Genomic DNA, 72,089 nt, shown 5'->3' with positions numbered 1-72,089 from the left:
TAATTGCCTCATGCATATACTTACCCCAGCCATAGGAATGTGGAATTTACAGCATTGTCTCAGGGTTACCAATGGGGATGCGCATTAATCATGCTCATGTGAGCAAAACGATCATTGTTATTTAGTTTCTTTGCAAGCAACGTTAGCTAACGCTGCTTGTTTTTTTTAACGTAATTTTGCAAAATGTACTTTTTGCCATATAAATCAAGAGCTTTGTTAATGTGTGTTGTAGCTAAACACTATGAATCAATAGCGCGATTATGTGAAATGTATTTGGCTGTTTACGAGTTGAAACGGTCTTCAGTAAGTTATAATGTCTAAAAATGATCAATTACCATTCCCTTTCCCTCGGCGAGAGGGTAGGATTACGGGTTCAGAGGTCAAAAAAGTTGGGCATTGAGCTATGGGCTTGGGAATAGGATTATATTAAGTGTCCGACTTTAAAGGACGCGCAGAAAAAATATCGGATTGACTCAGTGTCATTATCTAGAGAGTGAATTAGCAACGTGTTGTGGCTAAGATCTCACATTTAGCCTGCAGAGATGTTTAAAATCACAAAAAAAGAAGTGAGCAACACGCTGTACATTATTGTGCTGCTCCGCTTAATAACGGAGTGGCAGCCAAAGAAACGGAATGCGCTCGAGAGGACATCCACCAGGGAGATGGAGCGATGAAATCAGCTCATGGTGCGCCGGTCCTGGGTGGCTTATTATATCGCAGGATCGTGGGAGTTGGTGGTGGCTTTGGGACGCCCTTCACTTAGCAGTGGATGGAGCATGGCTGTCAATTATACTTTTTGAACCAAGCGCGAACCGGATTAGATGAATGATCTTACTTAATTTGGGATTATAAACAGAACATTAATCGCCTTATAATGGCAAACTTGATGCCACAGGTCACTCTTGCAAATTAGACCTATCCCGGTCTCTTTTGAGTTTTGAGTCGTCGTCCAATTAAACGAAATAAACTGAACTTGAAACCATCGCTGGCCACAACTGGCACACAGGGCCTGGCGTTTTTAACGAGTCCCCCCTACACACGTTAGTTGTAAACATCCGGTCATGAGCTCTGCATTCAATGAGGCCCCTGGAATCGATATCGTCCATGGGCCAGAGTAAAATATTGGTACCATCTAGGGTCGGCTCATCTTTTGTCTTACCGATTTTTGTTTCATTTTACGGCCAATTGGAGTGATTGATTTGATAACCCACGAATAAGTTGGAATCGCTAAAGTTACGCAACCGCGGGTGGTACAGACAAGTGGAATATCTTGGACTATGGTGTCCTGGCTGTGAACTCTCCTCTCGCTCTCTCAATGCGATCTGGTGAGTTTGTTTTAAGGGACATGTTATTAAACCACAGCTGAAACTATCTTAACATGTCCGTTTCTTCCGTCGCGTAATGAACACGCGCTTGTAACATTTTCCTTGTGTCAAATATCGTTAGATATTGTTGTAAACACCATGTGAGGTTTGAGGGATCTCGCTATCATTTCGTGATGTAAGTTTTTTTCTTCATCAATTCAGTTCAATGTTGATTTGTTCCACGGAAAATCCCGTTTAGCCAGGTGCCTAGCTAGTTTGTAAGGGAGTTCCTTGGTGCGTCAGCACACAACTTCCACAACATCAAAGTGATGCGTACGACGGAGGAACGGGCAAGCTCGTAACAGAACGGCAAATGTCTGAGTGTTCTCGTACGCATTGGGGTTTTTTTTCCAGTCAATACACTTTCCGCATGTCGAGCTTTAAATAGGCGCTCGCTAACAGCACATCTAAGGACAACTGAGAAATGTGTGTTTGTGGATTCTTGTGACAACCAGCGCGAGATAATTGATGGCCAAGAAAGGATGTACAGTGTAAATGGGACCGCTCCGACCACTTAGATATTCCCAGTGCAATAGGCTCATTTAGCTTGCCTATTGATTAGTTTAGATGTTTGTCTTGCTTCGCCTGCCTTGCGTGTTCTTTGGCTGTATAATGCAGAGTTCGCACTTTTTCTTTTGTCACTGGGGTTTATCTACTGCGGGGGGGGAGGGGGTGATGATGGGGTGGGAGTGCTAGGGGGGGGGGGTTATGGAATTGGGAGGAGGGGTAGGGGGGGGGTGAGAGAGAGGATATGGTTCATGGGTGTGTGTGTGGGGTCATTCACTCGTTGCTGACGTGGCATATCCGGAGCTTATGAGATGAATGAAGACGCCTTAGGATGATGGAAGAGGATTACACTTAAATAATTATATCTTGTCCTGCAGCTACAAACTCGCACACCGCCATTCAACGACGCTTCGTCCACCATTAGTGCTCACGAATAAATTCCAATAATCGATTACTTTTAAGATATTGTTTTGTGTTTTATCCGGTTCATTATAATAATAGTGCCCTATATGCACCACCGTCTAGTCTAGTTTTTTTTTTTACGTCGCAAACGCTAGAGGCCGCTACATTCACCACTGGTTGAAAATGAAATAATCGATCATCTGAAGGCTCACGTTACACAACCCCTCCTAATATCAAACATTCTAACTCACAATTGTGTACTCACGATGTAACTTATCTCGATAGACGACTGGCAGGCGTGGCCAAGAGGAGGCCCAGTGCCCTCTCGAGCGGCCGTCCAGAGATGCCTCAAATCGGAGACCCCCTCTGCAAGCAGTGGCTCTGTCAAGCAACTGCAGGGCTGCGCCTTCATATTGTACTTGTTTTGGTATAAACAAGCCCAGAGTGCCACAGGTCAACACTTGACGTAGGTCGTCGAATATTATTATCGGTAGTATATATATAATATTAATCGTCGTTTCGTTGTTGCTGTTTTGTGATTATTATTGTTATCGTGGCCTCTCAAGACTCGGGAGGTGACGTGAAGCCGCTAGATGAAGCGTATACAGATTTAAAAAAAAAACCCCCACTATTCTTACACGGATACATTTTTGTATCTTCCAAGCAGCTCATACATTATAAACTATTTAAACTAAACAGCACCAATTAGAAACTTGGTAAGATGTGGGATATAGCAGTGATGCAGTAAGATAACCACTCGACCTGGCTACCTAACTCTGATTCTGTCTACTGGACATCTGTGAAACAAAAAGCTTTAGAGGTCATCGCATTCCTCCAGTATGAATATATATTCCGATTCTGATTCCCACAGCTAACATCAGTGGCGCGTGGTAATATATATATACAGTACACCAGTTCTGTTAGCTTTACCACCCCCCCACCTTTTCAACAGCCCGTACTGACCAGCGTGGTGAAGTATGGTCAAATATCCCCCACGACGTGGCGTGTGCAGGCCCCTCATCCAGGCAGCGGATTGACAAAGGACTGTGAATGATTACCATCGTCATGGACATTCACAGCGTATTGATGCAACAATATATCGGCGATTGATACCTGATCCGTAGCTTCCCACACGCCGGGCAAACGCATTGGCTCCACTCTCGTGTGTGTGACCTGCAGAGAATGCTCTCTGCTCCTGACTCTGGTTCGAATTCCTTGGGGCTTTTGTCCCAAGCTGCTCCGCGTGTGCGCTCCATGCGCCGATGATTTGAACCCCCGTGCCCTGTCGAGACAAAGACAGAGATCTCCCCCCCCCCCCCCCGTATTAGCCTTCCTACTATTCCATTCTTGTGCATGGCAGCAATGTGTTCGTGAGATAAATGCCACTGGCGATGTCTGCTGGCCACGATGAGAGAGGGCTTCCTTCAGGAGTGCTCGTTGGTTTACGCGTGATGAACTTCTTTCCCGTATTAGCCTTCCGACTTCTCCATTTTTGGGCATGGCAGCAATGTGTTCGTGAGATAAATGCCGCTGTCGATGTCTGCTAGCCACGATGAGGGAGGGCTTCCTTCAGGACAGGTCGTTCGTTTATGTCTGTTGAACTTCTTTCCCACCGTACGTAGCCGACCGTGCAAATCGGAGGTGCGCTGTAAGGACAGCGAACTAAACACAAACAGCTCAGTTTTGCCTTTTCCTCCTCCGTTGAAGGAGCGCAGACTGCAGTGGCTCATTAATATGCTACCGAGGATTTTGGGGCGAGAGCCGTTAATGGTTAGCAAGCACCTATTAGGAAGGCTGCCTCGGCCTTGCAGCACCCACACTCTCACGCCACCGGGCGGCCCTCGCTCGTGCTGGCATGAAGACGCATCGTAGCGGACACAGAACACGGTCAATTTCGGCTGACACGACTTGGAGGTGGCCCAGGTCACGTCTGGAGGTCGTTATCAGCGAAGTGGTGTTGGGCGCCAACGGGAAGCAAACATTGGGGATGCCACTGTGGGGGGATTCCGCGCAGTTGGGCAAAGCACGAGAGGCCGCGATTGTAATTATGAAATTTATTATTTTTGGTGTCGTTTTTAACATACACAATTGTTTACGGGTTTTTTTTTCTAGATGTGTGTGTGTGTCTTGTGCAGTTATGCCTTGGCCTTGTAATATGAGCAGATGATTTACATACAATTTTAAAACATCCAGACAAATGGTTCTTACAATCACAATTTGTTACACGGACATGCATCGTGTCAGTTGAAACATTGGTGCAAGTTGCTTAAATGCCCGCCCGTCCACCGAGCTGTATAAACGGGTACACTGCGGTTATCCGATCGGTAGACGTTGCATTGGCGTGAACAAAGAATTGCAGGCACCTTTTAGTGAATACACCTGCAGTATTAGCCAGGGTGGCCGTGAGGCTCGAACCATGAACCTCTGCAAATTCGAAACCTGTTACCGCATTCCGATATTGAAAACCTAAAAAATGTGTCCGAAAAAAAATGCTTTATCTAAATGTATCTTCTTCAAAATGTATATGGCGTTATAGTTGAATGCTACGTTTAATAAACAACAACAACAATAACCCAAGGATGCAGCGTACGCTGTTGTGCATCGCAGGCTCTGATTGCCAGTATGCAGTAAAAACAAAAAAACACGTCAACATCAGAAACCTACACCGCTTACCTCGGTCGGGCGAGCAAGTGCGTGATGATGGTATCTTCACCCTCTTTTCACCAAGATAACAAGACAAGGTTTATCAATGGACAGGCCAGTGTGTCTGTTTCATTGCCAAAACAATCAAATGAAAAACCATCTCGGCTACCTGGGCCAGTGTGCGAGCTGAACCGCCGTTGTCTGGCAGCATTTGTTTTTATTAGGCAAAACGTTGGATCTGTTTCAACTTCCTGTGTTTCATCAGCAGCAGGGTGTGACCTATTGAACAAATGCTGCTGGGCTGCCCGGTGCTTTAGGCCGTCATAGATACTCACTGTCAGCACTTGCTCCAGCAGTCTGTACGCTATTATGGGTTGCAGATCTCTGTGTTTGGTATAGCCAAGAACCCACCACACGCACGGCGGGGTCATTCGGCACAGTGCAGCGATGACGTTGAATGAGAATGATAGTTGTCGTGACCGCGTTTCAAACATCGCGGAATGGCAATAAGCAACACGCGGTCGGGTGGTTGAGTGCAATCACACTGGTCCTTGTGACACACGTATACAAGTCGCATCGTCAACTTAAGCTTGAATAATTGTGACTCGTGATTGAATGCATCCGCTTTGGGGGTTGGGGGGTTTGGTGTTTGAAAATATAAACCATCTCAATGCAAGATTCACAAAAAAATGTTTTGCTAACATTTACCCACGAAAGCATCACTGAATTTCAAATATTTTGCTTTAATTGAGGGCCCTTTTGGCTGTTGACCCTATTTTCCATGATATAAAAAACAAGACGTATAAATAATGACATTTTATCATACTGTAGTAATAATAATGCCAATTATTTACATAGGGAAGCCTCACTGAGTCTGAAGACTTTATAAGGAAGTTCCTGCCATTCTTTGAGTCGTTCGGTAAAGTCACGTAGATAGGTTTAAATTAATAAAAATAAAACGTCGTAGTTTTTATTTTATTTTATCATTAATTTGAACCTAGCTATGTGACTTCACCGAAAGACCCAAAGAACATGAATTCCTGCAGTCGCGAAAGCTTTAAGTCACGATTTAAGTTGCTGCTACTTTGGGATAGTTTGCTATCCTTTCCCCCACACCTCCGATGAGCACGGTTGGCTATGAACGGTGCGACAGAAGTTCAACGTATACACACGTTTTTCCACGTGCGTTTATGAGATTTAGTCCTCCTGTGTTCGAGGGGGAATAGAACATCCAGAGAAAACTGTCCGGGCATGTACGATGGGTTCACATTGAACACTGCCATCTTATGATCACACCTCGTAGCCCCACGCCTATAACATCTGGCAAGCAACAGTATTGATCACCGATCCACGGTGGCGAGATGTTAACTACCTCTCCTGGAGTTTGCGTGTCTCTCTTCCCGTGATTGCGTGGAACGTTTTATCCGGGTCCTCCGGTTTTCTTCGCCTCCATATTTAGAAACACGCGTTGAGAGCATCTGACTGCTATAGATTTCCACGTGATAAGCCACTTCGTTGAGCTATCGTTTGTGACCTTGGTCGTTCCTGAAAAGTATCGATATGGCTCAGTGGGTCTTACATGGCAAACCATTTTTTTTTTGGTTTAAGTGTTTCATTCAGTTAGCACGTGCGTGATCAAGCCATGTGATGGTGTCCTCGGTGGCCCACGTGTCGTTCTCCGAGACGTCCACTGAACTTGGAGTTCAGTCGTCGACAATACGTGACATTGTCAAGTCGAGTTAAGTGCTTTTTGGTTAACATGTGACACGCCCTTTTTTTGGCACAAATCTCCCACCCAAAGTGCCATTGATTGTATAGCGTCACGACTGCTGACTGAGCTCAAGCCTGCTTCGACAACGACACGTGACAACATCTACTCTGTTGTCGTCGGATACTTTCATTGTTGTTGTATAATTGCATTCTCGAAATTGCAAATTGTTTGTACAGCGTTGCATTTCATATCTGTATACTTCCTTGTGCTGCACTATGCTCCAACATCTACGCTCCCAGCCTTCACCAACTCCGCACGAGGATCCGTCCATAAATGACGTCACGCGATTTTGGACTATTTTTGACCCCCCCCTCGTCCCACGGCGTCACAAAAAGTCAGACCCCCCCCTCAAATATCACGTCACAATAGCTCTGCCTGCCTACCCCCCCCCTCCCCAAACCATATTTCTATTTTTAAAATAAAACATGTTTCAAATCGCTTTAAACTATTGCCAATGCAGTGCGTATTTAATGTGGCGCTGCACTCTGATGTTGAAGGAGTGTTGTTATAACAATTAGTGTTGTTATAACAATTCTATATTTATTTAAAGTTGCGCATTTTGACGTGACGTCACATTTCTCAACCCCCCCCCCCCCTCGTCACACATCGTCACAAATGTCTGACCCCCCCCCCCCTAGGTACGTGACATTTATGGACGGCCCCCTATCCATTGTGGTGAAGTATGGCTAAATAGTCCTTACAAGCTGCACGGCATGGGGTGTGGGAGGCCAATTTAGCGCTGTGCACGTATATTGAAACAAAAGATTATATGTTTAAACGTCACATGCTGCTCATTCCCACACGTTATAGATGCTGCAATAACAATGCTGAGATCCGCGGCGATTTTATGAGCAGCTGTATGTTGACATTTTGAGCCAGCCCATTTTTTCACCAATCTTTATAGGTTCCGTTGTGCTGTTGTGCTTTTTACAATAGAAGACAAAAAGAGATGAAGATCCCCCATATATAGCCTTCACAGACTGTTGGGGCAAGTGCTGTTAACGAGCACCTACTATACAACCGGCACACATGCCCGGCCGCCTTTGTCTCTCCCCAGTACTGATGTTTACACATCGTGCCAGGTACTCAGTTGAGGCTGAGTCTACCAAGGGCAGGCCTAGGACCGGTTTTCTCCGTTTGTTGGGTTGTTGTTTTTGCTGTTAATTGTGCTGCGCGCCACTGCCAATGCAACAGCAGTAGCGGCATCACCAAATAATTTGATTAAACCGAACCACTGCCCAGTAAGTGTGACCGATGGCGAGCGATAAACTCAGTTGCTCCTGCAGCAGCCTCTGGGAATACTGTTGATAATTTATATGCTACTCTAGTATATACAGTGGCTATCTCACTGCAATGTAAATCTTGGATCCCTGGGTTCGATTCCTAGCCATGGCTAACAGCGGTGGGGAGTGATGTCTGAACCGATCCTGGGGCTGCTCATTGACGCTGACCAGCGTGGTGAAGTATGGTCAAACATCTCCTATTACCTGTATGGCATTGGGAAGGCAGTCCCGGACCACACCAACACAGCACAACAGTCCCTCAATAAAGTGGCACATTATTCACATTGAATTATCGATTACACGGGTAAAGGTTAAAGGCACGAATCACATTTGCAATCAAATATATTGGAGGCCACTACTGGATAAAGAGCAGCTAAGGGGGTGGGATAAATTAGAGAAAATGAGATCGGGGCCTTTGTTCAGACTTTGCTGATTACAAGGGCAGCAGTTACGGTCTCATGCACTGCTCTACGTCAGTAAGAGGAGGCCAGGTGGCCCAGGGGTCAAATGGCACGGAGCCGGCACGGCTGAGTTCTTTGATTTGAATCCGGGTTTTTAGCCGTCCGTGATTAAGTGGGGTTTATCTCAAGTTCATCGAGTTGACGATGGTCTCAGGCCCGGCCACCAATGACAGTACAACAACAGTAAAAAAACAACAACAACAACAATAAATGTGATTATTTTCATTCAATTTGGCTAAATTCCAGCTGTGAGATTTAAACATATATATCGGGTTGACTGCCATGCGATGCACATTTCACTTATAGCAGGGCATGTGGAAAGGTGTGTGGATAAAAAAAAGGTACTTGAAGCGATTTAAAAAAAACAATATGAGAATCTGCTTCTGCTGGCGGCCCTCCTCTATCACATAGGGTTGCACTCTTCTCTGAGAGTTGTGAATGGATATTTTTTTTTTACCTTATGACGTGAATACCAACATAAGAATTGACGTACAATTTGGTATAAAAAATTAAGATTAATTATTTAGACGCAGGGACTCACCTGTAAATGGCATTGCTCCCCATTCCGTTCAGTTAGGGGATATTAATTTTGCCATGCACGCTGCTGCTACGTTGGATTAGGGGCAAGACCAGAGGCAAGTTATTTGCTCGAGTTAGGTTTGGAATTAGGGGTTAGTGTTCGAGGTTATGTTGTGGGTATGCCCTGGTGTGGAGTGTTTTTTCAGTGAACAGTCGAGTTGGTGAAGGTGCAGGCCTGTAAATTATTCCCCAGGTGCCACTGTTGGTGGAAAAGCCACCACAAGATGGGGGTTCAAGAGAGCTCCTCTGGAGTGTATTTGGCCTTCATTTTCCACGCTGACCGGAACGTTTTGGAAGAGGTGGGAGCACCCACACTTTATCCCATCCACACTCATCCTGCTCATTTCAAATTAGTGGTCCTGAGCCAGTGGTACGAATTCCACATTCCTATGACGAGAGCCAGTGTTTTCACTGGAAAAGGACTGGTCAGGGACTGCTCATTCAGGGGCCGTCCATAAATGACGTCACACACCTAGGGGGTGGGGTCAGACATTTGTGACGATGTGTGACGAGGGGGGGGGGGGGTTGAGAAATATGACGTCACATCAAAATGCGCAACTTTCAATAAATATAGACAACACTTTCTACTTAATTAAATAGGCTTTTTAATACATGTTTTCTCCTACAACATCAGAGTGCAGCGCCACATTAAATACGCACTACATTTACACTGACTTCTGCTGCTGTAACTTCTTCTAATGCGAAACGAATTCTTTTCAAAACTAGCTTAGCTCTTATCTCAGAAAAAATCAGACTTATACGCACTGAACTAGATCAGTTAGACAAGACACTCTACAAATCACACTTATCATTGACAGCAACAATGTCCACATCGGATTGGGAACATGTAGACAATATGACTGCCTCTTCAGCTGCTACTATGTCAACCAAATGTAAAGACAACCTGATTTCCAAATTTAGCCTCCTCTTCAACAAAAGACTGGACCCACACACCAAAAAGTTAGACGTTAACAAAGTCGTAATTAATCGCAGTAACAGTTCTATTTCCGATGGTCTGAAATCCATTTTAGCTAAAGGTCTAAACTTTGCAGTCACACCTAAACACATACCAGTTAATTATATAATTGCCCAAGTAGACGTTGCTCTCAGGGGCCTGGGTCACATCGCTGCAGACGTAGCAAGATCTGAAATCGCTGCAACCCTCAAAAACGCTAAGATGCCAGCTAGCAACCTCAGCAAAGATGAGCGTTTTGAATTATATAAACTAAAAAAGAGGGATGACATTGTAGTCCTCTCAGCTGACAAGGGCAATGCTACTGTTATCATGGATAAAATAGAATACAACAATAAAATTAAATAATTACTCGACGATGGTAGTTATACAAAAATAAAAAGAGATCCCACCAACAGCCTCGTCACACAAACCAACAAAATAATTTCTGATTCAACCGCATTAATTGATCAATCTAAAGTTTTCGTTGAAACCTTCTGCTGCTAGGCCACCAAGATTATATGGCTTACCAAAAATACATCAAGTAGATACACCCCTTCGTCCCATCGTCTCTACTATCAACTCCCCCACCTACAAACTGGCTCGTTTTTTGTCTGAAATCCTGCGTCCTTTCACTGGAAAAACCACCTCTGCGGTACAAAATTCTACTCACCTGGTATCGACAATCAAGGGTATTTCCCTGTCCCCAGACGACCTGCTTGTCAGTTTTGATGTAGTTTCCTTATTCACCAAGGTTCCTGTACCTGACACCATCGCAATCATAGAAGACTTGGTTAATCAAGAACTAAACACTGAGGTACCCCCCCTGGTGAGACACTGTTTAACCAATACATACTTCACTTGGAATGGAACTTTCTACAAACAAACTGAGGGCACCCCAATGGGCTCCCCCCTATCTCCGGTTATAGCTAACATTTTCATGGAGAAATTTGAGACTGACGCCATCCAGACTGCCACTCTGCGCCAAACCTTATGGAAGAGGTACGTGGATGACACTTTTGTCATCTGGCCACATGGCCGGCCTGCTCTAGACCAATTCTTCGACCACATCAATTCCATACACCCAGCCATCAGATTTACCATGGAAGTCGAAAAAGATGGCAAGCTACCTTTTTTGGATGTCCTAATTAAAAAGCGACCTGATGGTTCAATGAGCCACTCTGTCTACAGGAAAGCTACCCATACGGAGGCTTATCTGAAACCGGATTCCCACCACCATCCATCACAGAAGAATTCTCTCATCAAGACTCTGTATCATACAGCCCAATGCATATCCGACCAGGAACACATAGGCAGTGAACTCAAGCACGTACACCAAGCTCTTAAGGCTAATGGTTACTCCGACTATACAATCCGCAAAGCTATCACTCAAACCATGAAGAAGGACCCTCTTGAGGAGCCTTTCTAAACCATCACTTTACCCTACATTGCGGGGATCACAAAAAAGATCTCCAAAATCTTGAATGAACACAAGATCCAGGTCCGTTTCAACACATTACGTAAAATCCGTGATCTGGTTCCGTCTGTAAAAGATGTGATTCCGGACATACAGTACCCTGGTGTCTACAAACTAAGTTGCCTCTGTGGTAGTAGTTACATTGGAGAAACCAAACGCCATATCTCGGACCGCATTCGTGAACACAAAGCAGACCTTAAATACGGTAGGACCAACACCTCGGCCGTGCCAGATCATTGTTATAATTCAGTAGGCTCACATGACATTGACTTTTCCAAGACAGAGGTTCTTTGTAAGCCATCTGGCTACCATGAGAGATTCGTTCATGAGCTATCCACATATACAAGCACAGAGACAATTTCAACCGAGAAGATGGATTCTGGCTTAGCAATCATTGGAAAGATTTGATAAACAATTTCAGGTCTTAATTGATTGTTCACGCTTACAGTGGCTTTCAGACAGCATACATTAATTGTTCGTCTCCCCCTTCCTCTTTTCAGAACATAGATGGACTAGTCCTAAATAAACTGCCAAATCGCTGCGCGTGGCGCTGACGTTTTTTTATAAATAAATACACCGTTTAAAAATAAATAAATTTATGCAAACCGACACACCTGATGACGACCGTTTGTGTTATGGTCGAAACGTCGTGAGAATTTTTTAATGTTTTATATATATTATTGTTTTATATATATTTTATTACTTTATTGTTTCCCTTCAACGTGACTTTACCGAAAGAGCTAAGAATATGAATTACTGCAGTCACGAAAGCTTTAAATCAAAATTTTACAATGACAATAGTTTAAAGCGATTTGAAGCATGTTTTTTTTGGGGGGGGGGGGGGTTGGGCAAAGCTTTGTGACGTCATATTTGAGGCGGAGTCTGACTTTTTGTGACGCCGTGTGATGGAGGGGGGGGGGGTCAAAAATCGGCTAAAGTCGCGTGACGTCATTTATGGACGGCCCCTTACTCGGTAGAGGTGAGAGTATTTGAACTCACGATCTTTCAATGGCACCACATGACCGGATATGGTTTGAGTTATTGTTAAAAGTTTACAAATAAAATCGGGGTTGTCATTACATTTGTATATTTAGAGTTGATTTTCAGGTTATGCTTAGACTTAGCAAATAGGTTCATGACGACTCGTGCTCAACTTCACTTTGGCAACGAGGTTATGTTAGATGAGCAGAGATGATTTATCGATTGAAATTATATCAGGGCGCTCGGTTTATAGGAGTCAGGGTTATTAGCTCTTGGTCAACATTCGGCTGAGGCCGTTAAGGTTAAACGTTGCTCTACGCTTGGCGTAGCGCCGCAGCCTCATTGCGCAACGGCGGACCAAGAGATGAACGCGGTGTGCTAAAAAAAAAAAATGTGTGACAATTCTGTAATTGCAACAGAATGCGGTTGCGGTGCATTTGACCGTGAGCACTTCAAGAGAAGCCGTTGGACAATAATATTGTGAGACCTTGAGGTGAGGCTATGTGGGCACTCGACCAAAACACGAGGGCCCCCCCACCCCCATCTCTCCCGCATGGAAATTTCCATCTACCGGCCCTTGCGGCACGGAATAAACGCTTCGTAAGTAACGTTCGATTTTTGCGCGGTGGGATCTTTCTGGACCCCCACCAACCACCCAAATGTTCGGCGGAGGCTCTCGGAATCAATATAGTGTACACATGGGCCACGTGATATATATATTTTTAAAACTATTTTTCGTGAAAAGCGGTGGAGCTTAAAGTATTAAAGGTAACTACTGGTCAAGGTCAAGAGGCACCCGTGGACAATGCTGTTGCAACCGTACCTCAATGCCCGCTTCCTTCCTCCTGCTAGAACCTGTAGCTGTTGTCAGCGTTGACACATGACCTCTAAAGTCTATTCTGAAAGTGTCCCTCCATCTGGCTTCAGGTCTTCCTCTCGGTTGTTTTATCTCAGGGTGCCACTGCAGTTCCTGTCTCAGAGGCGTACCCTCATCCATCCTACGCATACCAACCATCGCATCCTCCTCCACTCGATTACGGGATTCTGCAGCTGCGTAACGGTTAGCAAGCTTGACTTGCGATCCAGAGTTCGCCGGTTCAATCTCTCGGTGTGGCACAATGAGCAGGTTTCTTAAATCCTCCTCCCTCACTCCCGCCTCTGCCCACCCAGCGGTAGACATGTGTGCACCACAGTTAATCAGTCGGCAGGTCGTGTGTGGTCAGGTGAAGTGTGATGACTCGCACCTCATCCAAGACGACTGGACAGCGTGGACCTGCAGGCCAAAATATCCTCCAGGGCAGCTCTCTAAGGCTCACTCTCGTGGTCCCCCATACACTGCACGAAGCTGCGGTGTTCACACGTGTTTGCAGGGCTGCTCCGTTACCTCCTGACTTCATGTACAACCGCGCGATGGTGTCTTCAGGAATTCGCAAGTCAAAAAGGGTTAAACCTATTATTTTACACCTACTCTAATCTGCCGTGAAATCCTAACATCCTCCATGTGTGTCAAAGGCCAGAATTGTGTGTTCTAGTCGCTTAATAAAGTCCAGTCCTCTGACGTAAACATTGACACATACATTACTCGTGCCTTTAATACCCTTTTAGCAACACCGAAGTTCATAGATAGCTCTACTCTTTAAAAATATTACTTAACACCTGTAATACAGAACGACTCTAATACAGTATGTTGAATTATTTACTGGGGACATATACCTTAGCTGGGTTCTGGGTCCCACCTTTACCAACCTGCACTGATGAAAGTGGTGAAGTATGGTCAAAAACCTACTTGACCAAACCGGCACAGGGACACCATCAATGATTTGACGAAGGTCTGTAACTTGTACTGAGATAAAGCATCACTGAGACTCAATATTTGTTTTCAGTCCTGGTCCGGCGTGTTTAGCCTATCCCTTTGTTTTGAATATCCTTGTTGCGTGTGGGAGGAAACTGGAGTGTTCAAATAAAACTAAAACCCACGCATGTGAAAACACTCGAATCTTTACACACAGACACCCACACATATCGCAAACCTACTCGCTATACTGCCCGGATGGGTGTTACCCACAGGCAATGGTGCATTAACTCTGTGTCCACAGGGGCTGCAGCTTTGGACTTTCATAAATAATATGCTGCTTTATTACGGTTGAAACGTTGCACAGTATAGCACTTTGATATGTTGTCATTCAAGCTAAAGCATCACTATTGGAAATTGTACCAAGTGTGTGCCGAGATTAAAAGAGTTGTGTACATCATTAGACCTCCTTTGCCAGTACCAAAATGTAATAATAGGGGTTTTCCCCTTTTTTTCTGGCAACAAAACTGAAACCTTATTACATGGATTCATGTCTGCATTAACCACAATACCTGCAGTCACAATGCAAACAAAACACATACTATGATAATATATGCATTGTCCTTGAAACTGATTGGTCCACACCAAGGGACGGCTTTCTTTTGAGCCTCGACCCAATTGGTGCTCGACCACATGACGCCAGAAGGCGTACCGCTCAATGACAATGCACTATAAAAGTAATGAGGGCTCGGGGTGAGCATCTACATCATTAGACCTCCTTTGCCAGTACCAAAATGTAATAATAGGGGTTTTCCCCTTTTCTCTGGCAACAAAACTGAAACCTTTTTACAAGGAACCATGTCTGCATTAACCACCATACTTGCAGTCAAAATGCAAACAAAACACATACTATGATAATATATGCATTGTCCTTGAAACTGATTGGACGGCCGTCCCTTGGTGTGGACCAATCCTTCTAAAAAGGTTTCAGTTTTGTTGCCAGGAAAAAGGGAAAAACCCTATTATTATTACAGTTGTGTTCGTTTTAACTTTTGATTTTGCATCCAAATTCGTATATAGAAACCAGAGCGTACAGGAAATAACGAAGTGTTTTGCTTCGGGCATGGGTGGTGAAACCTGCCCACAGCTTCCAATCTCAGGTTCCCAATAAAATAATAAGAACAATCAATCAACAGATTAATAGTGCAATAGCTAAAAATAAAGACATCGACACTCACCGCATGGAATCGTGGGCGGCTATGGATGTGGCAAATGAAAAAAAACCCTCAGAATCAAAATATGTATTTATACTGGAGGAATCCGATGAGCTATAAAGCTCGTTTTTACAGATGTTCAGAGGACCTGACTGTGGAAGCACCGGGCTTCTCTCTCCCAAGATCGCTATGGACCTCGCTTAACCACAGCTTCCCATCTCTATGTGATCCACTAACACCACCTGATTTACCCTGTATCCCAGCACATCAAGAACACCGGTGTCGAGTTCCTCAGGTTATATGTTACTGTCAAGTCTGCTGACCGATGTTGGCTCCAGTCTGTCGATTAGGATTCCTGCGGGTATTTAAAATGGAGCACCACGTGCTGTGACGTGGACGCTAAAGACCATGTCACAGTCTCATAGGATTACCAATAGCCCATGACACACAATGCCAAGCCAGCGTACCTTGGTTTAAATAAATCTGGGCAGCCACCAGCGATCAAACCAGGTTCTCAAGTCTTATGAATTTGATGGTCTTCTGCCCAGTCATCGATGAGTGCCCAATTTTTCTTGATAGCTTTTTGAAGGTGTATTTAACTGATTGCATTATCAGTTGCTTGCTTTGTTTTTTACCAGTTTGCTTCGCAGTTGCAGGAAGATTGTACCGTCGTAAGATATTCCACAATGTCCCATGCAGCCTGGAAGTAGAGCTGGGACAATAAGCTAATTAACTACCAAAAATTGTCATTTTTTTGTCATCGATTTTACTCAGACCCCTTTTATAAATGGCGGCTGCGCTCACATCCTGCCACCAGAAGGCGGGAAACCCCATACAAGCCGCCCCCAGGGCAACACAGCTGACGATGTCGTTGACGTCACCAATCCATGATCATCACCGCCCGTCCAGCGGCACACATAAGAACAGGAGATACATTTTTTTTAAGCGCCTCCTGCGCTTTTTCTCATTTCGGTATGGCAGGAGGGAAAAGCACCAGTTTTGTAACGTGTCATAGTTGAATGTTAAGTTCGTTTCAACTAATCCAAGGAGTCGCTGTATACATTGCAGCAACACCGCCAGGATGTCCGTGGATGGGGCATTCGTCGGCTATCTGTATCTGTATGATGGTTTGGACTTCACCACCACCAGTCACAGCAGTCTGGCGATTCTTCGATTGCCCATTTGTGGAAGGTGAACGCGCCATCATCTCCCACGCTGCGTTTGGGCGCGGTGGAGCGAGGTCCACAGTGGTCGTGGGAGAGAGAACCCCAGGGCTTCCATAGTCGGCTCCTCAATGAGGGTTTTGTGCACAGCCGCCTACGACTCCGTCGCAAGAGTGCCAATAATGTCTTTATTTCCGGAAACTTCACTATCAATCTCTTCTCGTTGGTTTCACTCGTCATTTGATTAATTGTTGGCGTGGGCCACAAGCCAATGGGTCCCGTGACGTGGAACTGGGGACTCCACGTGTATGGTTTGCAGAGGAAGACATTGCAGCAGTCAGTGAGCATTGCTGACCATACAGAACTATGCTGATACTCCCTAAGAAGTCCACAGTTCATATTCTTAGCTCTTTCGGTAAAGTCACGTTGAAGGGAAACAATAAAATATATATAAAACAATAAAAATTCTCACGACGTTTCGACCATAACACAAACGGTCGTCATCAGGTGTGGTCGAAACGTCGTGATAATTTTTATTGTTTTATATTTATTTTATTGTTTCCCTTCAACGTGACTTTACCGAAAGAGCTAAGAATATGAATTACTGCAGTCACGAAAGCTTTAAATCAAAATTTAAGTCCACAGTTGTCTATCACTGCTCCAAATGAATTCGATGGTGAAAAAGACCACGATGCACTCATTCAGGAATTGCTAATGACGTTTTGCATATGCACAGAGACTGTGTGCTTTTACACACTTTATGCTCCTTGTTTGAAACGTGTGATTTTCCAGTCTGCACCATTATTCTATTACGATTGGATGTTCTCGCCATTCACAGATTTGAGTCACGCTACTTGCGTAGGTTTTCGCAGTTGTACACAATCTTTTCCGTATTTTGGGGGGAGGTGGGCAGGTTTTCGTAATTCTGTTCGACGTTTCGTTCCACGTGATGTGAGCTTCAGGAACTATATTCAGCTACCAAATGTACTTTAAGAAGCTTAAATATTGAGGAACAAAAAGAAGCTTCCAGCACGTGGAGCAAAACTGAAAACGCAATGTCCGTAAAGTTATACAACAGCACCCTCTGCTGTACATTTCAGGGAAGATCAAAAAGTCCTTGGTCTGGTGTGAGTGACAAAGAATGGACTGTACATTTTCAAATGATTAATTTTGTCCAAATGATTACTTCGTTTCATCGTACCAATGGATTACATTCGCAATTTGTTTACAACCGTTTGAAAGTAATGTGATTCTGAGTAATCTGAAAAACAGAGAAATATCCGGGGAAATCTGTAAAAAACCCCACAACAATCCAAAGCAAAGCTAAAACACATAAAGGCACAGCCCTGCAAATGCTTGATCACGCGCCTGCTGGCAGAAGGGCCTCCACTAGAGGCAGCTCTATAGGGTATTTGACCGATTCCTCCACTCTGACCAGACGTCTTGGAAGAGGTGGGAGTACCCACACTTTACAATACCACACACAACCTGCCAATCACCTTTGGTGTACCCATATATACTGCTGGGTGGACGGATGTGGTTAGTCTATTTCTGGTGGGGGATTAAGAAACTTCAACCGTTCTTTCACCTGCCGCACCGGGACATGGAATCGAACTGGCGCCCTCTGGATTATTGCAAATCCAGTGTGCGGACTATTGCATCACGGTACCATCCCGATTCCAAAGTAATCCGAATCGACTCACTTGAGTTAGCTCCCATTACTTCCCGTATGTTTCCACCTTTAAGCACCACTTGTAAGGAAAGCTATTTTCTAAGCGATAATACATAAGTGATGCGTGATGTGAATGAGACAATTACTTTTTCGGGGTAAGGGGTTACATCTTGGCAACATAAATTAACTAGGAGGCCTGAATTTCAATGGGACTGCAGGATTTAGAAATATAACAGTTTTTCATTGAGGTCAACTATTGCTCTCAGAGTTAGTGACGAATTTTTCCATCACCCTTCATATATGTTACATGTCGGAACATGTAAGAAGATTTGAAGATGTTGAACAAAATTGGGAGGAAAGTGTGCACTAAGGCACGCGTTTGTCCGACTCATGTGGGGTCCGCTGTCTCCATGCTCCCCTGTGCTGCGCAATCTCTTTCCGCTCCTCGGGCCACCGTTACCGATCGCACCACATCGCCCCACCTCTTCTTCTGCCTTCCTCTTTCCTTCCACTTACATTACTTACACCTTCTGACCAATATCATTTTCCTGTTGTTTCTCCACATCACCGAACCACACCGGAACCTTTTATCTCTCTCTCTCATCTTCTCTTGTGATCTCTACCACCTTGAGTCTTCCTCTCGCATCTTCATTTCTCACCCCCCTCCCCCGTCCTTCCTTGTCAAACCCAACATCCACCGCAACATCCTCGTTTCCGTGACTGCCGTAGCTTGGTCCTTTCTCTTGCTTGTGCCCCAGTACTCGGCCCCATACAACAGCACCGGCATCACCACCACACTTTTCCCTTCAACATAACTGGGGGACCCTCTTATCGCACACCACACCAGTCATCTCTCGCCATTTCAGCCATCCAGCCCTTCTTTTTGATCTCATCTCTGCTTCTAATGATCCTTCAGCACCACATCGTTGCACTCAGGTACTTAAACTCGTTCGACTCCATTAATTGGTCACTTCCAATTTGCAACCCTCCTGCATTATTTCCACGTAAATTTGCAATCATGTACTTCGTCTTTGTCCGACTGATCCTCAACCCATTCCCTTCAATCTTTTGCACCCAGATCTTCAAATCACCTTCCACTACCCGTGTTTTCACCGCAGAGCACAATGTCGTCTGCAAACATCATACACCAGGGGGCTCCCTCTGAACATCTTTCGTCAGTGTGTCCAGTACCAAGATGAACAGGAAGAGGCTTAGGAAGAACATTTCTTCACTCCCGCTTTCACTTGAAAGCTCTCCAACACCCCACAGCTGATTTGCACGTGCGTTTCCCTCCTTCATACATATCCTGGATCAGCCGGACATATACCTCAGGAAGACCTATTCTTCTCATACACCACCAGATGAGCTCTTTGGGCAGCACATGCAGAGAGATGCGTGCATGAAATTACACCGAACGACAGGAAGAAGAGCCCTTGGGTTAGGGTAGATACTCAACTCAGAAACATAATGTTGACGTTGATTTGAAGCTTTCGTGACTGCAGGAATCCATACTCTTTGGTTCTTTCGGTAAAGTCACGTAGGTGTAAAAGAAATCGCAACTTTATTTAATACCTACGTGACTGTACGGAAAGAACCAAAGAGTATAATGTTGACGTTTCGGCAAACAAGTGAATTTGGCTTCGGCAGGATAAATCGCTAAATGGAATGACGGCTGATGGACACTCTTAAGAAAGGTGACGGAATTGCGGCCGAATGAGAAAAAAAAACTCGATCATCACGGCGATGGAGCGATGATATAATCGTCATATGTAGAGGCGAAGTGAATTGTAGCATCGCAGAGCTGAGGGATGGTGGGTGGCTGCATGGTAAGCGACTCATCTCGAAGCGTGGCTGATATCGAAAGCAATGCTGTGTTTCAGATAATTGCACCAAAATTCTCCCACGTGCAAGTGTCTGCATTTTATTCCTGAATGCCCTCCAAGACCTCTTCTCATAACTCGTATTGGGCGTTTAAAATAATGAATATGCATCATGCATTAACTATTTCAATGTCTGCCCTTTCCTATTGGTTCACACTGACACTATACACCTAAGTGCTGTAAACATAAATTCACGTTACATTTGTGCGTAGCATGCATTTTTTAGTTGTAGATTTGTAATGATTCGAAGACATTCAAGGCAGGTTTTATATCGTGTGAACTACACTTGGATACTGTAAACTTGTAAGCGTTCTTTATTCTTAGTGGACGCAAAGTACAAAGATTATAACATAAAACATTCCCGAAAGTCGGCGGCTATGTTGTATGCGTTGTCATGAGGCAAAGTCGAACTTTTATACACGAATCGATTCTGTTTTATATTATTTATTAAAACAAGATGCACAGGGTAGAAAACAGGTTAACAGGACGCAACCAAGCCATTATATAACATCATTTTTATATTAAAAAAAACATGTACAAATATAAAAAAACTCCAGGCACCAATGGATCGTTCCACGCCTATTCGCTCGCATCCGTCAACCCCTCATCAGTGCCCTAGCTTATCACAGACCAATTCAGACATTATCGATCACTCCGTGCCCTTGTAAATCTCAACGTTTATCCTACAAAGTCCCATCACAAGGGAGAAACTACAAACAAATAGACAAAAACATTACTTGTGCCCGTCTCGAGACGGCTGTACGACGTACGGACCCAAACTCTTAATTTCCCTGTACCAAGGATCGTGGTGACCCCTTACTCTGTGGTTCTTTTGGTAATGTCACGTAGGTAGAAATAAAATAAATCACGACGTTTCGATCGCAACACGAGCAATCTTCATCAGGTGGAACAACCACAGCTAGAACAGTTGCTGAAACGCTAAAATGCTGAACACTTCAGCATTTTTTTTATTGCTGTGGTTGCTCCACCTGACGAAGATTGCTTGTGTTGCGATCGAAACGTCGTGATTTGTTTTCTTTTATTTCTACCTACGTGACGTTACCGAAAGAACGAAAGAGTATATGGATTCGTGCAATCACGAAAGCTTCAAATCAAGAATCGTGGTGACCCGTTATGGATTGCCGGATACGCGTTCGCGTCTCACTCCCTGAATCACACACACACACGACTCCTGGCCTCAAACACACACACACACCTGCGCACTCTACAGGGACGTCTCAACAAAGGAATAAAGAGCTATTAACACAAACTTTCACTCTGCATACGTGACGAAGATCCGTAACTGAGGGAGCTCCAGGACATGCCACGCCACGCTACGCTCGACAAAAGACCCGTCGTGTTGTAGCCTGAACAGACTGCTGGGTCAAGTGCTGTTAGCGAGAAACCGAATGACGGCCAGCACCACGCCCGACCGCCTTTGTCTCCCCAGTGGCGATGTTTTACACACCGCACCAAGGTTCCCGTTCGAGGCCGAGTCGACCTAGGTGCACGTTGCTCGCTGCCCCCTCACAACGGACTCGAACTTTTCCCGCCATTTTCCCTTTCGAATCTTTACGGGCCAATCGCGGGGCCGCTCGCCCGATCCGGCCCTTGAATCTGATTGGCTGCTCCGCTCGGCCAATTTCGCGTGCCTCGCTGCTCAGCCAATGGGAGGCTCCCCACGCGTTAATTTGTTTTATCCAAGGGTCGCCGTTCGTCTTCCTTACACGTAGAGAATCAGAATAGTTATTTATACTGGAGGAATCCGAAGAGCTATGAAGCTCTTTTTCACAAGATGCCCAGTATGTGTCAGCCGAGTAGGGCCGTAGCTAAAGTGCTTTTGAAGTTAAATCTTGACTTGAAGCTTTCGTGACTGCAGGAATTCATATTCTTTTGGTCTTTCGGTAAAGTCACGTAGATAGGTTCAAAGAAAATAACAAAAAAAAACCCCACGACGTTTCATTCGCAACACAAGCGTTCGTCATCAGGAAGAGGGGGTTAGCTTCTCAAGGTAAACTGTTTATACAGGTTTGAAATGGGCGTAGCCCAATTGTCAACAGCCAATGAGAATGTGGTGGGCAGCGACCGCGACAGTGGTGGGTTTTCCCACCAATCAAAGGGCTGGGAAACCCACCACCGTCGTGGTCGCCGCCCACCACTCGCACTAACATTGGCTGCTGACATTTGGACTACGCCCATTTCAAACCTTTATAAACAGTTTACCTTTAGAAGCTTCCTGATGACGAACGCTTGTGTTGCGATCGAAACGTCGTAGTTTTTTTGTTATTTTTTAACCTATCTACGTGACTTTACCGAAAGACCCAAAGAATATGCTTTAGAAGCTGATGAGTGCATAACCTGGTTTGGGGTTTGACTCAGGACCTACAGGGTCAATAAAATGCCGTACCACTTTGACATAAGCCAGTAGTGATTGCCCATTACCGAGACTGGGCAGCGCGATTGTAATGTGGAGTTGGGATCAGCGGAGGTGAACGTTGCCTCATTGATTGTTTTTTAGCAGCGAGACACTGACTTATATTGATTCTAAATAAATATCATTGTCCGCTGGCCAATAGATTTATCACATCTAGAAAAACTGGACTGTTGATGAACCAGGAGGACGAGAACATCTTGTGAGAAGTTATCCCCCTTGTCTGGGATGCAGGAGGCTGTGGGTTCGATTACGACCCTGACGCTTGTATATTTAGAGTTTGCATGTCTCTCTCCCTGCGGTCGAGTGGATTTTTCTCCGGGCCCTCTGGTTTATCTCTCCGCATTTAGAATCATACGTTTAGAGTATTCGGCTGCTACACATTCCCACACGATGATAAGCCACTTTGTTGAGCTATCATTTGTAGCCAGGTCGCTTCTAAAAAAGAGATATATAGCATGGTGGGCCTTACCTGGTAAAAAAAAAAGCTTAAATAGTGTTTTATTTCAGTTACTTGTCGTGGAGGTAATAATACCTATTTTCTACTACCCAACAGTGCCATGCTGGGACCGTGCTGAGCCGGCCAGGTTGCATTTCCACTGCTGAATAAGACCCATGCCGTCGTGATGTGTTAGAGACGTACTGTGCTGTCACATGCATTATTCGCCTCCACCGCTGACCCTACTTGGCCCAAAGCCAGATTCATGTCTTGTGAGGCGAGCGTAGTGTGGTTTGTTTCGGCACGGCAAATAGCCAGTGTAAACCCACCCATGACCGTGAGCGCCCTTCGCTGGCTCGGCTCAGATGCCATTGGAAAATAAGTACAAGTTGTGTTTTTGTAATGCAATAGCATTACAACGATGAAATAGCTCAAGTTTAATAAACACCCCATCATTACCGTCAAGGTCAAAATGTGAATATTTATTTAGAAATATGTATTTATTATTTATCAAAAACAGTACTTTTTGTGTCACTCAAAAACCAGATCTGGCTGCATTTTGCATATGACACGAGTCAACAGTCTTGTGCTGAGCAAGATCCCCTGTGACATCAGACAGAACGACTCTCCTGAACACATCGATGTCAGAAAACTTAATCGACCGGATGACACAATTGAGGGCACTATCCTCATCGCAGCTGCCACTGACAAGAACCTCACCGAGGCCTGATTAAAAGACACCAGTGGCAGAGGTTGTTCGTTGTGACCTTTCGAGATTGGACTTGGCGGCAGGTGCTGCACGACAAGTCGCCCATGTTTAGCTTCCAGCTTGGCGATCTCATTTTCCAGAGCGTTGAATTTCAGTTGCCACTCCTTGCAGTTCTGGCAAGACTGCAACTCGGACTCCTCTTTTACATTACTGTGGTGGTTCTGTATGTCGAAGTAGTCCTGCTCCTGCACCTGTGTTGAGAAAATATCGAGGCAAAGGCCTTAGGCAGGTGTTGGAATTGCACAATGCGTATCTGTGCATGGTGGACATCTTTCGCACCGTGCGTAGCCAACCGTGCTAATCAGAGGTATATGGCATGCCGGTGAATGTATATAAATGACAATGGTCTTCGAGTGTTTTCTGATGAGACCATCCATATAAAGAAACAGCCATGATGATAATGCATGTTGAGAACAACCCTAATAAGACAACCTGTAAAGATACTGTATCCACTAATATTCTAGGTCAGTTCCTTTTTAAAACGTATACGTGGTAAGAAACAGGAGTCTCCTTACAAAGCTTATGATGTGATGAAACTGAAATGTACACACAGGTGGATATATGAACACATTTTTACGTACTGTACTGTAATCTGGTCGGATCAGAGCTTGGACGATGTGGGAGTTTCTCGAGTCTGCAAGGCGAACCACACCTTGCCGTAAAAGTGTTTGATTACCCACAGAAATGCGCCACTGGCCCATGAGATAATGTCGGACACATTTTCTTTCTCCATGAGACATTCCTCGTGTGATCATTGCTCACTGAGCCCATCACCGATAAAACTATTGTCAGGTGAGATCATCACTCTTGAAAAGTTTATTCGTGAGAGTGAAATACTATCAGGACTAATGCGGAGTCATTGAAAAATACAGCCACAACTGGAATTTCACGAGGTCTGCGACGACATGAGGGCCTACCACTGCAAAATGGCCCGCAAGTGACGTTCAACAATCGGTCACTGCTTGCATCGTAGCCACACTAATCGGCAACACTTAATTTCTGATTTTTGTGCCACTGTAAGCCACTTCTTTCTTGCAGTACCGGAAATGACTGAGGTGTTTGTTAATGAGTAGCCCCACAAATTTATTTTTGAAACACTCATATGTGTCCCTCGGTAAGAAAAAGGTTTTTCACCCTATAGTGAGAACAATCCCAGCAGAGGTGGAGCCATCCAATTGAGGCCATAAACAGATGTTATTTTTGGATGCATTACATAAATAGACTATATGCTGGACAAGCTGCATAACTCAATTGTATCACAGTTGTGTGAAACAATTATGGCCATAGACCAATTAAAATCATATTTTAGCAGTGCTTTTAGAATTACTAGATAACCAAAATCCGAGTTCAAGCCAATACGGCGTAAATCCGGGATCCTATGACATATTTGGTAGCTCTGAGCTTTTGCTGAGTTTACTTAGACACCATCCAGAAATTGACCATCAACAGGGCTCTGCAACCCCGGATGCGATGACCCTTAATGAACCCTTCCACGTTTGAGACAAACACGAGGTAGAGAATCCACTCCCCATGCAAATGCCAGGTGCACATTTACCCTGGCCTCCGGCACCGACGTGGGAGCGAGCTCCAGGCTGGGCCTCCTGCAGTCCGCGTCCATCAGTGGCACACGCTGCTGCACCAGAGCCACGAGGCGAGCCAGGAAGTCCGGCTCGCGAGCGTCGAGCCTCGTGAGGAAGCGCAGCCGCTCGGGGACGTTGCACGGCTCAAGGAGCACGGGAACGACGCGCCTGTGTGTCGTGCACATGTGCGGCCACTCGGTTACCGACTCGTCTGCATGACGGGAGACTTCATTTTTTCGGAGGCGGACGAATGGTTCAGATGTCAAAACGCTCAGCTGGCCCTGCCGAGATCCTGAGTTCAGTCTGGCGTTGATTTAAAAGCGGGTTCTCAGGTGGTGTGTAAAGGAGTTGCTGGTCTCAGCCCAGTCACCAATGGCATTGCAAACAAATGTTACATTACATTTAATTCTGCAATTTATCTAAATTCCAGCTTTCAGAATAAAAAAAAAATACTTGACTGTCATGTTATAAACATTTCATGTTCACATGTCACTCCCTCACTGGTTAGTTCATCCGTGCATCTCACCTTGTTCACATGTTCATACATGATTTATATTCTGATTACATGAACCCAACCTCACTGTCCACTCTCTGTCCACTCTAATATCCTGCCTTGACACTGTCTTATCTTGGATTGGTTCCAAATATTGGCAAAAAATGCCATTGTCAGTAAAGACTTCAGTTTCAGTGTGCACCTCCTCAAATCTCTCATCTCCAATTTCCAGGTGATCCAAAATATCGCCCCAAGACTTCTCACCCGCACCAGTAAACAAGACCGCAGCACCTTAGTACTCTGATTTCTCCACTGAATCCCAATTGAATCCCAGATCAATTGCTAGATAGCATTAATTGTATCATATTCTTGGTTCTTTCGGTAAAGTCACGTAGAAGGGAAACAATAAAATAATAAAAATATAAAACAATAAAATTCTCACGACGTTTCGACTGCAACACAAGCAATCATCATCAGGTGTGAAAACCACAACAAGAAAATTTGAAAAAAGTGGCGGGTTTTTTAACGTTAGCACCACGGATAGCGATTTGACAGTTTGTTCAGTTGGACGAGTCCATCTATCTGGCTACCATGAGAGATTCGTTCATGAGGCTATCCACATATACAAACACAGACAATTTCAACCGAGAAGATGGATTCTGGCTTAGCAATCATTGGAAGGATTTGATAAACCATTTCGGGTCTTAATTTATTGATCACGCTTAAGGTGGCTTTCAGACCGCATCCATTATTTTTCGTCTCCCCCCTCCTCTTTTCCGAACATAAATGGACTCGTCCATCTGAACAAACTGTCAAATCGCTATCCGTGGTGCTAACGTTAAAAAACGCCACTTTTTTCAAATTTCTTGTTGTGGTTTTCACACTTGATGATGATTGCTTGTGTTGCAGTCGAAACGTCGTGAGAACTTTATTGTTTTATATTTTTATTATTTTATTGCTTCCCTTCTACGTGACTTTACCGAAAGAACCAAGAATAGGACTCCCTGCAGTCACGAAAGCTTTAAATCAGCATTAATTGTCTTCAACATTCTCCATGGATATGCCTCGCCTACCTCTCATCTCACTCTACTGCCTTCCACACACACTCCCCGCTCCAGTATCTGGTGAAGTCCCAGTCAACCTTTGCCTCGTGGGAGTTTGCTCGTTCTCCCATTTCCACTATAATCCACATGGTCCATCTGCCGCCTCACCTTGTCCACCTGCCTTCCCACCTTTCCACATCCGCACGTAACTCCATCCACACGTCTACCCGGCTCCCCTCATTTCCCAGGTCCACGTAACTCCATCCACACGTCTACCCGGCTCCTCCCATTCCCCAGGTCCACGTAACTCCATCCACACGTCTACCCGGCTCCCCCATTCCCCAGGTCCATGTAACTCCATCCACACGTCTACCCGACTCCCCCCATTCTCCAAGTTCACGTCACTCCATCCACATGTCCATCCGGCTCCCCCCATTCTCCAGGTCCACGTAACTTCATCCACACGTCTACCCGGCTCCCCCCATTCTCCAAGTTCACATCACTCCATCCACACGTTCATCCGGCTCCCTCCATTCTCCAGGTCCATGTAACTTCATCCACACGTCTATCCGGCTTTCACCCATTCTCCAAGTTCACGCCACTCTATCCCCCGCGTCCACCTGCCCTCCCACCCCTCCGCCGTCGCACGTCACTCCGATCCCCCCGCGCTCACCTGTTCCTCTCCAGCACGCACGTCGCTTGCGCCGAGTTGGTGAGCGCCAAGATGGTCTCCAGATCGCACCAGCCGCTCTCCAGGAACCCGAGCGAGAGGGCCAGCAGGATCAGATGGGAGCTGTGCACCGCGTTGCAGACGTTGTCCACGATGGCCATGCCCGGGACAAAGTCGCGACTGCTCAGGCACACGCGCAAGTTGTTTGGGGCCGCCTCCATATGCTGAGCCACCAGCTCAGCCCATTCCTCGTCCTCTCTGCTGCAGCATAGGTATGCGTCATATGGTCGCTCCGTCATCTTGTCTTGAGGAGTGCGTATTGGTCGTTGTGTCTACCTGTTGCTGTTGACCGATGTATTCACGTGGATGGTGATTTTTTAGCTAAGCCTTCGCGATGTACGTTAGGCACTCGTAATTTTCTCTGCGAATCATTGGTTACTATTTTGACGTGATTCGAGTGTGTTGTACGTATTTAGATGGTGTACGTTATTTCGTTTTGCTCTTGTGTGTTGTACAGCGTTCTCAGATGCGATATACAATTTTATTTGTATCGATGTCTCAGCAGTTACGAATTCCCATATAATAAATTAGTAACAAAAAGGTACAATACTTACTAATTCAAGTATTACTTTTGTTTTGTCAGTAGTTTTATATTGTATGTAAATACTGTCAATGTATTTATCTCAATGGCTAAAATGCTTGTTTTTGTTATTTAGTTATTTTCGTATGTGTATGTTTACATTTTCAGTATTTTATACCTGTCCTGGCGTGGTTAGATGATCAATTTAGATTTACATGTACGATGTTATACTTTATATACGCGTTTACAAGTCAAACCTATCGATTAATTCGATTATTTTGAGTCAACATCGGTCAATACAGAAAACTATTTAAAAAATAAAGCGGTAGAGTACTTTACTTACGGTACATCGCAGTTCTTAATACTAAACAAGATAAATCCAGCACCTCATGTGAGCGCCGACCTATTTCAGTCCACTGCCAACTTAAGGAATTGCTCATTTACAAATACTATTCAACGAGTTCACTTAATGTCCAAATACCGCCTGTAATGTTGTTCTATATGCGCGTAAAGTGGTGCGTTGCTAATGCAATGACGGAACGAGAGCAGAAGCAGCACAAGGTCGAGGAAGTTCTGGATTCTGAAAGTATCAGCACCTCACCTTTTTGTGCGAGCTCTCACGTCACACGCCCCCTTTCAGCACCATAGGTAAACAACCCACCCGACGTCACACGTTTCGTTTCAAAGGTCACCTACCTGTGCCCAATCTTAAAGAGCTTTCAGCCATTTGCCTGCAAGGAGTTGATGGCATTTGTGTATTAAAAAAAACACACACTCAAAGTGGGGTGGGTTAAAAGTTTTGCATATTACATTGAAGCTGCCAATATGGATTTATACTGTACATGGTGCCATATTGTGTAGGATTTTCACTGAAAACATTGATGGTATTGTATTTGGATATTTAGTCTGTTTATTAACATGGACATCAGCTCACAATGTAATGCATTCCAATGCAACTTAAGGTCACAGGGTATGGGTTATGGGTGTTGATTAGATTGGACTAAGAAAACCCTGAGCTGATTGCTAGGGTTTGGCGTAGAAACTGAGAGTTTTCTGAAATGTGATTAGGGTTTATGCTTATGAATTGGGTTAGAAATTAAGTGAGTTATGTAGGGTTATTTTCAGAGCTAAGGTTACAATTAATGAGGCGATAGGAGTTTGGACTGTTGTGTGATTGAATAAAAAGGGAAGGGGTAAGGCATGGTCATGATCAGTTTAACACGTAGGCTTTAGCGACCAATATCAGCCATGATTACAACTAGCTTAATCAATTACTGGTGAAACGTCGTACTCAGATTGTAAGTGTTGTGGCTTAGCTCTCCAACACATCAGTGTGCTGTACTAGTGACGAATTGGCATGTTCTGTTTACGTGACAACCCTTACTAGTTGGCTGTGTCGGCTGGTGGCGTGTTTTAACGACACATTTATATTTACACGATCTAACACAAAAAAAAAAACCTCTTATGGATGGTCATGATCACTTGTTATTCTTTTCATCATCATCATCCTGATCCCACATCAGCCATTGTCCATCCACATTTGTCGATTTGTGTTATGGCTTCCTATGGATGTGTTGCCTTTTTGTCTGCGGGTACCCCGATTTCCTCGCAACATCCGAGAACATTAACTCAAATATATATACAGTATATAGCTTCGGTGAAGCTTTCTTGCATGAATAGCATCATATTGTAATCGGCAGCAAGTTATGCTTATTCAAGAAAGGTCCCCTTCCCCAGTCGTGGGAAACAATAGGAGCTTCGCTGTGCTAGCCAGAGCCTGTTGTTACATTTGAAGCAAGAATGGCGTGCGAGGAGGCATGGAGGGCAAGGGAGAAAATGCCGCGGTTTGAGATTCCACCTCCGAGGTGCAACAAAAAACCTGGCCATTTGAGAGGAAGAAAACAATCTCACTGATTGGAAGCTGCGGTGAACTACTTGCACGATGTAAATTGCATCGTCAAAAGCGGTCTTTTGTTACGGCACTGACACCGAACCGGAACTGTAACCTTCTGGGAAAACTCAGAGATTTCCCGAGACTGCTACCTGCCAAAATGAGGACAAGTGGCAACATTTAGACACGGCACTGTTATTCACATTACTTTATTTTTTTAGGGGGCCTGTGACGTGAAATTAGTTTTTAGGGGGGTCACCTTACTGGGGCTTGATTATAGCCCCCAAGCTTGTTCATCACGTCACCACGTCAAGTGATTTCTCTATTGAATACAAAGGTGATGAGGAGGACCTGCAACAAGTTATTGAGCCCAGACCAGAATATTTGACTTATTGGTACCGCCTGAGATAGGAGTACATTGGTGGTTTATTTGTTTTACAATGTGGCCAAAAGCAGTGATTTATGTGGGAACCGTTTGAAACGAGTTGGCCATGAAAAAATAAGCCATAAATGGGTACGACTGAAGTTTTACAGCCATAGGTGTTAGAAAATGTCTGTTTTGGTCCATGGACCAATCCTATTAGAATGCCATTGCTGATTGTCCCAACCTAAGTGGGTGAATACGAAGAGAGTTGTTGACACATGGTTACTGATGTGGTCGTGGAGAAAGCCGTGTTCTGGGGGACAGCAGGAGGGAATTTACGAGAGCGGTCACCATCACATCAATCAAATTGATGGATCGAAGTAAAAATTGTCATTTTTCATGAAAGTAAATCGACCCCAACGTTCTCCCTCCAGTTGGGAAACCCCCTACGAGCCACGCCTGGTGTCACGTGGCGTGGGCCAATGGTGCGTGGCATTCCACACACACCACACGCAGAGGCGGCTGCAGTGTGGTGGTTATTATTTTTTTTTTGTGAAATGACTTTGGCAGTTGAATACCATGAGTTACAAGAGTAAATAAGGGAAGTGAATTGATTGTGAAAGTATAAAATGTCAACAGTACATGGGAATATGCATTCGCAGTTTTATAACGACTTTAAATTCACAATAAAATTCAAGATAAAACGCTTATATGAAAAAATGTTTACTTGCAAAAACTAGTAATTTGGTCAATCCTGTGCTTAAACGCAGCATTGTATTTATTTAACCAAATGATGACTGACGGCAGCACCTCATATCCCCATTGTACTGTACTGTCTATTTGGCAATGACGTGTTTCTGAAGCTGCTCGGAGTCAGCATAAAACACGTGTCTTAAAAACAAAGTTTAGGTTCTTTTCCTCATTCTACAGAGGTTGAATCACTGTTTTGGTTGTCATGACTCCTTCATTAATGTAAATCCTAAACAGCTTAGTGAGTCATCTCATGTATGCTTGTTTGTTGGACTTCTGGCAAGAGTCTTGCTTATAGTTTGAGGGTTTAAATGTGCTTTTTTTCCAACTTGCGAACATTCAGTCGCATTTACGAACCCAACTGCGGTACTATCTTGTTCAGCGGAGTTGAACAAAATATCCTCCCAGAAACGCCGCTTTTGACAAGCAAGCCAGCAGCAGGACTGAAGGCAAGTTAAGAGAAAACTGATTTTTTTTTTCGATTTAAAGCTTTCGTGACTGCAAGGATTCACCTTATTGGTTATTTCGGCAAAGTCACGTAGAATGAGAATAAAACAATAAAACAAAATAAGACAATAAAATATGAGCCATTGAGAATTGTCTCACTGATTTTTTCATTACAAGATTAAGTTGAATTTCGATTTAAAGCTTTCGTGACTGCAAGGAACAAACCTGTCGTCCCGACAGTTCTGTTCCTTCACCTGAAGAAGGCTACTTGTGTTGTGGCCGAAACGTCGTGAGAATTTAATTGTTTTATTTTGTTTTATTGTTTTATTCTCATTCTACGTGACTTTACCGAAAGAACCAAGAAGATGTGTTTTTTTCGTTTTAGTTACTCTACAGTATTTATTTCAATATTACATGCAAAATGTCAAATATTTCTTATGATTCTAACAATGCCTCCATTTATTTGTTTAACCACAACACATGTTGTAACACTGACCATACGCACATTTAAATATTCCGAGTTCCGAGATAATAATAAATCGACTTACGAACGGGTCTCAGGAACGTAACTCGTTCGTAAGTCGAGAACTGCCTGTACTAGACATTTTCTGTGACGCTGCATATTCAGATCAGACGTGTAAGCATATTTTCTGGAAGGTATTTCTTGAGTTATAGAAAGTATACATTGTATAAGTAAATAGTTGAGGGTCTCATGAACGTAACCCATCCCTAAGTCGAGAACTGCCTGTAATACTAGACTTATATACTGTACTGTGAATACATATGAAGATCAGACATATGCAGTATGCATATTTTATGGAAATATGTATTTAGTTATAGAAAGTATAGTGTGTATAAGTCATTAGTTGGGGGTTGTCTGCTCAATATGGTTACGCAGGACAATTATTTTGGTCAACACAACTGCGTGTTTTTTTAGTGAAGTGTCTAACTGCTGTTAAAAATACAGCAACGTACTGTGCCGTATATATAAATGACTGTAAGTAATTTGACACTACAATCTTGAACCGATTCTTTTTAAAAAAAATACGACTACAACAACGTATGTTATCGTCCAGCATCAGCTACGTTTTTGAAAATTGCCCCGAGGGTAAGTTGAGTTTTGAAAAATAACATCGACCGAAGTCGTGGTCCGTGCGTGACGCCCCAAGAACAGCAGCTGCCTTGCCTTCGCAAAAGCTCTGCGGGTGGCGTCTGTGAGTCGGAGTCGTCTGTGAGTCGGAGTCGTCTGTGAGTCGTCTGTTAGTCGGAGTCGTCTGTGAGTCGGAGTCTGTAAGTCGGAGTCGTCTGTGAGTCGGAGTCGTCTGTGACTCGTCTGTGAGTCGGAGTCGTCTGTAAGTCGGAGTCGTCTCGTCTGTAAGTCGGGGTCGTCTGTGAGTCGGCGTCCTCTGTGAGTCGTCTGTTAGTCGGAGTCGTCTGTGAGTCGGAGTCGTCTGTAAGTCGCAGTCGTTTCGTCTGTAAGTCGGAGTCGTCTGTAAGTCGGCGTCCTCTGTGACTCGTCTGTGAGTCGGCGTCCTCTGTGAGTCGGAGTCGTCTGTGAGTCGTCTGTGAGTCGGAGTCGTCTGTGAGTCGTCTGTAAGTCGCAGTTGTCTGTGCCAACGCTACCGCAAACACATCGGCCATGAGCAAGGGCATTTGATCTTCTTTGGTTCTTTCGGTAAAGTCACGTAGAATGAGAATAAAATAATAAATTAATAAAATAAAATAACAATACAATTCTCGTTCTACGTGACTTTACCGAAAGAACCAAAGAAGATGAATCCTTGCAGTCACGAAAGCTTGAAGTCGAAATTTAAGGGAATTTGAGTTTGTAGGTTCGTGCGGCGAAGTTTCAATACGGGCAGAAAAATGTTTGTGTCTATTTGTCTGTGTTTCTCCCTTGGGATAGGACTTTGTAGGATGAACTTTGAGATGTATAAGGGCACGGGGTGACGAATAAGGTCTGAATTGGTCTGTAATAAGGTAAGGCACTGATAATGGGTTGGGGGCCGTCCATAAATGACGTCACGCACCTGGAGGGGGGTGGGGCGTCAGACATTTGTGACGATGTGTGACGAGGGGGGGGGGGTATTTGAGAAATGTGACGTCACATCAAAATGCGCAACTTTAAATAAATATAGAATTGTTGTAACAACACTCCTACAACATCAGAGTGCAGCGCCACATTAAATACGCACTACAATGACAATAGCTTAAAGCTATTTGAAGCGTGTTTTATTTTCAAAATGGAAATATGGTTGGGGGGGGGGGGCAGAGCTTTGTGACGTCATATTTGAGGGGGGGAGGTCTGACTTTTTGTGACGCCGTGTGACAAGGGGGGGGGGGGGAAGGTCAAAAATCGTCCAAAATCGCGTGACGTCATTTATAGACGCCCCCTTAACAGGTATGCTTAATAATGAAAGCTAAACGTGTGATTTTTTTTTATTGGAGGGTTTTGAGTTTTACACATTTGGTTAGATGTCAACTGAACCAAATCATGTTTACGGGATCGATTAAATTATGAATGCGGGACTGTAACGAGAAGTAAAATAGATGTCGACTGACTACGAAATGACCTGAAATGGATCCGAAACATCGACACCGATGATGGCATTGGAAGACAATGGTGAACACGTGGGTTTCGCGTGTTCGTGACATCGTTTTTGCCTTCACAGGAGGGTTTCTGGGGAAAGGAACTGTGTTGGCAGCCGAAGAAAAGGGCGGGATTGGGAAATGCGTCCCAGAGGGGATATCGAGGACTGAGATGGGGCGAATGGGGGTCACCTCGCATCGCAGGCGCTGGTGGGCGATTGTCCCACCGCGTCACCCCACAAACTGAGGGGTGACGCGTTGACGTTGAACTTCTTTGGCGCCGTACGTTCGCCGCTCGTCGGCTTGGGGGGAAGGCCATCGTTCGGGAGTGGATTGCCCGCGGCTGATCGTGATGAAGTAACACAAAGGGGGCAGACATCATCGTCGCTGCTTGCAGCGGACATCGCGGATGTCGCCATGTTCACCTGAAGAAGGGCCGCTTGTGTTGCGTCCGAAACGTCGTCATTTATTTGTGTTTTATTTTTCTACCCACGTGATTTCTTTACCGAAAGAACCAAAGAGCATGGATTGCTGCAGTCACGAAAGCTTCAAATAAAGATTGACACAAGGGTCTCGAGATGCTTGCCCATGGCTACTATATCAGCAGACAACATATGGGAGGAAGAGCATCGATCATCCGTGTAGATCATCGATCATGCGGTGGCTTTGGGGGGGGGGGTGGGGGGGGGATTCGCCGGATTTTCAAAAACGCCGGATAAGCACGACATCATCATTATTATTAGTGATAGTTTATTTTTGCACATTCTTGCTTGACATGTTTTTAGGTGTTGTGTTTTAAATGTGTTTACTAGATGAAATTGCCATAAACAAACGTGCAAATAGACACAAATAAACATCCTACTTTAAAAAAGTTACAGCATTAGCTGTGCCGTACGTACCACTCCAATGTCGAAGACTCTGCAATGGGGTGATGTATGTACGTGCAGTATTTTCATTGTTTACGTTGTATGTATTGTATAATGTACCGTAGGTAATACACTTAAATCAAGCATAACTAGGTTTTTTTGTCACGCACATAGTGCCGATCGCCGGACTGGTACACAGGCTTTGGAGCGGATTTGCCGATTGGCCAGGGACCGCCGGATAATTTTGGAAGCAGCCGGATAATTCGGTGATCAACAACTGGATTCCAACGTGATTTAAAAGGTCAAAACAAAGGCATGGGGTTGGGGAGAATTGCCTGTGACGTGACGACACTGTGCACACCCATGTTGACCAGCGGCAACCCCGCTCGGACGTTCTACCGTGATGTGTGCTCACTGATCGGTGCAACAACTTCTCACGTATCCATGCAAACCGGGGATGAATGCACTTTTAAACCATCTCGATTGAATACTCATGTCTTTATAACTTTTACGTTGAGTTGTTTTGTCCCCCCCACCGCCGCCCCGCGCCTACGATTGGCACGGTTGGCTACGTACGGTGTCAAAGAAGTTCAACGTGCGTACATACGAATGTATTGTTGTTTTCTTACTTTGGAATTTCACAAGTTGACCTTGCCTCTCCTGTATTTTTCATTCCTGTCGTGTTTTTGTATTGTTGTTATATTCTTACCAGCCCCTACTGGACATCTGTGAAAAATAGCTTTATAGCTCATCGGATTCCTCTAGGATGAATAAATATTATGATTCTGATTCAGAAGGGCCTCCACCCGATGAAGCTTTAGACAGCATCACGAGAGGGTATTTTGGCCTACTCTTTCACACTGGCCCGATGTCTTGGAAGAGGTGAGAGAGTACTCATACTTTACCCCACTACATGGGACCTGATCCAAATAAACATGTCATCCATTTGAAATATCTGTCCTTTCTGAACTTCATAGCGTTTAAAATATGTAGCTACAATCTTTCAGGTACTTTTTGATAAATCCGTTGCATGTGGTATTAATTTGAAGGTACACATCTTGACTTAAAGCTTTCGTGACTGCAGGAATTCATATTCTCTGGGTCTTTCGGTAAAGCCACGTAGATAGAAAAAAAGAACAAAGATCAAAATCGCGACGTTTCGATCGCAACACAAGCAATCGTCTTCAGGTGAAAAAGAGAGGGACATCTGCTGCGGCAGGCTGTTTATAAAGGTTTAGAGATGGGCGGGGCAGCAGATTTCCCACTTCTTTTTTCACCTGAAGACGATTGCTTGTGTTGCGATCGAAACGCCGTGATTTAGATTTTTGTTATTTTTTTTCAATCTACGTGGCTTTTCCGAAAGACCCAAAGAATATTTAACGTACACCTTAAAAGGTTGTTCAATCGACTGGCCAAGCTATAAGAATGTGGAATGTCCTTTACTTCCTCAGGACACCCGACAAAAAATGATTACAGCTCCACGCTTGTTTGAATAAGTAGACAATTTTAATTTCCCCATGCCGAGTGCATCCGTCAACGTTGCTTCAACGTTACTGCTGTACAGTGCTGCGGTAAAAATCTATGTACAGGTATTTAAGTTAGCAAGGAGTTGGCACACAGTGGCAAACTGGTTAGCACACTGTGCTGTGAATCCAGCGAGTTCAATTTACAACCATTGCTAACAAAAGCTACCAGTGAAATGCGAACCGATGCTGCCCCTCCCCCCACTTCACCAAGCCGCGTTGAACAGGATGGTGAAGTATGGTCGAACAACTCCCATGGCCTACATGGCATGAGGGGAAGCCTTCATCTGTGGGCACCACAGTGGCGAGATGTTAACTACCTCGCCTGGTATGCAGGAGGTCGTGGATTTGATCCCGACCCTGACGCCTGCTGCTGTATATTTGGAGTTTGCGTGCCTCTCGCCGTGATCCCGTGGATTTTTCTCTGGGTCCTCCGGTTTTTCCCGTCAACATTTAGAAACATGTGCTTAAGGATATTTGGCTACTTTAAATTTCCACACGATAAGCCACTTCGTTGAACTGTCATTTGTGGCCAGGTCACTTTTGAAAAAGAGATACATAGCTCAGTGGGCCTTAGCTGTTAAAATAAAACAAAGTTTAGTTGAGGATCGACATGTACCTGTATACAAATTCCTTGTATATGTGTTGGACGTGAAACAAGTTGATATACAATATACTGTATTGCGTATGTTTAACGTTGAGGAAGTGTTTGTCATTCCAATGCTCAGTGTTGTTCAGACACCAGTACAATGAAACCAGGGTAACGTGCCCTGTGAGGTGATTACACTATAACACAACCTATTGACTCATGGCATGAGGAAAGCTGCTTTCAGCAGTGAATTTGGAAAGGACTTTGAATTATGATTTGTTGTTTCCGTAACTAGCGAGGAGACCAGTGTCCTGTGGGAGATGTCTGGAGAACATCTTCCACCCCACGGATGGACTCGGCATGGAGGGCGTGGGCAAGGGAGAGGTCATGGTGGACGAAGACATCACAGCACTCACTCCGAGGTCATTTTACTGATGTCCATTAATAATGAATGTGGGATAGTGCTGCGGGTGTAATGGTTAGCAAGTGGCGCCATTGTGATGAGATGTTACCTACCTCGCAAGGTATACAGGAGGTCGTGGGTTCTTTCCAAACCCTGACGCTTGCTATATGTTTGGAGTTTGAATGTTCTCCCTGTGGTTGTGTGGATTTTTTTTCCCCAGGTCCTCCGGTTTTTCCCTCCACATTTAGAATCAACATGCGTCTAAGAGTATTTGGCCGCTATAGATTTCCACGTGATAAGCCACTTGGCGTAGCCATCATTTGCACCACCTGTGCTCCCCGCTGCGCAACATGATCTTGCGTTGTCAATACTGTAAGGGTCCATTTTGTGACGCACTGTGTCGTTTTTCCCCTACCCAAAACGGTGGCGAATTAGAACCCTGACGTCCGCTTATCAAAGACTCTGTCCTACGCTCTGCGGCACGGGGCACATCGACTGGGCCTTCACATGGGCAGCGGTAAACACCGCTTCACCGCACTCGCACTGCCGGCAAAACTCCCCTCGTCTGTGACTGTTGTCTGCGGGCCCGTGAATAACGCGTGGAATCTCTGGTATCCACACCTTTGCGTGTAGCCGAGAGGAGTTCGCAGCTTTGCAGGACGTAACAGTGAGGAGTGGCAAAAGTGATGGGGATGTCGTCATGTAGCAGTATAACATATCTTTGTCCTTTTCATTTGTGTGTGTGTGTGAGTGATGGCGAGTGTGAGTGAGTATTATGGTGAGTGTGTGAATATGTTTCTGGGTGTATGATGGTGAGTGTGTGGTTGTGTGTGTGTGAGTGAGTATGATGTATGTTGAACTTCTTCCGCACCATAAGTGGCCAAGCGTGCTAATCGGAGGTGTAACATATGCACACGTGTAAATCATTTAAGATGAATTCTGCAAAAAAACACATTCCAATGGGAAGATTGAGATGCAAGACGTCGTGGGAACTTGATGAGGTTTTCTAAAAACGTTTCTTTATAACATTAGGCATGGAGCAGTAACCTGAGTTCAATTCCCGGTCACAGTTAACGGTGGCCAGTGACGCCTGAACCGGTCGTGGTTGCTCCCCTTCGACAGCGTGCAGTATGGTGAAGTATGGTCAAACAAAGCCCAATGATCAATGCAGCATGGAGAGGTCTTCATCCCGCAGAGGATTGATGAAAGCATGTATATTATAGTTCGTGTTATATTATAGCACGTTGTTACGTATTGGGGACATTGTTTTTTGGATTGTTTTATTTTTCGATTTGAAGCTTTCGTGACTGCAAGGATTCATCTTCTTTGGTTCTTTCGGTAAAGTCACGTAGAATGAGAATAAAATAGTAAAATAACACAATAAAATTCTCACGACGTTTCGGCCACAACGCAAGCGGCCGTCTTCAGGTGAAAGGTACAGAACTGTCGGGACGACAGAGCTTCAATGAACGATATTCTTTGGGTCTTACTAGTAGTAATTTAGCTAAATTACTAGTAGTAATTTAGCTAGGTGCCTCTGTGGATGTGTAGGTTTTGACTTTAACATAGCCATTTCCGTGACCATTCACAAGCTAATCCCTCAGCTATTTGCACAAGCGAATCCCTTAGCTATTTCAATGCTAAATTACTAGTTGCCTCTGTGGATGTGTAGGTTTTGACTTTAACATAACCATTCCTGTGACCAGTCACAAGCTAATCCCTTAGCTATTTCAATGCTAAATTACTAGTTGCCTCTGTGGATGTGGATTTTTGACTTTAACATAGCCATTTCCGTGACCAGTCAAAAGCTAATCCCTCAGCTATTGATATGTAAACCCCTTTGTCAAGGTGCCTCACTTCTCCCAACCAGCTTAAAAGTCGCTACGAATCTTAACATCGTTCATTGAGGCTCTGTCGTCCCGACAGTTCTGTACCTTTCACCTGAAGACGGCCGCTTGCGTTGTGGCCGAAACGTCGTGAGAATGTAATTGTTTTATTATTTTATTATTTTATTCTCATTCTACTTGGTGACTGTGGATTGTTATAAAGCACCCTGGAAAGGGGTGCTTTATATGAATCCTAAATAGCATAGAATTGTTAATGGTTATTTCAAATTTAATTTAGACTGCTCTTTCAGTCAAGTTGTATCCGTAAAACATTGAGACGTATGTCATGAAATCATTTAGACTTTTTTTTACACGTTCAGCATTGATGTCATTTCACTGCTGGATGGGGGTCATTTGGCAAATCAGTTGCACGTTGTACGTAACCATTACTGTCCTTGAAATTTGAACGTTCGGTTTTACCTGCAAAGCACACCTGTGTCCCACTCCCGTGTCCCACTCCCGTGTCCCACACAACGTGTCCCCCACCCGTGTCCCACACCCGTGTCCCACACCCGTGTCCCAACTCCTGCAGATGGATTTGTGGACGTGCAGGAGTTGCTGGCCCAGCGTAGCCTGGCTGGGTACGAGGAGGCGGATTTGAGGAGAGTCGTGGAGTCCAACGACAAGCAGAGGTTCGCTCTGCGCGCCCACCCAACTACGGGCAGCCTGCAGATCCGCGCCAACCAAGGCCACTCGCTACAGGTAGGCGAGGGTGGGCACGCGTGTGTGTGTGTCCCATCGGTGAGCTCCTCCGGCAGGCAAGGCTGCGTTGGCTGGGTCATGTAGCCCGCATGCCCAACCACCGCATGCCGAAACAGCTTTTGTTCGGCCGGATCGAGGGGGCAAAACGGGCGCGGCATGGACTAGAGAAGAGACGGAGTGATGTGGTACAGGAGGACGTGGAGTTGAGTGGACTTGCCGATGACTGGTACCAGCAGTGTCAAGATCGGCCTCTGTGGAGGAGGCTCGTGAAGGACGCTACTGGGCAGTTGGAGGCAGTCGCCCTCCAACAACAACGGAGGGTGGAGGAGCGACGCTCACAACAACGAGCGGAGCACCGGGTGGCTAAAGCACAGCAGGTTGGCACAGTAGGGGGCACAGGTGGTGCACAAGCCAGTCATCTCAGTCAGTCGACCCGTGCCACCTGGGTCTGCCCCGTGACCTCCTGCTCGCAGGCGTTCGACACTTCACGTGGCCTCAAGGTGCACATGGCCTGCCACAAGCGTCGTGGTGACGTCACCGCCACTTACTGGCGAATGGCGGTTGTTGCTGTTGTTGTGTGCATGTGTGTGTGTGCGTGCTTGTGTGTGGTGCAGATTGTGGGGTAGCGGTCATGCGGCAGTTAGCGCTACACTGCATTACGAACCCGGCGAGCCGAGTTCGATTCCCGCTCACGGCCAACACCGGTGATGATTATCTGTACCAGTCCCGGGCCTCCCCTAGGTCGACTCAGCCTCAAATAAGTATATCTGGTGCGGTGTGTAAACATCGCCACTGGGGAGACAAAAGCCGGGCGTGGTGCTGGCCACCCACCTCGTGTGCCGTTCCGGCCTTAATAGGTGCTCGCTAACAGCACTTGCCCCAACAGTCTGTTAAGGCTACACGGGGGATCTTTGTCTTGTTATCTTTGGTGCTGATCGCTAGTGTTGTGCTGATAGCACAGCCTCCTTTGCGTGCCATGCCAGCCTTAACGGGTGCTCGCTAAATTCACTTGCTGACGGTTCTTTTCGTTACATTCGTTGACAAGAGCGTGAGGCTAATGGTGTGCATGTGCGTTTAGAACAGCTCCTCGCAAACAGTACATTCGAACTGCTCTTGTCTGCGCTAATGTAGGGGGGGGGAGGGAGGGTGGTGCTTTTTACAGACTCTCATCTGTGCTTATCCGCTTCTTTTACATCTCTTTTCAGCGCTTCTTTACAAACCCACTTGCTGTACTGCCTGGCTTTCTGGCAGCCCAGCAGATTAGAAAGATTCACAGCACATGATGAAATCTGTGCGATCCCACCAACTTGTGATTTGCTGGCTTAAAATACGCGCCGCGTGCTTTAGTGTGCGCGTGTTGGATGCTGTCGTGGCGTTAAGGCTAGTTCTCTGGACTATTTAAATCACCTCTGCATCTGTCCGCTCGGCAGTATAACGGAGTAGGCGGCAGGTTGTGTGCGGTGCGGGAAAGTGTGGGTACTCCCACCTCTGCCAAAATGTCTGACCAGTGTGGAGCAGTAGGCCAAGTTCCACCTCAGAGGTGATTAGAGCTCCTTCTAATGGAGGATTATGCCCCAGCAGTGGCGTGAGCAACTGATTCCCGTACATCAGGGGTGAGGAACGTACGGCCCGCGGGCCGTATGAGGCCCGCGAAATCATTTGGGTCTCTGGCCTTGCCAAAGCAACCGCAGGCGGGACTCGAAATTCAATAAATCTAGGAGCAAACCTGGAAAAGCAGTTGCGAGTAGCAAACATCGTCAATACCAGCTAGCATCACCACACGCCTCGCCAAAGAGAAGCAGTTACAGCCATCACATTAGGGGCGAGTTAATTAAATGTTTGACCAAATATAACAGGCAAATTTTTAAGTTGATCATTTTGTATGGCCCGCGAATGATGTTTTAAATATCCAAATGGCCCTTGGCAGATAAAAGGTTCCCCGCCTCTGCTCTACATCATGGGACCTCCTTTGCCAGTACCAAAATATGAGAATAGGTTTTCCCCATTTTTCTGGCAACAAAACAGTTGTGTTAAGATGTTAAAACACCAAACTGAAACCTTTTACAAGGAATCATGTCTGCATTAACCACAATGCTTGTGGTCAGAATGCAAACAAAAAAACATGCTCTGATAGTATATGCATTGTCCTTGAAACTGATTGGTCCACACCAGAGACAGCTTTCTTTTGAGCATCTTCTGGTCTAACACGGTGTTTTAACATCTTAACGCCTGTTTTGTTGCCAGACAAAAAGGGGGAAAAACTGATTCCTGTACTTTAACATTTCACATGCGTGCGCGCGTGCCTGTGTGCGTGCCTCCACGACGCGCGTGCCGATACCAGGTGGAGGAGCTGGACCTGCAGCCCATCACGCTGCACGGCTCGGACTTGCCGGAGTGCGCGGTGCACGGCACCTTCGCGCGCCACTGGCCGTCCATCCTCCGTGATGGGCTCAGCCGCAGGGGACGCGCGCACATACACATGGCGCCGGGAGAACCGGGAGCGGAGGGCGTCATCAGCGGTACTGGCGCACGGGCCGGCTCACCTCGTACTCCGTTCTGTCACCAAGCTGTGCTGGGACCGTGCCCACGTGCTTGTCGAGTGCATCAAAGACAAAGATTCTACCTCGTCCCCCCCCCCCCCGTGTAGCCTGTAACAGACTGTAGGGGGCAAGTGCTGTTAGCGAGCGGAACCTATGAAGGCCGGCACGGCACACGAGGGGGTGGGTGGTCAACACCACGCCCGACCGCCTTTGTCTCCACAGTGGCGATGTTTTTACACACCGCACCAGGTACTCACTTGAGACAGAGCGGACCTAGGGGAAGCCCAGAAACGGTTCAGATAATCGTAACCGGTGTTGGCCGTGAGCAGAAATCAAACTCCGGTCGCCGGGTTCGTAGCGCAGCGCTCTAACCGCGACACTACAGCTCAAAAAACAAAGAGATTTCTTTAGAACTGCTTTTTGTGTTCAGTTTTGTTGTCCTTCCCCCGCACCTCCGATTAGCACGGTTGGCTACATACGGTGCAAAAAGAAGTTCAAGGAGCCAGGTTGTTGTTTCACTCGAGAAACCAACCTGTGCCACTGGCATCATCACACAGTGACAAGAATGATTAACTCGTCCTGATGATACCCCGAGCCAAATTCCATCACTGTCGTACATGGAGGCGTGGTGGCACACAGCTCTAGCCGGTGCTCTAGGGTTGGTTGATCACGTTAGGTTCGTGCAACTCTCAACCGTGCCGGCGTGTGAAGTGGCCGAGAGATGGAAATGTGTGGACCCACAGTGATTGGGTTTTCTGCATGGAGTGTTTCCTTACACACGCAAAACAGTCCTCTTAACTCAATTGGCTAAAGGGTCTTGAGACTCGGCGAGTCTATTTGAGATAAATAAATGATGTTAAAATATTTATTGGCCACCCGGTATCATTACTCAATTTTAAGCATGTAATACAATTCTATTTAGCCTTTGCTTATGATTTGCTTTATTTTCATAAGCGAAATTGAAAATGTTTCTTAAATACATTGAAAGGGAATCAGATCATGTAAGCAGATCGGGTTCATACCAGGTCAGTGGCAGACATAGTAATAATCGTGGTCAGCCGTTTGTCAATCCACTGCGGGATAACGGCCTCCCCACGCCATGCCATGGAGGGCATTTAAACCATAACATGGGTTGGTGAATAAGGGGATTGGTTCGAATATCACTCGCTGCTGATCTTAGTCATGGCTAAGAATCAAACCCAGGCTTGCAGGTTAATAGCACAGTGCGCTAAGCACTGCACCTCCGGTCCACCCCTCCGCCTCGATTGCTACCTGTGTGAAAACTGGTTATGAGTAGTCAGACTGTTTCCTGAAATCTCGCGCACTGACATACTACGTGCATGGTATTTTGGATGTTTTAGTTCCTACATTTCTGAATTATATAAGTGTTTTAAATTAGAGCATATTCTCCGACAGTCCGTTTCTCTACATTATTTACTTAATTACACAAAGGCTTTTTTCAACAGAAATACCAGCCGACGTGATAACCACACGTGCGTAAAAATAAATGCGTACACATTCAACGAATAACAGCAACTTTGAATGTCATGCGTTGTACTTTTAAATGTTGTCATTTCAGGAATGCGAGGGAACTGTGAAATCGCAATTTATATTGACATTGAAAAAGCATTGCAAGGTAAGTGGTAATTTTATCACGCTTGGGTATTTTTCAGGTACTCTGATTTCCTCCTACACGCGATATATATTTTTTTAACACTTTGCAACTTAGTTTGAAAGCGCTGATGCATGAGCACTGTCTGCCCCGCTGTCCATAGCTGGGGTGGGGCACGTTAACTGGCGTTAAGATGATCCAATGTGAATAAACGTGTTTTGAAAGTTGCGTTGGCTATTAAGGAACGTCTTACCACCTGAAAATATACAAACGAATATTACTCTGAAAGTTGCCTGTCGGGGCTAAATGTGGCTAATTGAATTCTTCAGAAGACAAATACACGTTCGAAAGCGTTGCATAATCCATGCCTATGCGTCGTACATTGCCCGAACTTGTTTTAAACGACCATGGGCAACCATCCACATGGGGACTTCAAAAAGTTTAGAAGCCCATTAAAGTTTTTTTGAACGCTGGCATTTTAATCTGAGAACACATTTATGTTTTTGTATATTTAATTTAAAAGTACATGTCGATGTGACTTTTGTTTCAAAATGCATCTTTACAAAATAGTAAGCAAAATTTCAAATGCCCTGTCGCCTGGTTGAATAAAGTACAGCAATTATATATACATTAGCTGTTCATACTCAGGGCTGGAAAATGGGAAGAAATTACTGGGAAACTCATAAATGATTCCTGTTCACCCCCACTAGATCTGAAGAGGAGGAGCTTAGGTCCATCTGTGGGTCTTTGAGTGTTTCTGTGAATATCCGTGTCTGTGAATATCCGTGTCTGTGGGTCTTCTGTGGACGTCTGTGGGTATCTGTGTGTCTGTGGGTCTCTATGCGTGTCTGTGGGTCTCTAAGTATGTATGTGGGTTTCTGTGCATGTCTGTTAGTCTAGGGATCTATCCGTGAGTCAAAAGAAAAGAAAAAAGCGAATCCTTGATTCCTTCTGGAACGCAGTCGGGTTAAAATGTTCACTCTCACCACGGCATTTCAGGGCATTCCGGCCCATTTCCACCACTTCATACCGCATCGCATGCTCCTTTGTGGGTTTGGGTGTGTGTGCTTATGTGGGGCTTGGCGTTGCCTGTCTGGTTAATGCGCGCAGATGGGATCCCGTTTTACCGCTCGGCCAATGGGGTGATCCTGAGCTCTGGAAACGCGCAAGGGGTGCTACCCCGACAGTACTTCCAGCGAGTGATGCAGCTGCAGCCCGGTGAGATAGTACTGCACACTGTGATACAAGGGGTGATCACAACGTCTGTGGCCTGGCATAGCACGCATTGAGTGACCTTGAAGATACTGCTATGTGTTTTTTTTTCTCTTAGTCCTCTTGAAGTGCAATGTACTTGGTCCGTACATTAACAGTAGCGTTTGCAATCGTTTAATCACTATGGCTTTTTATAAGTCTCATAATTCCTGCACGTGCCTTTTTAGATTTCGGACACTTTATTCTCTGTTTGCTTTCTAAGCATTCCTCCCGTTCACTAGACTATCCATAAGCTATATGAATTCATTGAATTATTTGGTAGTGTTGATTCACTTTTTTTTCTGTGCCTTTTCCATGTCTCTCCATGCCCCCTCGTGGTTGCGAGACAGAGCGAAAGCAGTTACCGTTGGAGGGTGACACGCCCAGTTGAGCTTCAAAGTCTGTGGCCGACACTTCCTTCCCCAGGGTCATCAAGATCCCTACCTGGACCTGACATGGAATATTCATATGTCTTATCGTTGGTATCCCGAGGGAAAGGCCCACTGAGGTAGCAAAGCTCTTTGTCAAGGGTGATACGCATGGAAGAGATGGGTACAGGATTGGCACGGCAGACATTTGAATGATTAAAAAAAGCAGCGGTATGGAGGCAGTGGGCCTGCTCCACATCTTTCTGCCCCCTGCTTTTCGTAACTGGTTTAGTTCATGTCGACGGTGCTTGCGTGCATCACGACGTGTATTGCTTCAATAAAAAAAGCTGCATTCTAACAACATTTCATACAACCCAAACTATGGGCCGTACGGTAAACCACTCGAGTATGTGTACCTTCAATGGAGGAAGAGCAAAACTACACCACTGCCCTCGTGGCTAGCAGACCTCGACATTGGCATTTAGCTCCCGGACATATTGCCATCATATGCAAGAATATAATACGAAACACATTTTGTGCATGCACCTTGTACAGTACTACATTACCAAACTGTGTATCGTTGAGATGTCAACTTGCACACTTGAGCACGCATTCACAGAAATCACAGACCACCAAAGCTTGAAAACGTTAATAGTTCGGTGCACTTTGTGTATTGTGAAAGAGTAGAAGTAACATCTGTCGACTTTAGCTGTTAAGTCCAAGCTATTTATTCAATCCCAATTATCTCAATTGTTGAACTTCCAATGAGTGGACTTTATTTTGAACCAGGTGAGAGACCATTGAAAGAGACTAAGTTACATTTTGCAAAATCAGCCCCCGAATAGAAATAATAAAATTTGGCATTGCAACGACTTAGTCCTGAAAAACAAATAAAGACATAACACACAGTCGTAAGATCAGAGTATTTAATAACGTCTAGAAAAGGTTTACTCAAAGATATCAGCACGGTTGGCTTCGTATGGTGCGAAAGAAGTTCAAGACACATCCAAGTCTCAGCTCAAAAGGGACGTTGGGATGGTGTACATCTTGAGCCACGAGCCGTTTGTGGAAGTTCTACATTCTTATGAATTAATGGGGTTTACTTTCATCGCGCGAGGCTGTACAAAATAAATACTTTCACCGGTCAGTTTTCACTATTTTATTTTACTTTGGATTTTGGCAGGAATCCCTTGTGATGCCTTTGTTCGTGCACGTGGCCGTACATTTGTCTCACCACGTGGCGGCGCTAAACGACCGTGTGATTTTTGTTCCCCAACGAAACGGTAACGCAACTTTCATCACGATATTATTCGGTGACGTTGCGTTTGGCAGTGGTGGTGCAAGCAACAAAGATGTCAACACGTTCGTTGAAAATGGGCCATTTACCATAGCGTCGCTAGAATTTTTTCCCTTTTGAGGCACTGTAATTGGCAAAAGTTATGAGTTTTGCGTTGCTTTGATGACCTCCTTGTGAACATATGCATGCTGTACATGAAACATCTACAACTGGCAATAATGAGACACTTTGCCTCTTTGTTACGTATAAGTCCCTACCAGATGGCTGCGAGGAACTCGTATTCAAAAGAGGGTTCACGCTTTGTCATTTAAAAGTTCTTGGCAGCTGGCTGTTTGTGGGCCGTTTGAAACACGTTTAAATTATGCTGTTTATTACACCATTGTGCTAAGATTCAGAATCTTGATTTATCCTGGAGAAATCCGATGACCTACGAAGCTCTTTTTCACAGATGTCCAGGCTAACAATAGTCAGCTCTTTGGCGATCGAAGGGAATGAATAACGACAACGCGTAGTAAGCCACTGTAGCTTAATGTTATAAAGGGGCCCTAAATACAAAAAATATACACATTAAAACACATTTTTAACTTGCATAAAGCAATTGTATTTTTTTTATTTGCTGTACAGCCCAGACAATACGACAAATCGTTAACCTTAAACACCCAGTCGCTCGTAAAAGTTCAAGGCAGTATAGTACTATAGTAATAGAGCGAGTGAAGAATCACTCGACCGGAATTGATAGCTTGAAAGTATTTAGCGCGGGGCCCTTGAAAGTGCGGGGCCCGTAGTAGCTACTACATATGTAGCTACATATGTTGTAGCTACTCTTGCTACGAGGATCATCTGCCACTGGTCGTTCATATGGAGGGTTGGTGTGGCTGCAGTATGGGTTTTAAATGGTCTGTTGTATATTGACGTCAATCATTTGCGTCGTTGTGTAGAATATAAGTAACACAATCAATAAGCAGGCAATATATCTCCTTCATTTATCTATCCCTGCACGTAAAAAGTAAGGTTTTTTTCCCCCACTTGTATAACATAATTGCCTTGAACAATAGGTGACGTAAAAGGGGGAGAGACAGGCCTCTTAACATGCTAATGCATGGTTGATTGAGTTAGGCTTGTGTTTGCGAAACGTGAATAAAACATGAGACACCGTAGGTCATCCGATTAACATGCTAATACCTTTGGTAAAAGCCTCGTTTTGAGTTTTCTGGTCTAAATTATCTCGTGAATTTAAATTAAATACATCACGATAGCAACATTTTCAAAAACTGATCATTGCACTCCGTGTGATTAAATATCACATCAATTACTGTACTCGGTCAAAAAATATAGTTTAGCCTCGTTGACGACAGTGATGAATTACATATTAACAAAGTCGGCTGCAGCCTACAAACATAGTGTCATCTTAGAAAAACATTGCGCAGACAATACTGTTGGACAATGATCATTAAGAGTAGAGATCGCATAGACGATTGACTCGCTTATAGTTGTGAATCGTTCTTTGTTTGCCCTGTGCCTTGATAAACTCTGGCATCACCAGTTGGGTATAATGTTAGGGAGCACCTATTAAGGGCCGCACATTGGTAGCGTGGTCATTAGAACGAACAACAGTCGCCCGGTCACCTTAGACTCCTCGGCGCTAGTGCTGCCACACCGCAAAATATACTTCCGTCATGATCATCAGCCATGGTCAATCCACTGCTGGACTAAGGCATCCCCAACCCGTCACCACCTCTCACACAGGAGGCTTTCGCGGCCAATACCTTTTATAGAGGTTTTTTTGGGTTTGATCGCGTAAATATCAATGTGTCGTCAAACCCGCCACCACCCCACACAGCCAATGAAGTAAGGTTTGTCACGTAAATAGTACGTGCCAATTCCTTACTAGTACAGCAACACCGGTTGGAAATTGTTAATGTTGTGGATTTGCTCTCCAACACACCGGTGTGCTTTACTAAAACGAATTGGCATATTTTGTTCACGTGACAAACCTTACTAGTTGACTGTGGGGTGGTGGCGGGTTTAACGACACATTTATATTTATGCGATCTAACAAACAAAAAACCTAGATTATGTGCAGTAATTATCCACCTATCACCTGCACAGAAACGAATTTTACCATACGCACAAGCCATATTTGAATTGTTTAGATGCCAGTTGCTACTGGTGTTGTGCGTTTACGACGAATTAAACGGGAAGTTTGTGAAGCATTGGGCTCTTTGCGCTCACACGCCAGAAAGCTTTTAAATCTCCCGTCTGTGTCTTTAAGTCAAATGAAACGGTGCCATGCAAAAACACGAATTATTTTGACCGAAAAGACCTGCGATCGAGACCGCCTGTGGAGACATTCACATTTAATCCGAAGCCATATCCTGTAATTGTGTCTGCCACCCCATCAATGGGTTTAGTCAATAGTGGTTGTCTAGTAGCGAGACTGGCACACGCAACAGAACTGTGTTTTTTTAAATAAATGTAACTATTTTTTTTATTTTACCAGGTAAGGCCCACTGAGCTATATAGCTCTTTTTCAGAAGCGACCTGGCCACAAATTATAGTTCAACGAAGTGGCTTATCACGTTGAAATTTATAGCAGCCAAATACTCTAAAAGCGTGATGTTGATTCTAATGTGGAGGGTACAACCGGAGGACCCCGATAAAAATCCACGCGACCACGGGGATCGAGACACGCAAACTCCAAATATCCTGCAGGCGTCAGGGTCGGAGTCTAAACCACGACCTCCTGCACACCGGGCGAGGTAGTTAACATCTCGCCACCATGGCCTCACGCTCGTATGAACTTTATTTGCAGTTGATCTCGGAAGCTAAGCACGGTTAAGCTTGGTTACTACTTGCATGGGAGATTGGCCGGGAATATCAGGTGTTGTAGGCGTCAGCTGCGAGGTGACCAGCAGATGGCGGTACAGGAATGGGTGTTTTTCACCTGTGCAAAGCATAACACCAGCATACATCCCCAGATGCAAGATCCTCCTGAAAACGGAAAACAGCCTTGAGACTCAATGAGGCTTGCGTGGATAGTTTTCGCTTTACTCACCCATCCAACTCCCACAATTTCGGCTATGAGGGAATGTTCGCGCAGTGTCTTTGAAACATTGGCAGCAGCTGTCATGGTCAATCGACTGCTGGATGAAGGCATTCCCCAAGCCGCGACCATCTCTCACGATCCTGCGATGTATTACAAAACACTACGAGACCGGCCCTTCAATTATTTGTCAGAAGTTTACTTTAAATCATAAGAATGATATGTTTAATTCAAACCAAGGCTCTTAATGTAAATTGGATGTACGGAATTTTAGCCGTAAACATGCATGCATGTATAATCGCGATTGTGACATATAGTCTTACTAAAAGCGGCATTTAATTTTCAACACTTTTAGAACTGCGGTTCAACTTAAATCGCCTAAAAATGCAATCGTGTCTAGAGTGTGTGTGTGCGCGTGGTGCGTTTGTATTCCAGACCCAGTGGTCGGAATTTCCCAGTAATCATTTCACTCGTGGAATACTTTTAACGTGCGTATTGATTAAAATAAAAAAGGGAATCCCTGCGGACACGAAACTGCCGCAAGGTATCGATTGATGTGTTAAGAGAAGGTGTGTTCTCGCGGACACCGGGGGGGGGGGGGGGGTGGCATTTAAGGTAGCAAGAAAACAAAGAGAGCGGTCTTTTCTTTCCAAGCCCACACAGACGCGCAGGTAATTATTGCCATTCAGAATCACCGTCAAGACGGCAGGGGGTGTAGCTGCCATTGTGATGTCCTGCTGTTGTGAGAAGCGGCGTGCTTGTTGGGGTGCTCACGATTGTTAATGGGGGTGGAGAAGAATGAGAGCGGCGGCGCCCGGGTGGATGGACGCCAACCCGTTGAGCCCGATCCCACTGGGTTCGATTCCAGACCACGGCTTACGCAAGTGGCGAGTTGATAGACGGTGCCGTTACGAATCGTCTCTTGAATGTGCATAGTAATTTTAATTTGTTACGAAAGCACCTGAGCTTACATAAAGTTTAACGATGGTGTTACCATTGGGACGATTGGTCTACTCTTCCGCAGGTGTTTTACTGAAACGTTAATACAGCTGTGTGCATCATTAGTCATGATCAGTCCACTGCGGGATATATATGCCTCACCAAGCCCTCGAAATCTCTCAGTATGAATACACACGGGTAAACTCAAGCATATGATGAAATCATGAACACTGATGGGTAAGGTTTATGCCATCACTACATCACAAATATCGCTGCTTTAGAGACGGAAAAAACATAACAGACGACGTTTCGGGCAACGGCCCTTCATTGCTAAATCGTCGAATGTTTTGAATCTTTGTGCAGCATTGCCAAACGGAGCATCAACGTTTTTGTTGTTGAACTGCTGATCTCATTGCAGGCTAGTAACGCTGTATTGATACTGGTCATAGGTGACCCTGCATCAAGCTATACTGAGACCAGCGTGGTGAAGTATGGTCAATGTATCCCCCAATGTCAACAGTTTGCGTGTGTGGGGGGAGGGAATGCATGCGTCCCCAGTCCGATCTCCGCTCACGGCCAACACCGGTGAAGATTATCTGAACGGGTCCTGGGTCTCCCCAAGGTCGACTCAGCCTCAAATGAGTACCTGGTGTGTAAACATTGCCACTCGGGAGACAAATGCGGTCGGGCGTGGTTGCTGGTCACCCACAACCTCGTGTGCCGTTCCGACCTTCACAGCTGCTACTCGTTCACATCACTTGCCCCAACAGTCTGTTAAAGGCTATACGGGGGAGCGTTCATCCAATCTTGATTTGATTTGCAAAAGATCCACTGCAACTCATAAGCGAGGAACCGTAACAAGAATAAAGATAGTCCGATCTGATATTCTATACAGAGGAGGTGGAGAAAGAAACCCCGAGGACTCTGGATGAAGTTCAAATATGGGCAGCCAATGGAAGCGAAAGCCCTGCCCCCCCCCCCTTTCTGCCTTGCCGCCCAATGGGCAGCGTGCGAAGTGCGGCTGTAGTGAACGCACCTCGAGCCGGGGGGAGGGGATGTCGTGGCCGTGGTATATAAACCGCGTGTGCCGTGCGCGCACCCAGGGCATCGGCATTGGCAGTGCGCACAGGCTGGCGCTGTGGGTGGGTCGGGGAAATACTGCTGGTGCGCGCGTGTGTGTGTGTACACGTGTTTGTGCTTGATACACAATCTCACAGCGCTCAGCTGTGTCTCTCCAGCCAGCGGGCTAACTCTTAACTCCCACAGTACTCTTGACTGAGTCTTCCCCCAAAAGTTGTTTCCAGGTTAGTCTTTGTTATAGGGTTTGTTATAGGGTTTGCTATTATTTGTTGGGATTTGCGGTGGTGCTTCATTCATTTAGTTTTTTTTTTGGGGGGGGGGGAGCAGATAAAGTTTGCGTTGATGTGTTTTTTTTAGTTAACTTGCAAGCATCGGTCTGAACTTTTTGTTCTCGTTTGAGCCGCCAGTTTGGACTTCATTCTTAGCAGAGTAGCCCCAAATGAGCGCTTCGTCGAGACCCACAGAAGCGTAGAAAGCGAAGAGAGAATAAAGACTGAGCGAAGAGCGAGGGAGAGAGAGAGAGAGGGGAACCCAGACGCAACGAGGGAGCAAAGACGGCCGAAGGACGCTCCACCATGGCCCCAGAAGCTTCTGCGGATTACAAAAGCAACAGCAAAAGCAGAGAGCGGGCCGAGCAGGGGACGCAGCAGCAGCAGCAGGCAGCCCAAGAAGTCACCCCGCCTCCCGTGCCTCCGCACCGCTCGCCCGTGTCCACGCAGAGCCCTCGTCTCCTGCCCACGTCCCCCACGTCTCCGCTCTCGTCGTCGGCGGGCAGTGTCTTCTCGTCTCCCGTCGGGTCCCCCTGCTGCCAGCTGTCGTCGCCGGGAAGCGGCTGTCCGTCTCCGTGCTCGAGTCCCTTCTTCACCAACATCATCGGCGGAGGCGGCAGCAGCCGAAGCACATCCAGCTCGGCCACCACCACGACCACCACGACCGGCTCCTCCATCTCCTTCTCCGCCCCGTTGTCACCGTGCCTCGGGCGACCCGAGTGGACTGATCGTCCGCTCAAGTGTGTCCTGGTGGGAGATGGAGCGGTGGGCAAGACCAGCCTCGTGGTGAGCTACACCACCAACGGGTACCCGACTCAGTACGTGCCCACCGCCTTCGATGACTACTCGGGTAGGTGATGCGTGCTCATGATGATGATGACGGCGATCGTGCGAGTGGTGAATTGATGATGAATCGGTTTTAGGGTCGCGAGCGAGCGAGCAATGTCATTTTTTTTGCTGGATGCGAACATCTGAAAGTAATTGTCGACATCCTCTGGGACCTTTGGCGATTTTCTGGGGGTTTGGGGCGGTCGCTCAATTCCTCACGGGGGAGGAAGCGAACCCAATGTGCTTGTTACCGATGTTATGCAATGTACACGGTGATCCATTTATGGATACCTCACTGATGTTACCAATGACCTCGGTCTTCTACGCATCGGCGGATCTTAAAGGCAAATGATATGGGCGAGTGTGCCGAGGTTTTTTCGACTCGGTAATTTATCTCGCTTTTAGTGGGGTGCCTGCATATGTGTACGATCGCAACTTTAAAACTGAAAATGGTCCGTGTTGCCAGCGATGTTACGATGTATATTACATTTATTTGTTAAAAAGTTTGTGTGTACATGGTCCTGAGCCGGTGGTGAACATTCCACGTTACACTGGCGAGGTAGTAGATAATGAGGGTCATTGCCTGAAACGTTATCAGGATATGTATTTATACTGTAGGAATCCGATGAGCTATAAAGCTCTTTGTTAACAGATGTCCAGTCGGGGCGGATAAGAACATTACAACAAGCAGTACACAAACATGGTTAGTGGCTTAGCCAACACGTGTGTCTGTTGTAAATCGGTGTTTAATGATAGCACTGTGATAAAATATGCACAGGTTTACACGCACTGTGAATTGTGAACCCAATTACGTATTCGACTACACATTGGACTAATTCCACATTTCTATGACCCCACGGCCAGCGAGCACCAACCACATGCGTGACAAGCGCTGACGATCTCGTTGCATTAATGTGAGTTGATCCCTCCACTGGTATGTGTCTAGGAGCACGAAAATCAATCTCTAACCAGTGGTCCTGTAGAGTGTGTGTGTGTGCTAGAGAGAGTTGTTGATTTTAGGAGGTGATAATTGGAGTTGGTACCTTGGTAAAGGGATGTGGAGCGTTGCTTACAAGCCGTGCATGTGTGTTGTTACACACGTTGGTTAGCCAAAATGTTAACGTTCCCAAAAAAAAGAAAAAAATGTTTCAGCTATTTTGAAGATGTGATGATGTGAACATTGGCAGATTGAAAATAAACAATTTGGTTGATGCCCCCTGAAGCACAATTTGAAACGACGAAGCTCTGCATTCGGCAATGACACTGCATTAAAATAACTAAACTACAATACGAATATGGTGCTTAAAGTGCCAATGTCCGAAACGTCGCCTATTGTACGGTGCATCTTCGTTTTCCTTTGAGAAGGCTTGCGAGTTATTTTTAAACATGTAACATTTAGAGCCGAATTGGCAACCCACGTGTTATATTTTCGATATTTTGGTCACGGGTCTCACCACGGCCCCCTCCCTCGACTGGCTGACCCTTGGCAAAGTTTACACTGCTAGAAAGTAATATTTTCAAGTGTTTAGCGGTTCAAGAATTTAGCTGGTCGTGATGCGCAGACATTTCACTTACTGCAGCGAAATCGGCCCTTGCGTATCGCTCGCGTCTTGCAAATCTGCAGCTAGTCAAACAAAGCGTGAAGCAGCTGTAGTTTTTTTTCTCAGTTGCAGCCAGGATGTTATTCCTGTGAATGTGTTTTTTTTTTAAACCCATACAGACCAATTTGTAGGCACCACAACAACATTGTGGCTATTGCAAACAATATTCCTCGCTAGACTTTACTGGACTGCAAAATGCCATTTAGCATTATGTTGTCAACTGATTCATTACAAGTGGTAAATAGTCCTTAAGTAGTGTGTCGCCTAAGTGCATGTCCTTGCCGTTTCACTTCAGTTTTGAATGTCCTTTAACTAGGGTGAGATCCCATTCGTTTGTATTGCAGTGCTGTAAATTCGTTTGTAAATCTCTACAGTAACAGCCGTTGGAATTCCACCTGATTTTCAAGTGGGGTTTGTTTTACAATGCAGTATACACTACATGCACACAGCCCTTCTGTCAATCCACTGCTCGATACACCAAAGTGCTGAAATTTAAAGTAAACGTTCAAATCGCGTGCTATTTAGCTGCTACTGTATCCACCGCAGTGGCCTTACTTGGGGAAATTAACCTTTGGCACTGCAAACTGGCCCACAGGTCAATGATCCCCCCCACAACTCACGAGACCCTCCCAGCCACAGAGGGCGCGGCGTTGCAGTTCGCCAACTGAACCGTAACCTGTGATTTTTTTTCTTCTTTTAAAACTGGCTAGTTGATTGCACTCGGCCGCAATACGCAACGAGGTTGACATGTTTTTTGTACTTAAATTGTTGTGACCACGAGTGCTTGCGTTTATTGACGGACACGTGATTTACCAATCGTCTGGGGTTGGGTAAAAGGTCACTTTTTGAAGTCGCTCCAGAAGCATTTCCCCCCACGTGTTATCTTCCAGGGTTGTTCAACTTTGTATCCGACTGAAAGACCTTTAGGGCATAGAGCAACTGTATGTATTTATCTCGTGACTTGATATCACCAACGCACTATAATTGGCTTTAAAGTGCTCAAGCGCGAATACACGTGTCGGAGTGTATGTAGGCTGGATGTTTTTCACAAACTTTATATCGGTGATGGATACGAACTTGATGTTGCTATATCCTTAAGAGTATTTAATTGCAGAGCCATATCTAATATATATCTTTGGTTATCCATTGAGTGTATTGTGTGTAGAGTACCTATTTTTTCTGAGTTTGATTCCTGGCCATGGCTATCATCAGCGGCGAGTGGCACCACAAGCTTGCCCTTAATTACGTGCCTTTTCACCAACTATCACTGGACCAGCGTGGTGAAGTATGGTCAAAGAACCATCATGGCCGTGTGTTGAGGAGTTTGTCTAGCAGTGCATGGCCAAAAGTCTGTCTATTATTATTCCACAGAGATTGGTGAGTGGCGGGTCATATTTTTAGGCCAGTTTGCGTGCAGTCAAATGTTGGGACTCCCAAGTATGGATGATGTCATGAAAGTGGACATCAAACTCGTGTAGCATGGCCCCCAAACTCTATGATTCAAAAAATCGAAAGGACACTTAAAATTCAGTGCATTCTCAGATTTGTGTAGCACACAAAGTGTCGTTTATCGTTGCAGAGGCGATTGTGTTTTTTTGGCTTAATCACAACACTTCCGCGACACTTTACTAGTGCGCAATTTTGAGAATTAACAGGTATAGTAAGCCTCGCTGTTTCACAACGCCACTATTACACCACCACCAATTCATTCTCTGAATTATTAAATGGAAGAAAACACGTTTCTTTACGTAATCTAAAACTAAAAATACAATACGTACAGAATTTGTAACAACAAAAAGTAAAAATAGGCACTGTTTTGAAATAGTTTAGAGTTGTAATATGGATGTGCACTGTTAATCTTTGCAGCTATACAGGCAACATCGATTACAATACATTGCTGTAGGTTTAGAATGTAATTCTACACGTGGATTTTTAAGCGCTTTGATTAATATTCGGGCATTAATTATCGGCCATTTTCCATCCACCACTGGATGAAGGCTTACCAAACAAACTTGTTAGCCAGCCATCTCTTGCGTTCCAGTGGCTGCCATCACTCATCTCATTCCTGCTTGTGAACTCATGCCATCGCTCCATCTCCGCGGTGGTCGCCCTTTCGGATGCGTTCCCTCCTTTGGCCGCCGTTCCATTGCCAGTCTCGGCCCATCGGCCACCATCCCGTAATCTGGTGATGTGCGTGGTCCTCACTATCACGTGTCTGCCAGCATAGCCCTTGTAAAAGATAGATAATGAACCCGAGTGCGCTATAAACTGGTTAAAGTGACCGAGTCGGTGGATAAGTGCAGTAAAAACACTTGTGGAGGCAGAGTGAGCCCGATTTATTTTCTCTGAATGTAATAAAGTGCAATGCGGTAACGCCGCTTTTTAAAGTTAAAATAGAGCATTTAAATCTTAACTTTAAATAAATGCATTTTGACAAGGGATTGAAATGTGGCCATAAGCAACCATGCTTGTGGGTGTGTGGCTGGTACGGTACTGCGATTTACAATTAAGCTTGTACAATACTGTTTGGAGGACACCTAAAACTGTTGCGTAGTTTTCCACTCTAGAGTTTAAATTTACAGTAATTAATGGTGCCAAGTATGGAGTGTAACGCGAATTACGAGAGTGAGGTGTGCGATATTAGAATCCAAGACCTTAGAAGTGATGGCTTGATGCCATATAACTCGGCATGAACCAGGCGGCTACATCTTCAACGAATTTATTTTAATCGTGATCTGTAAGTATCTGGGGTTGCATAATGGGGTTACTGCCTAGTAGCTGGTGGAACAAAATCACACCACCCCATGGGAACTGAATGAATAGCTGCGATCCAGAGTTGCAATTCAATTCTTAGTTTACATATTTGTGAATGTATCGGCCACTAGTGGCTGCAGGGATCACGTGGACCCATTACATACGACATGTACGAATGTAGGAAACATCATTTTTTTCTCTCACGGAATTAGATGCACATATCGTGAGCTCAATGTTCAATATTTCTGGATGGAATAGTGTGATTCAGTTTAAGATGATTACTGTAGTGGAGAGTGCTAAGCAGTCGCATAATCAACTAATCGAATTAAGCTGTGAACCTAGGACATTCTAGGTTGTAGAATCGTGTGGTTACGGAGATCTGATGGCATCGATGTGATTCCCGCTGTTTTGTATTGGCGATGACGCTTCTGAGATTAAAGCTCATGTCGCGATGAGGTGATGTGAGATTACGGAGGGGCTGTCGTGGGGAATCTTGGAAGGCTGTTGATGTTAATGATTTATCCCCCACTTTCCCCGCCCGTGTCTCTCTCTCTCTGCAGCATCTGTGAGCGTGGATGGGAGGCCTGTGAGACTGCAGCTGTGCGACATGGCTGGGCAGGTGAGTGGCAAGTCCTGGCAAGCCCATGGCACGTGCTCACAACAGGAACATGCGTCCACACACGCCCACATGCCTGCACACGTACATACGTGCAAGCATACAAAATAAAGACAACGATACCCCGTACAGACTAGGCAGGGTTTTAGGGCAAGTGCCGTTAGGGAGCACATAATGAAGGTTTGCACGGCACGTAACTCGGTGGTATGGCCAGCGCCACTCCTGGCCGTCTTTGTCTCCCCCCACCAGTGCTGATGTTTATACACCGTGCCAGATACACATGTAAGGAAGGCTGAGTCGATCTAAAAGAGGCCCGGGACCGGTTCGGATAAGCACCACTGATGGTAGCTGTGGCCAGCTACCATCTGGACGCCGGGTTCGAAGCGCAGTGGACCAACTGAGATGCTTCCACGCCTTGCACTTCTCATGAGTTCCAGTGGTCGTTATCGAAAGGCACAAAGCCCATAAAGAGCCTCTGCTCTACACAGCGAGGTGTGTGTTTGGGGGCGGTGATCCTCTCCGCGCCATCTATGGAAATTCTACATTCGTGTGGCAGGAATCGGGGAACCTCTTAGACATGGCAAGTCGTTCCGTGACCCGGATTTAAATCATGTATCTGAACTCGCACGCGTTCTAGTTACTAGCGAGTGTCAAATTCGTTGCTCCATGTTGACTTCACTTATATGGTGATCATGCGTGGTAGGGATGCTAGATACAAGTAATTAAGACATAGAAGGTAATCTGTCATGTATTTGAGATACATATAAAGCCAGGTCCATGTATATCAAAAAAAATATAGAATTAAAGTAAAGATATGGAAAAGGTCAGTCAATTGCAACATGTGGTGCCTACCATTGCCAAGTTAATCCTTCCACATTTGGTGCTAACCTGGCACCCCTGTTCTAAAGTTAGCATGGCGCTGACATATTAGACACTGCCCTGTTCTGCACACACACATATTGAGCCTGCGGCAATTCGCCTGTCCTGCAGTTTGATGCATTTCCACGATCCGATGGAATAATTAATTCCTCTTTTTTACTGTCGTGATTGCAGCGCCTCCAAATGGCTGCAGGGGTCACCCGAACCAGTCGCTCTCGACGAATGAAATCGCAAATAATCGATTAGGCCACACGCAGTTCCACACAGGAATTTTTAGTAAAATCATCGGGTTTACTCGGTGAAGTTATGAAAGGCCCGCACAGCATACGAGGCAGTGGGTGGCCAGCACCATGCCCGACCGCCTTTGTTTCCCCCAGGGCTAATGCTTTTTACACATCACACCAGGTACTCTTTTGAGGCTGAGTCGATCTAGGGGAGGCCCAGGACCAGTTCAGATAATCTTCACTGGAGTTTGCCGTGAGCAGGAATCGAACCCGTGTGAGCGGGTCACCGGGTTCATAGTGCAGCGCTCTGACCGCTACACTACCGCTCCCCGCACAAAGACGAATAGACAAAGATCCCCTGTATAGCCTTAACAGACTGTTGGGGCAAGTGCTGTTGGTGAGCACCCTATGAATGCCGGTACGGCACACGAGGGGTTGGGTGGCCAGCACCACGCCCGCTCCCCAAACACACACACACACACACTGAGACACACGCACGAATATGACCGACTGAATCAAAATTAAAACTCGCAACCTTTCGCCACCACCCCCCCCCCCGCCGTCACCCTTCTCAGGACGACTTCGACAAACTGCGGCCGCTCTGCTACCCCAACACGGACGTGTTCCTGCTGTGCTTCAGCGTCGTCAACCCGAGCTCGTTCCAGAACGTGTCCGAGAAGTGGGCCCCCGAGCTGCGGGCGCACTGCCCGCACGCGCCCCTCGTCCTCGTGGGGACGCAGTGCGACCTGCGGGGCGACGTCCGCGTCCTGGTGGAGCTGTCGCGCGCCCGTGAGCAGCCCGTGCCGCCGGCGACGGCGCACGTGGCGGCGCAGCGCATCGGCGCGCTCGGCTACGTCGAGTGCTCGGCGCTCACGCAGAAGAACCTCAAGGAGGTGTTCGACACGGCCATCGCCGGGGCCGTGCGCGAGAGGCGCGAGGCCGAGCGACGCGCCGTCAAAGGGCAGCAGAACAACCAGCAGCAGCAGCAGCAGCACCCGCAGCAGCAGCAGCAGAATTCGTCGTCCAAGCACAAGGCGATGAAGAGTCTGTCACGCGCGTGGTGGAAGAAATACGTGTGCGTTGTCTGATGCGTTGCATCAAACCGGGCTGCAAAAAAAAAAAACACTTTTGCCCGTGGCGCTCTGATGGATTGTTTTAAACGATCCCAGAGGTCAGCGATGAATGCGGACACTTTGCAGAGTTGATGGACATCAAGTCGTTTTGTAAGCTTGATGGGCGCTTCTCTTTCTTGCTGGACTGTCGCGTGGCGACTAGGAGACTCTTTAATCGTCGCGTAGCGATCGTTGAGCACGTATAAACTTGGTGAGATATTCAGCAATGATGCTCGGCTCTAGATTTCTTAATGCTTTTTACAGCTCGATCCAGTCACGATTAAAATCCGTAGCATTTCGACTTCAAAAACCATTATGCTATTTTAACCGTGGCTCCTGCCGTGAGAACGTGGAATTTCCCTATCTGGCTCCGAGCAGACGAAGGGTGGTGGCTTGGGCGTCTCCTTGAGCATCATTTGTAAACCACTGTCTGTTTTTTTAATTTTCAAATCGCCGCGATGAAAGTGTGGCGAATTCTGCATTTTAAACAACACTGTTCATCACGTTGCTGGCAGAGATTGTCACCCGAAGATTTGGCTCGTGCGACAGCCGAGCACAGAACGCTTCCAACCTCTGCCCAGCCCTCGTTTGAATTCTCTCTTTGAATGAACCTCTCACGACTCTTGCTTCCAAGAAATTTAATCCATCTCACACATCTATGGGTATTGTGTCGTTGGGCTTACGTGCACAACTTATGCCTGGTATACGTGTTTACGTGCCTTGCGGGGGGGGAAAAACAAGCCGAAGCGAAAATATCAATATATATTTTTTTGCGCAGCGAAATTTCCCCGCCAGCCCCTCACCCAACCCCCCCACAACCAACCCGCCCAGGAAGGGAGAGGGCGTAATTCTTGATTCTCACGTTTCCTCCCATGACCAAGAAAACCGTACCAATTGTTACGCTATGCACTTTGTAAAAATGACCGGCTGCTGAATTGTGTGTGCGTGCGTGGCCCAAAATAGGTTTGTAAAGAACAAAACAAAGCTGGTTGTGCGCGCGACTATTGCTTGCAATGCAGTGTCCGTGCGATTGTTGGCATGCACGTGTCTTTTTTTGGAGCCGGTTACGGAAACTCCTGTACGTTCAACGTACGCGCTCGTGTACGCACACACGCGATGAAGTGTACCAAACACCAGGCGACGGGGGATGCGTGCCGTACGTTATCGTGGCGCAGAAAGAAAGGAAATTGGGATGACGGTGAACATTCATCGCGATGAGCCATCTGGCCCCTTGCGTTCGCGCACGTGTAAACATGGGCGCACGTGTCTTCCAGCGCGAGTGTGCGTGCGTTCGTTCGTTGCTGTAATTGCGCGAGTGTGTGTGCGCGCGCGCGCGTGTGTGAAAACGTGCGGAATTTGCGTGCATCTTGCGGTTTTCTGTGCACGTGGTTGCTTGTGCGCGTGCAAAAAAAACTAATTGGAATTCATGCGGCAGTGATTTTGGTCCAAATATTGAGTGCACGACTGCATTAACCACTACTTGTCTGTTGTGTATTTATCGTGTGATTCTTTTTTTTCATCTCTTGCTCTCTAAAAACCCTGTGCCTTCTATTCTGAACACACAAAATGACGTTGCCTAGCCCACGCTGTGTCCACAAGTTTGTTCTGATGAATGTAATTGCACCAACACGTGGTGCTATTTGTGAATTCTGTGACATTAATCTATAGGCTAGAGTAGAACAGAGCAAATATTTTGAATGAAGCTGTGTAGAACATTTGACATTAATTACTTGTTTTTTGTTTTAAGTTACATGAGACCTAGATAAAAAAGAGAATTAACTTTTTTAAGATCAATTAACCATAGCAACATAGTGTTTTTTTAATACCAATGATCTGAGATTTTTAATTAGCTTTTGCCAAAATTTAACCAATTTTTTCCTTAAAAAATAAACCCTGTTTTGAACAACGATGTTAGTAGGTGCTACATGTCTATGTGTGTTTTGCCAAGTTTAAATTTTCTCGAACGCTGTCAAGTTTAACTTTTGGCAATGGAACTCCACACGGCCGTGTATTATTTTCACAAACCACTTTGTTCAAAAGCGTGAAAGTAGAAAAGAAAACCGGTGGGATTTTTGTTTGTAAGTTAATGTTTTCTTTTTGGCGAGAAACTCGGCACAAATCTGCTCAATTTTTTTACATTCCATGGGAAGAGAACGGGACGTATGACAACGGAACGCGTTCCCTCGCTGTGTGACCATAGTCTCTGGATTATATGATGCTCTGGCAAGCTGCTCTGGGACACACACCCCAAGCATATGTCCGGTGTCAAAGTTCCACAGATCTGGTCACACGGGCGCACACGCACATCTACCGGATTATAAGACCTCCAAACTTTTACTTTTCAATTACAGGGGAGGGGATGGATGGGGGTGGTGGGCGGACATCTTATGATCAGGGGAATACGGTATGTTCAGCGCACGATGGCGAATTTGAATCTCGTGTGGATGCTGCGGACGATTGTCTTGTCACAACCGTGGACCATTCAGTCCCTTGCCGACACTGTTTAGCGATGTATTACTGTACGCGCGTAAGTGACCGATGGCACAAGATGCGTGCGCTCGGATCGGATCGTCGCGTTTGGATTGAAAGGAAGGTAGCGATTTACAAAAATGTTGTCCTTTCAAGAGCAATGTACATTAGTTCTCCGTTTTTAAAAAAACTTATTTTGTATGTTTAAACTGGCACTAATGTAATGTGGTATGTAAAAATATTTACCAATAAACCATCTCCTTATGTATTAATGCTCTGTTCTGTTGCTGTAAAAAAAGTGCTTCCGATCCGACGATGAAAAATCGTGCAGCTCCTTACCTCTGCTCCTATTAGCTGCACCCTTTCATGCATCCATGCAGAGTCCTCCTCTTCATCCGTAATACAGGTTTTTTTTGGGGGGTCCGATCGCGTAAATATATAAATGTGTCGTACTCGGATTGTAAATGCTGTGGCGTTGCTTTCCAACACACCGGTGTGCTGTACTAGTAACGAATTGGCCACGTTCTGTTTACGTGACAAACCTTACCAATTGGCTGTGTCGGTTAGTAGCGGGCTTAAACGACACATTCATATATTTACGCGATCTAACCCAAAGAACTTGTGTTTTGGGTGATATTGGTCGTGAAAGTCGACTACGTGTTAAACGCCTCTTCTTCATTCTTGCTATTTGAATATTTTCTTATGAACAAGAGGGAAGTGGTGGCAATTTTTATAAAAAAATATATTATCTGCACTTATCCACCAACGGAGTCTGCTGGAGCGGCATCAAATTAATCCAATTATATTAATGGTTGACGAGCCACGTGTATGCAACAGTGATTTCAATTGATACATTTGGATGACGGGATGCTCTCCTAGCGCCCACCACACTATGGGGATGGCTGTTCGCTGTGTTCACAGCACCACATACCAAAGTGTGGAACATAAGTGCTGAAGATGTCATCGAGAAGAGAATGTTGCAATGGGTGGAACACGTTCGGGGATCGCCAGGATAGAGGAGGGGAGTTAATCCAGATAGGTACATGTATGTGTGCGTATGTTGAACTTGTTTCGCACCGTACGTAGCCAGCCGTGCTAATCGGAGGTGGACATCCAGACGTCGGAACACCGCAGAAACATACCGAGAGCCAGATGGTTGTGTGTCAATAGCATTGTGTTGAACCAGGAGAAAACTAGAGACAAGATGAGTCTCATTTGCTCGTGACACCAGTCCTCTATGGCAGAAGCAATAACATAAACAAGTTAAACAATGAAGAAAACATTTAAGATTAGAGCTTGGAGATTGAGGGATCTCGCAAGAGGAAGAAATCAATAGTAGCGAGGTGTGGTGGCATCAACAGGATTGGTGTACTTGGTAAAGGGGAAAATATTTTGAATGCTATTTTTACAAAGATAAACTTTACGTGCATTGGTTTTACAAGATGATGCAGCATTTCAAATGTAATTTCCCAATTCTTAATTTCAAGAGACGTCTCAATGAACTCTCACCTACTCCGAGTTCAAGGATATCTACAAAGTACCTGGTGTTAGCGCACTGTACTGGGGACCTCAGATTGCTGGCCATGGCTAACATCAGTGGCAATCGATACATTAAAAAGTCCTTGGGTCTCCTCCCTTCAACCCACAATCACTGGTGTGGTCATGTCTGACCAAACAATCCCCACGACTGACAAAGGCATGGGGAAGCCATCCAGCTTTGTATTACGAAAGGGATGTAAAGTATTTTTAGAATAATCACTGTAGACTTTGGACATGTTTCTAAATATTAAAGTCAACATTTCATACTGTACTCCATAGTCCAAAAGCGAACACTGCTATCAACGACGTTCATTTATTTTGTAAGTGAAAAAGGACAACATTTTTTTTCACTTGCAACTCATGGGCAGTGCTCATGTCTGATGGTGTGGCCCATAAATCCACAGTAGAAATTCCACCTTCCTAGGGCAAGGGTGTGATTTCTGGCTATGTAAAACCCATTCTGGTGCAGTATGTATATTTTTTTTATCAACATTGGAGAGATGATGGGCTGAGTCGACCCCCGACCATGATTTGAACTCACCTTGATTGTGAGTCAAGTGCTGTGCAACGTGACCCAGATGAATATTGGTTTTACTAGTTTGTAAATGGCACGCAAAATCACTGCCACAAGTGAGTCCTTCCATACACACACAGTCAATGAGCCAAAGTAGAAATTGGTATCACCTAAGCTATCAGAACTTTGGACGTACGGATTTATTGATTTAGCTAATAAGGATGGATCATTTGATAACCCACTAATTGCAAATGGTTATCACATCATTCACTCTTGGGGGCCGTATCAAGAAATTATTATCGCGACAGTTAGTTATGCCGCCTCACAGTGGTGAGATGTTTACTACCTCGCCTGGTATACAGGAGGTCGTGGATTCAATCCCGACTCTGACGCTTTTATATTTAGTGTTTGCACGTTCACCCCGTGATTGCATTGATTTTTCTCCGGGTCCTCCGGTTTTTCCCTCCACCATCAACATGCATTTGGAGAAGTGGTTCTTAACCTGGGGTGCACGCACCCCCTGGGGATGCGAGATGCCCTTTCTGAGAACCAAAGGGTGCAGGCTGCAATGAAGGTGGAGAACCACTGGGTTACAGTATTTGGCTGCAATTAATTCCCACATCATGATAAGCCACTTCGTTGAGCTATCCATTTGCGATAGGTGAGTGGGTCTTATTACCTGGTAAAATAAAAATAGGCGGTACCAGCAAGTGAAATATCTGGTCTGGGCCCATGGACCAGCAGCAGCTCTGTCTCCACTGACCCCTCCCGCCACCCAATGAGACACTCTCCTTCGTGTGGCATGAACGAGGAAGAACCAGTTGTGAGCACGTGGCTCAACAATGCGGCATGCGCCTCAGGTAAGCTGGAGCAAGGCCTTTGGCTCTTTCCTTGTTTCGTTACAAATCCGGGAGTGTTAAGTTGAACTCGCCTGTGCAGTGCAGATGTTAAAATTTTTGTATTAAACACTCTCCTAGGTTCGCAACATAAAACACTTACACAGGTGTATACCAAGGGCAGGCAATGTTGATAAACGCTTCATATGAGCATTTTAAGAGTGTAATTGCTATTGATCGTTGAACATTAAATAACTATTAAATTCCATTAAACAGTGGCAGCATTCCAATGCTGATGTTTATGAGAGGTATAACAATGTATTGAGCCATAAATGGTCTAATTTCGATTCCTACAGATGCATGGAATCACCTGTGCAATAATGTATTTTGGTTCATATATATGTTGTATGTCGCAATGCCTGGCAGATGTAAGTCACTATTCTTGAACATATTGTTGTACCGACCACCTTTGCTGTTCTTACTAGTTCATAAATAATATAAAAAAGTACTGGTAACAATCATAAAAATACAATTTCAACCATAAAAAAATTAATTGGCAAAGAATGTAGTCGACTTTGCTCTCCGATATCGCCTTTTACCCGCCACGTTTCTGTGCATGAACCAAAATGTGACCGAAGTGAAAAAGGTGCGGAGATTAAAAAAAAAATCCACGGAAGCGTCACCACTCTGCCATTGAACATTTCCCTCGCCCAATTATATGCTGCGTTCACCTAAGCCAGTAGTGGTTGGTTCTTCTTCTTAAGAACCTGGAGTGCGAGACATGTGGCCAGATTTTATTTGTAGTTAGAAGGCAGATCGTCGGAATACAAATTAAGCACGGGCATGGAACGGTACGCGAGGGGGTGGTCAGCACCACGCCCGAACGCCTTTGTCTCCCCAGTGGCGATGTTCACACGCCGCACCAGGTACTCGTTTGAGGCTGAGTCGACCTAGGGGAGGCCCAGTATCGGTTCTGATTATAATCGTCACCGGTGTTGGCCGTGAGCGTGAATCGAACCCGGCTCGCCGGGTTCATGGCGCAGCGCGCTAACCGCTACACCACCGCTCCCCACACAAAGACAGACGAACAGACACACAGCAGGGGCCGATGAAGCTTGTGTTAAGAGTGTGTCAGCCTTCACAAAGGTCGCACAGACTTGTGTGGTGAGCACGGACCGATCTTTGCTCTGACACGCTGCTGCGTGGTCTGTCACAATGCGCTATCGATGCGCTCTTGCGCTTGTGATGTTTGGCCCCTCGTGCTCGCTGATAAATCGGCTCCCTTGATGACTCGCGAAGCATCGATTTCTTTTTTTTCCATTTAACTTTAATGTGAGGGGGTGTGTGTGTGTTTGGTGAATGTGCATGTTGGTTGTTGTTGTTGTTATTGCTGCTGCTATCATGTATCTGGTGGGAGAGGGGTTGACCCCTACACGTAACGTATTGGGATCTGCGGATGAAATGCACCTTACAAATGTAAATTATTAGCACTGTTAATTCTAAACAAAAAACAGCTGAAAATAACACGGAACGGCGGGGGGGGGGGGATCCCTTGCCTGGTATACAGGAGGCTGTGGTTTCAATCCCAACCCTGAATGCCTGCTGTATATTTGGAGTTGGCACGTCTCTCTGTCTCCCTGTGGTCGCCTGGATTTTTCCCTGGGTTCTCCGGTTTTTCCCCTCCACATTGAGAATCGACGTGCAGTTTTTTTTGCTGCTATAAATGTCCACTTGATACGCCACTTAGTTTATTGCCAATGATGCACCTTGTCATGTGGGGGGGTCCTCATTTTTTGTTAGTGTTTGAAGGGAAACTCCCAACAGCGGCGTGATAGTCAGCAGTTCGCATCGAAGATTTGGAATCTACAGGTTCGTCCATCCGATTCGATCTCCCCGCGTGGCAAGCGGTTACAATGAGCCAAGTTTATTAAAATACCTCCCCCACCTCTCGTCCCCCCGGCAGGAAAATTTGACTGTCACCGTCATTATTATTATCATCAGCCAGCCACGATTAATCCACTGCTGGATGAAAGCCTTTCCAATCCGCCGTCATTTCTCGCGATCATGCGATTTAATAATCCATCGAGCACCTCGCCGTCCGTCCACGTGCTCATTTCATCACTTTAAGATTGGACACACCGTATTGTCCGCACGTGAAGATACACGTTTTCCATGTACAGTACCGTATGTCTGTATTTGGAACACAAGTTGGTGGGTGTGTCTTAAAATGCGGTAGGCATTTATTTGTGTGTGTGTGTTGTAAGCAGATCTGTGTAACTTTGTTGACATGGGCACATATTTGGAGTGCGTCTCATAAATTAAGAGAATACGGAAACAATATATTAGGAACCAAAAAAAGTGTGACATGTGTAGGCACAAATCTGGCTTGTCGCCTGATGAAGCTCGTAATTTTACTGGTGAAACGTCGTACTCGTATTGAAAATGTTGTGGATTTTCTCTCCAACACACCGTTGTGCAGTACTATTAGCGAATTGGTATGTTCCGTTTACTTGACAAACCTTACTAATTCTTGGTTCTTCCGGTAAAGTCACGTAGAAGGGAAACAATAAATTAATAAAAAAAAATATAAAACAATAAAATTCTCACGACGTTTCGACTGAAACACAAGCAATCATCATCAGGTGTGAAAACCACAGCAAGAAAATTTGAAAAAAGTGGCGTTTTTTTGTTAACGTTAGCACCATTATTTTATTGTTTCCCTTCTACGTGACTTTACCGAAAGAACCAAGAATATGAATCCCTGCAGTCATGAAAGCTTTAAATCAAAATTTAAACCTTACCAATTGGCTGTGTTGGGTGGTGGCGGTTTTACCGACACATTTATATTCACGTGATCTAACCCAATAACCTCGATAATGGATTAACCAAAAACATGTTAGCCGAAAGCTGGGGTCCTCAACCAAAATGACGAGGCATTTTTTTCGAATTCAGTGCAGTGTTCTAACAATTGCGGGAACCTCCTCCACCTCATGCGAGTCCAGGTCAGCTTTATTTGTCTGCTCAGCGCTGATAAATACATAGATTGTTAAACTTTTTTTTTACTTCTTAAAAGAACGATGACATTTGGATGCTACGTTGCACTTGAAGCAGAGTATCAGGACAGGTTCTCAGCTATAAACGTTAGCACCCCCCCTCCCCCCCAACGTTATCCATGCATTACGCAACTCTTATTTCAGATTAAGCAACAGACTCTGCACTCGTTTGTCCTGTACGGAGCGTGTCAAGATCTGACATGCTCGTGAAAATCCTTGCTTTTAATTAAATGTTGCTCTCTTCCTCTAACGGCTATTCAGCTCCAGAGTGGCGAGAGGTCATTCCTTTTCTCTGTTGTGCCCACTGTCTGAAACCGCCCCGCCCCCCCCCCCCCCCCCCCCCGACTTAAAGCTTTTGTAACTGCAGTAATTCATACACTTTGGGTCTTTCGGTAATCAAATACAGTTTTTTTCGGTAAAGTCACGTAGATAGGTTCAAAGAAAATAACAAAAACTACACCCCTAAACCACCCCCCCCCCCCCTCCCATTCTACTCGATTTACTGAGACCCATCGTAATTACTTAGTAATCATAGTTTACCATTCATTGTTGGATGCACACCGTGTCAGCCATGCGGTCTGTTCACTCAGGAAGTACACCTTCCCACTCTGTGTCGGTCATGCGGGTTGATCGACCATACTTCACCATGCTGGTCGGCGTGGGTTGGTGAATGGCAGTCCAAAACCGGTTCGCATATATCACTCACCACTGATGTTAACCGAGGCCATAAATCAAAGTCACTTTGCCAGTTTAATAATAAAAAAAAAAACTTTTACATTTATACGTACAATATGTAAGGTTGCATTGGCTGACTTAAAGTTACTTTGATGAATTGGCTCGTGGATATTGTTGCAGATTGATGTTTGCTGGAGTATTATTTATTTTTACTCGGTAACCTTGGACGTGTTTTTAACTTTGCCAAGTCTCTTCAACGTGGTATGACCTATTAAACCATTGCATCCAAACTTATTATGCTGTTGTGGATAATTATGGGTAGATAAAAAATTCACCCTTAACTCTGAACTTCCAAGTAAAAAAATATGTTTTAGCCCTATTGCTCATTTGTATTCGAGACGTATTTTACCCGTAGCAATTGTGCAATAGCTGGGCCACTGGCTAAACGGGATCATTTGTGTGACAAATAAAATAAACTCAAGCTCAAATTAGTTTCAGCAACAACAACAAAAAACCGCTGGACCAGCTTCAACATTTTGGGTTTCATATAAGCAGACACTGCTGGTTTCCCAGATGTTTTTGGTAAACGATAGGGCCCATCAGAACAAAAAGCAATATTAAATTAAATACAAACTCATTACTCTCTGCTGTGGATAATTGTGGGTAAATAAAATGAATGTCCCTCCGTTGAAAACGAAATAAATTTCCATAAGAAGACCTTTTATAATGGTATGTTATTATGGGTCATTGTATTTGTTATGAAAACCAACATTTTAACCGCACCGTTTGGTTGACAGCAGTCTTAACATTCCATCACGACCGTTGCTGTAGTGCCATTAGAGGGTTTATTGAGAAAACCCATAGAGGGACACAGGTACGTTATAAGAGAACATATGAAGGTGAGAGACATTGACCAAATGACTCGAAGTCTGTTGGTTTTGGTTGGACATGTCGCTCGAAGGGATGGATGGCCAATGGTTAATAAAAAAAACAGTGGAGTTGTAGCCGGCGAAGGGAATGCATCTGAGAAGATGTCCACCTCAGAGATGCGAGCGATGACATCAGTTCATGCGCGAGTGCAAGAGATGGATTGCTACGTTGCAGGACCACGAGAGATGGCGGCAGCTTGGGGGGAGTCCTTCATCCAGCAGTGGATTGACCATGGCTGCTGATGATAATGATGATGATCAGGCCAGTAACAAAGGAGCCATAATGCGCAGTGTATGACAGTGCTGGCCGAAGGGCTGCTGTTGCCCGATGCAATTCAATGCCTGTGTGGTGAGCTCATCGTGCAGAATTGAGACCCGTATCCAATCGCTGCTGAAAGGATGCGTTGGTTTGGGAAGGAATACAGAGCGGACGCTTTACAATGATGGCTCCTGTTCGTTTCGACCCTGATTGGCTTAGAAGCAGCTGTTTAATTTGACTGTGACATGGGGGCCACAAAAGATCCACTGTTGCAAAAGATTTGTTATAATTGAACATCGCAAAATAGACCCCCTCCTACATGAGTGTGTGTGTGTGTTTCTCGTGTGGTACAGAGTGGAATAATGTAAGGCGTAGAAACACAAATCACATTGTCAGCTTTTTTCGCTTAAACAAAACGGTTAACAGATCATCTTCACCGTGTTGGGTGCGGAACGCTACGCGCGCCGCAATTTCGATCGATTCGAATATTTTCAACGTGTCATCGATGCCCTTCAATTGGCGAGCGTCGCGTTGACGGCTATCATCTGTTTGGAGAATTGTTTGCGAATGGCCGTCCAACACGGAATCATTCGTGCAGGAAGAATTCATTATTTTGAAGTCCTCATTGGTTCCTGGGATTTTATCCCATTCCAAAATGGCCTGCTGGTAATGTTTTTATTTATTTAATTGGCAATGAATACGTGATGTTGTCTTTCTGGATAAAACATAGTTGATGCATTGAAACGTTGGTTGATTGTGGCTTCGTCAAATCAGTGATGCCCGCCTTTTGATGAAACATTAATTTAAAATAATACGGTACCTGCGGGAGAGAGCATTGGGACTTAAGGACACGCATATTATGAACGTGTAGAAATTAGCAAATAATTTATACAAATTCTGTAATCAATAGGCCAAAATAATATATACAGGGTGATTCATTTATAAATACACCACTCATTTCTTATGCCCCTCTTACTCGAGACTCAAAGGGTAATGGAACAGTATTATGAAAGCGATGGCTCTGCATCTTACATCTTAAATGAGTGTATTCAGATTGGGTGGGAGATGCTTTGAAGTACTATTCTCTCATTATGGTGTCTCTATTATTTTCGTGGGATATCTGTAAATGGATCACACTGTATAATATATTAATCCAAAATAGCACAATTGATTGTAAAAAAAGGGCTATTAAACTTGAATGGAAGTAAGAGCTGTGGATGTTATAGTCGTGCACATTTATGTATTT

General features: G+C 45.3%; 3 protein-coding genes across 28 annotated transcripts; 2 read left to right on the top strand and 1 right to left on the bottom strand.

The window, feature by feature from the left end:
* Positions 1–20,565: 20,565 nt before the first annotated feature.
* On the bottom strand, positions 20,566–29,923 carry TIRAP (TIR domain containing adaptor protein). The gene is made up of 3 exons (XM_032964102.2): positions 27,570–29,923; positions 25,336–25,528; positions 20,566–23,971 (listed from the first exon to the last, which is right to left on the bottom strand). The coding sequence occupies exons 1-3, from the start codon at positions 27,863–27,865 to the stop codon at positions 23,543–23,545; spliced, it is 918 nt and encodes a 305-aa protein (XP_032819993.1). The 5' UTR covers positions 27,866–29,923; the 3' UTR covers positions 20,566–23,542.
* Positions 29,924–32,714: 2,791 nt separating this feature from the next.
* On the top strand, positions 32,715–47,074 carry TRPT1 (tRNA phosphotransferase 1). Of its 26 annotated transcripts, none has more exons than XM_032964080.2 (9): positions 32,858–32,972; positions 34,271–34,847; positions 37,461–37,587; positions 38,004–38,085; positions 39,987–40,156; positions 42,498–42,675; positions 44,276–44,332; positions 45,419–45,526; positions 45,910–47,074. In XM_032964080.2, the coding sequence occupies exons 2-9, from the start codon at positions 34,843–34,845 to the stop codon at positions 45,948–45,950; spliced, it is 768 nt and encodes a 255-aa protein (XP_032819971.1). In that variant the 5' UTR covers positions 32,858–32,972; positions 34,271–34,842; the 3' UTR covers positions 45,951–47,074. The 26 variants fall into 26 exon arrangements, with proteins under 26 accessions (XP_032819989.1, XP_032819978.1, XP_032819973.1 ...); XM_076071099.1 differs by having other exon boundaries at positions 32,871–32,888; XM_076071098.1 differs by lacking the exon at positions 32,858–32,972 and adding an exon at positions 33,017–33,191.
* A 5,239-nt stretch (positions 47,075–52,313) lies between these two features.
* On the top strand, positions 52,314–63,310 carry LOC116947867 (rho-related GTP-binding protein RhoU-like). Its single transcript, XM_032964078.2, has 3 exons — positions 52,314–53,405; positions 58,299–58,357; positions 60,033–63,310. Exons 1-3 carry the CDS (start codon positions 52,862–52,864, stop codon positions 60,543–60,545), a joined length of 1,116 nt encoding a protein of 371 aa, XP_032819969.1. The 5' UTR covers positions 52,314–52,861; the 3' UTR covers positions 60,546–63,310.
* The last annotated feature ends 8,779 nt before the right edge of the window (positions 63,311–72,089 follow it).

The sequence above is a fragment of the Petromyzon marinus genome, chromosome 31 (genome assembly GCF_048934315.1).
Source record: "Petromyzon marinus isolate PM22_M1 ecotype Great Lakes invasive population chromosome 31, UKy_Petmar_22M1.pri1.0, whole genome shotgun sequence".
NCBI classification, from domain to species: domain Eukaryota; kingdom Metazoa; phylum Chordata; class Hyperoartia; order Petromyzontiformes; family Petromyzontidae; genus Petromyzon; species Petromyzon marinus.
The sequence above is the reverse complement of the archived record's forward strand: the minus strand, read 5'-3'. Positions and strand labels throughout refer to the sequence as shown.

What these genes read in the sequence shown, in the direction of transcription:
- TIRAP (XM_032964102.2), bottom strand. Translation starts at nt 27,865, where the DNA reads ATGACGGAGCGACCATATGACGCATACCTATGCTGCAGCAGAGAGGAC. An exon ending in TGCGTGCTGGAGAGGAACAG is followed by an intron (nt 25,529 to 27,569) that starts GTGAGCGCGGGG and finishes CACGACACACAG; the next exon opens with GCGCGTCGTTCCCGTGCTCC. An exon ending in CGTCGGTGCCGGAGGCCAGG is followed by an intron (nt 23,972 to 25,335) that starts GTAAATGTGCAC and finishes TTCTCAACACAG; the next exon opens with GTGCAGGAGCAGGACTACTT.
- TRPT1 (XM_032964080.2), top strand. An exon ending in GGGCCTTCACATGGGCAGCG is followed by an intron (nt 38,086 to 39,986) that starts GTAAACACCGCT and finishes CAACTCCTGCAG; the next exon opens with ATGGATTTGTGGACGTGCAG. An exon ending in ACCAAGGCCACTCGCTACAG is followed by an intron (nt 40,157 to 42,497) that starts GTAGGCGAGGGT and finishes TGCCGATACCAG; the next exon opens with GTGGAGGAGCTGGACCTGCA.
- LOC116947867 (XM_032964078.2), top strand. Translation starts at nt 52,862, where the DNA reads ATGGCCCCAGAAGCTTCTGCGGATTACAAAAGCAACAGCAAAAGCAGA. An exon ending in CGCCTTCGATGACTACTCGG is followed by an intron (nt 53,406 to 58,298) that starts GTAGGTGATGCG and finishes CTCTCTCTGCAG; the next exon opens with CATCTGTGAGCGTGGATGGG. An exon ending in TGTGCGACATGGCTGGGCAG is followed by an intron (nt 58,358 to 60,032) that starts GTGAGTGGCAAG and finishes CACCCTTCTCAG; the next exon opens with GACGACTTCGACAAACTGCG.